Source organism: Sylvia atricapilla, chromosome 1 (genome assembly GCF_009819655.1).
Source record: "Sylvia atricapilla isolate bSylAtr1 chromosome 1, bSylAtr1.pri, whole genome shotgun sequence".
Taxonomy (NCBI): domain Eukaryota; kingdom Metazoa; phylum Chordata; class Aves; order Passeriformes; family Sylviidae; genus Sylvia; species Sylvia atricapilla.
In genome coordinates this window covers 47,922,285-47,994,373 of record NC_089140.1, presented here as the reverse complement: position 1 = coordinate 47,994,373, position 72,089 = coordinate 47,922,285, and the positions used below count along the sequence as shown (strand labels likewise).

At 41.1% G+C, this 72,089-nt stretch overlaps 2 protein-coding genes across 2 annotated transcripts; one reads left to right on the top strand and one right to left on the bottom strand.

Annotated features, from left to right (window-relative positions):
• Window positions 1-27,587: 27,587 nt before the first annotated feature.
• Window positions 27,588-56,717, bottom strand: EPDR1 (ependymin related 1). Its single transcript, XM_066322004.1, has 3 exons — window positions 56,414-56,717; window positions 30,363-30,571; window positions 27,588-28,327 (listed from the first exon to the last, which is right to left on the bottom strand). The coding sequence occupies exons 1-3, from the start codon at window positions 56,680-56,682 to the stop codon at window positions 28,137-28,139; spliced, it is 669 nt and encodes a 222-aa protein (XP_066178101.1). The 5' UTR covers window positions 56,683-56,717; the 3' UTR covers window positions 27,588-28,136.
• Window positions 56,718-58,406: 1,689 nt separating this feature from the next.
• Window positions 58,407-68,387, top strand: SFRP4 (secreted frizzled related protein 4). Its single transcript, XM_066327974.1, has 6 exons — window positions 58,407-58,848; window positions 59,003-59,083; window positions 59,174-59,239; window positions 61,760-61,958; window positions 64,668-64,731; window positions 67,208-68,387. Exons 1-6 carry the CDS (start codon window positions 58,407-58,409, stop codon window positions 67,394-67,396), a joined length of 1,041 nt encoding a protein of 346 aa, XP_066184071.1. The 3' UTR covers window positions 67,397-68,387.
• The last annotated feature ends 3,702 nt before the right edge of the window (window positions 68,388-72,089 follow it).

Genomic DNA, 72,089 nt, shown 5'->3' with positions numbered 1-72,089 from the left:
TTCTGAGCTCAAAAGGAATTCAGCTGCGTAAATATTTTTTCTTAATTTTGTTGGTAAAATCTCCAGACTTTTAAAAAATCATGTTCTAGATAATAGAAGAACTACAAACCCATCTTTTTATATTAGCACATAAAACCATCTGCAGATAGCATGCTAGTAATTATTTGAATAGTGGTAACACTATCAGACAATAAATCCTTTGTCGCAATTTCAGTTAAAATAATCCCCTTCTCCTAACCAATGCAAATGGAATTTAAAAAAAGAAATAAATGGACCTCTGAGGGAGAGTTTTAATGTCTTGCTTGGATATGCTACATTTCTCAATAGGAATCCGAAGGTGAAGCCCTTTCCTGTAATGGATGGAAACAAATAAAGAGGCAACGAACAGAACGATAGAATGAGACAAGCTTCTCTAAGTAACAGGGAAGAAAAGGGTGCAGGGGGGAAATATTTTGTTGTCCTAAAGTTGGTTTGAAGTAGCTTTTGAAAATATTTTATGCTTTAATAATATGGCTGGGGGACTGGGAAGTTTTGCCTAGAATAAAACTGGAAGAATGATTCACCACATGTCTGCAACTGTTCTATGATCCCAGTTAAGTTTGACACCACTAACACCTATGAGTCAGCGGAGGCTCTCTGGGATGTGTTTTGCCTGCCCTGTTTTGAGACTGTTGCAGTAGGATCTTTACCCAAGGCTGGAAACTGGCTCCCAACATTGCCTGTGTCAGTTTTTCCTACCCACTATCAAATACCACCAGCCTCCACCAAAAGAAGGGATCTATTACTACATCCCATGATCTCTGCACAACAGCTGTACCAGTCCATGCTTTTACAGTCTATGTCCAGGACCTCAGTACTGTTTATCATCTCTCTGTAGTGAAGATAACAGATGTTCCCATAGGGACTTTGGGGCATAATGTTGAAGATGAACATCTGGAGTGGCCAACATAGCCTAAAAAAGGACAGCTGTCATAACCAGCAGTCATGCCATGAGAAGGTTTTGTGTGTCATGCTTGGAGGCTCCATTATTCTCCTTGAATATTCCTGTGCTCTGTGCTTAAGTTTTAAAACCAATTCTGCTTCTAAAATGATATGATGTAATTTGGTGATTTGACAAAGTAGAAGATAAGGGATGTATGAGGCCATGTTACAGTCACATACATCTCTGCCTTGTTTGGTTCCAAGACTGCTCAATCTCTCAGCTTTCTATCTGGACTTGGCCTACAACTCCTTAGACAACTGTTACCACATTTATATTTTTGGCTAATGGACAGACATCTATCTTCTGGAGCCATTTTCCAAAAAATTCCATGATCAAATGGTAATGGGAATACTTGAAAGCACATTTGATTGCTACATTTATGCAGAATTAGAATATTTTACAGTAGTTCTCATTAATTCTTTCAGTTGTATACTTAAACCTAGTTGCTTGTTGATTTTGGGGTTTTTGGGGGTGAGACAGAGCTGTTAAGGAACCTCCTACTAAACAGTCTCTTATCTATACTGCAAAGAATGTACTGCTGGCTGCTCTGCAAAACAAAATAAAGTAATTTCTGAGAGCCATTTTTCTCCAGATTTAAGTAGCAGCCAACACCTACAATCAAAAATATTTTTTATATATGGCTCATGGTCTTCCTCTTGCAAGACAGATGTTAGAGAATAATATTGCTAAATAATTCAGTATACGTAGAAGCAAGATTTACCAATAGGCACAGCAAGTCAGCAAGAGGTCTGAAACAGAGACATGGTTTTTATGCAAAAGCAAGTAAGGATTCATCTTCCAGACTTCATTTCGAAGCACTCATTTTGATATGAACTGAGGGACGATGTTAATGCATAGTCCAGATAGGAAAGTTTTCAAATAAACCCTCATCTCTGTAACACTTGCTCTGTAGGTATTGATTGTAGGAAGTTGACAGTTAAAGTACAACCAGCTTTGGGAATACAGAGTAAGGCATTTAGGAGACGCATTTGGCAGATGCTTAAAAAACTTAGCAAAGCTCTTCAGAGGAAAGATTATCTGCTAAAGTTTTCATTTTGCAAAATCTTGTGAGTAGTTTTCTATGCCAGTCAGTCTGAGCAAGCAATATCTGGGAGTGAAATCACCTGGAAAAGCAATGATTTGGGGGTTAGTTAACACCCATGTCAATCACATAAAACCATTGCTCTTGGTGATCACAGGTTTCTAGTGCAGTAAATGGTTTTTTTTCTTAGTTTGTTTACTTTGGACTGATTTACTGTGATGCACTTCATCTACACTTGTGTCTTTTCCTGAAGTGGAACACAGCACAGGATTCAGGTCACAGCTTGCTATGGCAGGCAACATCTTTCCATGGTACATCACGTCCATCTGCTGGGAACCAAAACACTCACTGCTGAAAGGTCTGTAGAGTTTTGTCATAGTGGGCTTTGTTTGTAAAGCCTGTAACAGGGTTGTAATTATTTATCTTGATCTCTGGCTCTTCCTGCGGCATTCATTTTACAGTCATGGTCAGAACTGCGTTCCTGTTCACTGATAAAGGATGGAGTTTTCTTGTGGAAATGGAAAAAAATCCACTGGCATTTGGCTTCCTGGCTTTCTTGAAGGTACAGAGTAACTGTTGCATCTGACTTCAGGCTATACAAAAATGCTTTAGCCGCTGTTCCTTTGATTTATTATTGACTGAACAAAAACAGTGTCTTTAGAACAGATTATTTATTTTTTAAAAAGCAACACAAATCCTCCATGTTTTTGAAATGCTTATGTAAAAGATATTTGTTTTTCTTTTTTAATTGACTTCAAAATTTACAATCTCAAAGGCTGATATTGAGCACATCCTGCCGTGCTTGAGTTTACATTGCCCTTGAACTTCCATTATGTCTCAAAAAATGAGGGAGAAATACATCAGTTCCTACAGTCATGCTCTCTTTCATCCAACAACTCAAACAAAAATTTTCTAACAATGACAAATTCATTGTTATTTAAAAAATAGATATAAAAACGAATTCCATTTTGCCTGCTCACCACTTGCAGATTTAACACTCTTAATGTAAATTCTCTTTGCAGTCTCCCAGAATTCTAACTGTAAAAGGTTAAATCTTTACCAAAGCATGGTCTTACAAGATAAACTGAGGTCAAATTAAAAAAAAAAAAAAAAAATTGCTCCTGTACTGCAGTCTGGGATTCTTGTACTTCTTCATGCCCAGCCTCCTATCTCTCTATTCTTCTTGAGCTTTGAGAGAAAAAGACTGGAGCACACCAAGTAGTACTTTGGGAAAACCTTTAAGGTAACTTTGCAAATGTTGTAATTGCTGTTCTCTGAAGCTGTACTATGTGATAATTAATTTACAGGAAGTTTTGGATGTCTCAGTGCTAAAATATTGGTTTTGTTAATGCAGAAGACCTCATAGGATTGCTAAATTTGCAGAACAAAAAGATTCAAGAAACTGGTTTGTTTTCAAAGAGTATGTAAAAATAAAATTTAAATATTATCAAAATGTCATTTGAGAGGAATTCAAAAATACTCCTGCCAAAAAAAATACATTTAGAAGCTGATGGCAAGGTCAATATTTAAAGTTCTTATTCTTTCACTTTCTTAGCAGAGTCTTTTCAGTACAAACAAAGATACCCTATAATTAGCTATCCCCTCCGACTGTCCTGTTGTATTTTCTCTCTCATAATTCTGAAGAATGATCATAAGTCTTCATGAAGGAAGGCAATATTTTAACATGCCAAAAATTATATGAGAGTGATGGAGGGATGATGGAGGTGAAACACTTATTCCATTAGAGGGTCCTATATTCTGAAGAATAAATGGCTTTTTAAATGATGCACAAGAATTTCCTTTCAGACTGGTCTTGTGGAATGCTTTGTCTCTGTTGTGGTTTGGGTTGGAGGCCTTTTGGTAAATAATAAGTTTTTTTAGTTCTTGTCCAATTATTCCTTCAGATGCAGTCTAATCTAGGGTTCCTTCTGGGGCAACAAAAATACTGCAGTAAGTGCCCTGTCTTCAATGCAGAAGGAAATGGATTTTAGGAAAAGACATTCAGCTACACCTAACCTTTGCTGTCACTCACCTGCAACTATTTTCCATCCAAGTGGGCCATTAAAAGGACTTCTAATTCAGTATTTTATTAGTGCATAAATCTTTAAATCCTGTTGACAGGTGCAGTCCTTGAAGGCATCCCCAGCAGCCTGGGGATATTCATGTCATTTCCAGCCCTTTGTGGCCAGGTTACAGAGGAGAGAAAAAAGCAACCCTTCACAGGCTCATTAGAAAGTGCACATTTTCAGGGATGCTCAGCACTTCCCTTTTATTTTAAAAAGGTGTATTAGTGGTAGTGCTGACACTGGAGACACTTGCTGCAAGGACTTGTATCGTTCTTCCCATCTGGTACAGGCTTTCTGAATCTGGGATGATAAATACCCAAAGGCTTCATTGCAATCCTTTTATTGCTATCTGCAACCACAGCACAAAGCTGCACAAATATTGTTGCTTCAGTTTGTTGTTACTGAAGGGTTTAAAAAGAAAATACTAGAAATGTGCATTAGAAAATGTGTCTGTTTTGTACACAGAGACAAAAATTCACAAGCATGAGACTAAAGGTGCTCTTGGTTTCTTGCCTGACTTGGTTTCTTGATGACTGATCTAACCTGGCTGGAAAAGTTAGGGCTAGATTTTATTACCTTGTATTATAGAGTATGGCAACATGCACATGGAAACTTCTTAGGTAATTGGAGGAAGTGAAAATGAAGTTTGAAGAGAATTCTTGGTTTCCCTAATTATACAACCAGGTGCTTTACTTAGTTCACAGGTAGAGGAATGCTTTACTTCAGCTTGAGCAAAACAAGTTCATCTTAAATTATTTGTTATAAATTCAGAATGTGAATTTACATCAGCCACTGAGATGATGTTTGGGGAAGCTGTTTAGGTTTAAAACTAAAATTCACCTGATTTTCCAAGTCTCTGTTTTCTGTACTCCCAGGATTTATACCAGTTTTTGTGGTTCTTTTCTTTTTAAGTTATCCATCAATTTTGAATATTTTAATAAAAAAAACTAACTGCAGCTTTTACAGCTTTGATTTAGCCAATGCTCTCGGGTGATTGAGGAAAATCTGTAGAGACAATGAGAAGTGGAGCAGTTCATGCCTGCATATCAACCTTGGTGTTATGTTTCTGTGTCTCTCACTATAGTAGTAAAAGGCTTTCCCCAGTCTAAACTATAAACTTTTCTGCCTCACTGCATCCAAAACTGGAGTATTTGCTGCAGAAAGTTTAAATTTCAGTTCTAGAGGATGTTACCAGTCCAAATGACAGTGAAAACAAGTCAAGTAAATTGAAATGATTTTCCTCTGTCTTCTAAAGGTGATCAACTCTGATGACCACATTTTTGTTTTGTGATATTTTGAAAATGTTATTTGAATTTAGAAGACCTGACTTTTTACCAATGTTTCTAAAAATATAGCTGGTGCTGTTTAAGTTGTTTCCAGGATGGAATTATTCATAAAGACCCTCCAATAAGAGACCATAAATTACTCCTCATTTTACAAAGTCTGTCTACTGGTTTACCACACTATGTCTGGAGACTTCATCTATTGCAGATGCCTCTTCATTCTTTTATGTGACAAAATAAGCTTCCCTTCTGTAATAGATCAACACTTCATACCCAAATTCCCTTTAAAATTTGGCAGCCTTCTTTCAAAGTGAAAATGGCAATTATTTTAAAATACTATTGAAAATACAAAAAAGTCTTCAAACCTTCAGGCTTTTTGGTAATTAATTTGCCATATTCTCCATTCTTTCTACTACCTCTTTAAACACACTTGAGGGACACTTAGAAGGGGACTAAGGTGTAGGAGTCAATAGCCCATACTTTGCAAACATCTGTAGGTGAGACAGCAAGGGTGACAGAGACCAACATTTCGACATCCAAATACCCTTGGAGACAGGAAAAAGAAGGTGCCTCTCAGGATTTTGAGCCCTAGAAGCTTTTGGTGCATACAAGAACCAGCAGTTTCCTTGAGTGTCTGAGGTAGAGAGCTACCTGTGTTGGCATCACTGACCACAGAGGTGAGATCCTGTCTGAGCTGGTACAGACAGCAGGCAAAGAAGAATGGCCACTGTCCTTCACTCCCTGAAGTCTGGTTATAGACCAGATTCAGCCAGGATCTCCGAGGTGCTCAGGGAAAGGTCAGAAAGCAACAGCTGAGATTTGCAGCAAGGCAGATGCTAGCTGGACATAAGAGGGGAAAAAAACCCACTGGGTGAGTGGTGCAGCCCTGAGAGAGGGAAAGCTTCATCCGTGGAGATGAATTCTTCAGAGAAGCCCAAGACACAGCTGGACATGGCCCTGAGTGACCTAAATTCCTTTTGGAATTAGCCCTGAACTGAGAAAAGCTTGACTTGGGGGCCACCAGCAGTCACTTCCAGCCTCAGCTATCTCATGGAAAATGACTTTCATGTAAGACACCCAGGTAGGGTCGATGTGCGAAGACTGAAAAAAACATTTTCACACCCTTCAGAAAGACAAGGTGAAAGAAGAGAAATGGCTTCACTAGAAAGGTTTAGAATAAAAGTCTTGTTCAGATATTCCACTTATAGAAAATAGTCTGTAAAGTTCTCTCAAGGATGTACTTTTTGCAACATACAATGAGAAATCAGTTGTCTTCTGAAAGGATTAATTTCAAATAGTTAAGTAAGTAGCAAGCTGACAATAGTTAGTACTGAGCCGCTGAAAACTGTTGGATATTCTGGAAGGTAATCCTCTCCCAGTTTATTATGATATTGTGGGTTTCATTTTTATTTAAGAGAAAGTTCTTGTTAGAAAACATTCACTGTGTCTGTAACAATGATACTTTAATAACTTTAAATGAGTGCAATTTTTTAAAATCCCAAAAAATGTACTACCTTTTTTTCTCTGAAAAAATTTTCCAAACGTAGCTTTGTCTTTACTTTTACTTTGCATGTTGTCTCACAGAGAAAAAAAAAAAGTCATTGTAGTGGAAGACATAAATAGGAAGACAAAAATTTATTTTTAAGTCCAGTGATGAACAGTTTAAGACTGAAAATTTTGAAAAGATAGGCAATTCTCTCCCAAACTATACCATAAATAAAGCTGCCACAGTCTTCAAATCTAATGTAAAGCCAGACTTTTTGAACATCAGTGGAGGCTTTCTAGTCCTCTACTAGATAGGGAAACATAAATTATCAGTTTTCTGAATTTAAAGTCCTACCTAGACAGGAAGACTATGCCTGGTAAAAGCATTACTTAAATGCAAATTAAAAACTTTATTCAGTGGAAGAGTCCATGAGTAACGATTTTTTATACTGCTTAGGTTTAAAATTCCTCAGAAACAGTAATTTAAATATTTTAAGTGCTAAATTGCAAGTTAGCTTTCCAAATTAAATCAACTGGAGGTACAGGAGATTGCAAATCAAAGTTTGCATCTTTTCCTTGAGGCACTGGTCCAAAGCCTGTTGAAGTTAACTGGAATCTTTCAAGTGAATTCACTTTGGGCCTTGGAAGACAAACATTATGTAACTCCTGCCTTTATAATCACCTTCTACGCCCATGCAGGATTTGCAAACAAAGGGAAAACTAAGAATTGGAAAAAAGCTTCTGAGTGTTGTGTCTGAGAGGCAGTCGTGACATGACCTAAATATCCCATTTCACGGCTCTGGCAAACAAAGGTTCACAAAATCTGCAGACAAGCATGGACAACCACCTCTGCTGCTGCATGCATGGTCCACCCTTTCAGGCTCTGGATTTTACAGGGGCATTGGGTCATCCTTTGCAGGGGTAAGGTTCTTTCTTGGGTCTGCCCCAAGCCCCCTGCAGCCCCCTCACTCCCACAATGAACATATCTGTAGGACAAAATTGTGGTGTGCCCAGGGTTAACTTTCTCTTACTCGTACCTCTAGATATCTGTGTGCTGAGTTTCACCTTTTTGCTCGTCTTATTTACACTGTTAATCCCAAACCAAATATTTCCAAGTCTTTAAAGTCAAGTCCTACATCTTACCATAGAGCATAACATTCTTAGCTCCATTCAGTCACCTGCAATGTGCTTTGAAGTCAAAAGGCTACCTGAAATGAAGATATTTTTGGTGCTCACCTGTCTTGCAGGTACTGGTATCATATGACAATCAGCCAGATTTCCAATTCTTTTCTTTTTGCATCAACACAGATCAATTTTACACAGGAAAAATCCCAAAGCATAAAGGGAAGCAGGACAGAAGCTCTGGAGAAGGCGGATGCTGCTGCTGGAAGCAAGGAAGACAAGTAGCAGTGGGGTTTATTGCTTTTGAGAGATGTCCTCCCCATCCACAGCCCAGGCATTGCAACCCTCACCTCTTGATCAGCACTTTGTATTTACACAGCATTTTACCTCAGTGTGGAGCAGGGTTGAGTGTGCTTTGGGTGGCAGGGTCAGAACTTGGTGAAGAATTTGCATCAACTCCTGCCAAAACTTCTGCATTTGGTAATCACTAAAACCTCATAGGGTTGAAAAGTGCATTAAACTGCTAAATATTTTTGCAGGACTGGAGGCTACCATATCCCATGCTGGGTGTCTGAATCCTTTGATGGCAAAATTGCAAGTTTAAGACTGTGCTCCTGTCTGCTCCTGTAACAATGAAATAGTTTCTCAATAGATTTCTGGGGATTTAGATTAAATTCAGTGGCAGTCTTGGTAATAGATGCTCTAGTGTAGTTCAATAATTTTTGAAAACCTCTGCTGTGAAATGACTAGCTAAGGCACTGGAACACACTCCTGATCCTGCTTCTTTCGTAACAAACACTTGTGCAGCAAAGGCTGAGCCCTCACTGCCACTTGCTGCTGAGGAGGCTGCTACTTGGCCCCTGAGAAAAACTTCCCCTCTCTTTCTTAATACAAAATTCCTGGTTTGGCTCCTTTTGCCCACTTTGTTCTGAAGTTTAAACCAAGCATTGGGGTGCAATGGCACAAGGGTCCCTCAGAGCAAAATTTTGGTATGGTACCATTTGAATGTTATGCATGATCTCTAAATATTAAATACAACTCTTAGCTCAATCTAAGGTTTATTGTTTTGTTATCATAGTTAACATTATACTGTAGTAAAACTGAGCTTGGTATCTTAGCTGCAATGAAAGGATGTTTATGGTAAACTTCCCTTCCTCAATTTCCTAGTTACCCAATCCTAAAAAGCCCAGATCTTTATAGACTAATGCTTTTGTGCAGACCTGGACAAAAACTGTCAGTGTAAAGCAACCTATACAATGAAAAATATGTAATTTACAGCCTGAAACTAAATTTATGTTGCTTAAAGCAACTATTTTCTAGCTTAGCTGTTGGAGAGGCAGAGGTGCTAAAACTACCTAGAGCCTATTTTTGCCTAATGTAAGAGGTTAAGGCATGAGACAGGCACAAGACTAATGTGGAAAAGGGGCTGTAACTTCACTGGAGCTAGAAAGCTGGCTGGAGTCAAGATGCTAATACCTCTGATGAGTTTCCTGTCCTTGGATACAGCACCAAATCTAGATTAAAAGCTCCTCCTTGCTTCAGGAACACAGCCAGAGAGAACAGACTAGGTGTCAGGACCTACTCCCAGAGGATCATGCTGAGGGAGCCACAAATGCTCTTCTGCTGCAGGGCAAGATCCTGACCTCTCTGGGTAGAGATCTATCCTTGGCAGTGAATCTTGCCTTAAATATTAGCTTCAATATCAGCTACCTGCCAGTCATGTTCTTTGGAGCTGGCTTTTCAGGAAGATAAAAGCACCCAACACACCAAAGAAAAATCTACACTTGTTGACACTGGGCACATGGCCAGATGAATGCTGTCTGGGCAAAATACAAAAGGCAGCAATAAAACATCCTGCTGCTGTGAAACTTTCCCATCCAGCCTCGTGGAAACCAGCCTAAAGCCAGAGAACCCTGTCTGTGAAGGAGGTGGAAAATTTCATAAAGTGAGAAAAACTTGAACCTTTGAGAAGAATCTGGGCTCACCCTCCCAAGTGCTGCAATAGGTGATAGCCCTGCACATGGTATGGGACCTCCTCTCGTCCATGGTGTGGACCATGGGGTGTCTTGCAGCATCTTCACCACCCCACTTCCCTAGGCAAGCCTAAGGAAAAGAAAATCTCTTTGGGAAATTTTTGCCCTTTGGCAGGCAGGAGTGTCTGACCATGAGTTGGCAAAGAAACAATTGCACATCCACTGACAATCTACCACACTCTAACTTTAGGGACTTTCATCCTATTATATTTGGGAGCATTTTTCTTGACATTTGGATGTTTGGGGTTGGTGAAACAGCCTCAGTGGATGATATTTGATTCCTGGATTTTCCATGCAAGGTAAGCCAACAAGCCTGAAGCAGATGGGGCTGGCCAAGTCCTCTTCCCTGTTGTGCAGACTCGTGATGTGCCAAGGAAGCTCCACAAGTGGAGGCTCAAAGTGAGAAGGCAGAGGGGGAAGATGAAACTTTGGCTGCCCATTTCACATCACTTCAAATGACTTTTACTATGCAGAAGGAGAAAATACAATGAAAATCTCTCCCTGCATGTACAGGATGGTAAAGACTAGACCTTCTTACTAAAGCCACAACATGTGATGGTCTGTAATTTGGATGCAACTTTGCTTCCACTCCCTCACCACTGGTGCTGAATACTCCCCAGTTTGTCCCAGAAGGATTGTACCTGGCCATGTGGAAAAGGTCAACTGTCTGCTGTGGAAAGAGCAGCAGATTTGGTTGTGGTTACTGATAGAGAAGCCTGTATCCAGCCTTTAAAGATGTTCCTGCCTTCCAGAGGTGGTTGGGAGAAGTTGCTGATGTCTTTGGCTGCCCTGAGTGTCCCTTATTCAAGGTCCTGCATGGAATTCCTTCCTCTGCCAAGTGGTAAAAAAAAAAAAAAAAAAAAAAAAAAAAAAAAAAAAAAAAAAAAAAAAGAAGAAGAAGAAAAATTAGACTTACACTTAAAAAAACAGTTTGGAAAATATGTTGCTTAAAATCAACTCCCATTTAAAAAAATTAGTTCAAGATGTTGTCACTTCCCGAGCCAGGAGACATTGGGAGCACAATGCAGGAAGCCTGTCCAGCCCCTGCACTGCCGTCGGACAGGGACAAGTTATTATAGTGTGGGTGAGATTAAAAAGGGTTCTGAGCACCCAGACAAAATTTTCCTTTGTCTCTGTGCAGCGTGCATGTAACCCTGTCTGTGACCTGCACTGACCAGGGGATGGAAAAGAGGTTCAAGAGTTTACCTCTATGAAGTCATTTGTTTCAGACAAATTGCAAACAGCAACACAGATCCATCTGTGGTAAAGACTATTTCTGCCATGTTGTAAGTGGTATGTTGCTAAACAGGGCTGCCATAGACTTTCTGCACCCCACAGGCCATCCTCAGCTTTTCAAACTGTCAGGGAGAGATGCAGTAGGATGCCAATGCCAAGCAATCACAGAATCATAGAATGGCTTTAGGTTGGAGGGGACATTAAAGATCATCTCATCCCAAGCCCCCTACCTTAAGCAGGAACACCTTCCATTAGACCAGGTTGCTGAAAGTCCCATCCTACCTGGCCCTGAACACTTCCAGTGATGGGGTGCCCAAGGTTCTCTGGCACAGTTTCCAGTGTCCCACCACCCTCACAGTAAAGAATTCTCTCCCGACATCTGATCTAAATCTACCCTTACCCTAATGCAGGAGGACCATGAGTCAGCTATGAGAGACACAGGAAAAATTAAATCATTTAAGTGAGCAAGAACTGTGCTCTGTGTGTCTGTGTTTGTGTTTGTTAGGGTACGATGCACACACCAAAAGCACTGAGGCATAAAGATGCCTGTTATTTGTTATTCTGTTACCACAATATCTGTGTTCCAGCATGACCATGCAATCACATTCAGAATTTATTTTAGTATTGGGAAAGGAGAGAAGGAATAGCTTTTTTTTTCTCTTTAGCACTTCAAGACCAGATCCAAATATCTTTAAAATCAATGGGTAGCTTTCCAGTGCTTTCATTAGGTTTCAACACATAGCCTAGCTGCAGTAGAACAAATGGGGATCATTATTTAGGCAGATAAACCCTCCATAACCTTTAACTAGCAATAACTTTCAGTGTGACAGTGACAGAACTCATATTTGGGAGTCAATACATTGCTTGCTAACTCTCTAATGACATTGGGAGATAGGTTTTTTTGGAATTGAACATTTCAAGGAGATACAAACTGGAATCTGCAGTGCATAGGCTGTTGCTTCCAGGAGCGCTTATGTTTTCTCCTCTTTCTTTCTTTGTTCCTCATTTCCTTAGCTTCAGCTTCTCCTTTCTTTGCTTTATCCTATGGTCTTCACTGCAGTGAGTCAATGCTCAGTGTAAAGAACACAAAATCCAGTTGAGTTTCTTAGTTTTAAGGCAACTCTAATTTGACTTTTCTCCATTTTTTTAGCTTTTCAGCATCTTGTAAGTTAAAATATATGGTATATTGTAGTGTGAAATAAAGGTTTATAAAATGCAAGAAAAAATTGAAAATTTTATTTTCAACGTATATTATGGTAGACAGAACCACTGACAATGGTATGCTATGGCTGGATGCAATAATCTGAAAAGTTTTTTTCCAGGCTAAACAACTCTCTGAGTCTATGAGAAAGTTTAGTAAGTGTATAATTTAAAATGATTTTGTAATTGTTTTTATCAGCAATTAGAACTTACAGATTTTTTTCTCAGTATTATCTGTACACATTTCTGAATAATAAAAATAAATAATAAAAATGAAGTTTAAACACTCTAAAATATACTCTAAAGTACCTTCACAGATAGAATATTATAGCATTGAGGCTGGATCTCTGCAGATTGTCTGTAGAAAGCACTTTATTTCCCTTGATTAATGTTATCAAAGTCTTGATTCTAATTTTTGAAAGTGAATGTCAGAAATTATGTTTCAAGAGAATTTACTAGCAATTGAGATATTATTTTTGGGGTTTTTTTTCAGGGATGGAACATTTAATAAACCAGTCTTTGATAATATCTTTCAAGTGCTTAAATGGGAATTTAAGAAATGAATTGTGAAAGATAAGTTGGTTTCATTTAACAAATTTTTAAAAAGATTGTTTCCTGTAAATTAAGATCCATACCTGTACACTGACAAGGTTTAATTTCATAAAGTGGTTTGAACAAACAGAAATATTTTTCCCCTCTCACTTTAAGACAATACACTGCAGAGATTAGCAAATACATGTTATTTGCTTCCTCAGATTTTGGTAGAAGAGAAAACATTTGTTTTCTCATCAAAGTATTAGAAGTCTCATTTTATCATCAGCTGTAGGAGTATTTGATCCATATTTAATAAAAGAAAAGCATAGCTACAGACTTATAGGTCTGAATTTCAGATCAGTTGATAGCAGTAATAATACCACAAGAAATCAGTTATGTGATGAAGGAGGATAAAAAAAGTCTAGGAAATTAATCACTTCATGATATTTCTATCTAAAGGAAAATTCATGGCAACTTTTGTTAAAATTTGCAGTATAAGGCAATAATATTTGCAACAACAACCACCAAATTTTAGAAACCTGAATCTATGGCTTTGGGATTTTTATTTTTTTTTTTTTTACAGACACTGAGCTTAAAAATTCCTGATAAACTGAAATATTTTGTTTATTTTCATTAGAGAGATATGAAATGAGTCACTAAGTCTTTGACCTAAATGTCTGTTTGCTTGCATATGTTATCCCCAAAAGACAGAAAAAAGTGTTATTGGGCTACAGATTATTTTTCAGCGTGTGATTTACTTTCAAAATTAAATAAAAAAAACATTTCTACTTGGTTATATATGTTCAATACCTAGTGCCACTTTGCCCTCTTTTATATGTTCATTTCTTACATCAAAATAAGATTCACTTCTAACCAAAGTTTCTTCCTAAATTCAAAATGTAAGAAATGAAGGCCAGAAAAGAAGAGGTTAACCATAACTTCTAACACTATAAATCAATTCAAGCCATAAATAGCAAGGTGATTTGGTTTCTTAATGTTTACTGTGACTTTAAAATGAGTACTAAGGAATCTCCAGTCCTGGAAAATTGATTATTAAGGGTAATGAATATCAACCAGAACTTAGATGTTAGAAATTGGGGCATAAAGCAGGCCAAAGCTATGCTGGCTCCAAAGAAAAAAGGGTTAGGAGCAAGACTCACTGAATTTATGCCAGAGAAATTCTCATTTGAACAAAACATTCCACAAAATCCACTGTACCTTGTCTGCGTTCCAGCAGCTTTCATAAAGGCAAGCTATCACAGTGGGACATTTTCCTGCTCACTCCATGCAGTCTGGTGCTGAGAATTTCAGACCTCCAGTTCAGACTGGATGTTGTATGTTGGATGTTCGGGGCCACAGTGGCAAAATTGGACAGTCGTTGCCTGGGAAGATAAAGCTTGATAAGGAGTTACCTTGATGCCCTTGGGTTAAACTTTGGAAATACCTTGGAAAAGCAGATTTACAGTCCTCCACTGAGGGTCTGGGTCTTGTTTTGAGTTCATTTACCTTGAATAGGTGAGGAACTTGGTGTCATAATGTCCTGGAGTTAGCACAGTATTACACTCTGGATTTTTGAGTATATTATCTCAGTTTTGCCCAGTTGTGTTCACATCTCCTCTTGGAATCCTTGCAAAACTCCTTGTGGCCTAAATTTGAGTCCTCCCAAGGAATTTCATCCAACTGGAACTGGCTATCCAGATCATTAGCAGAGGATGCCACAATCTACACTGTATGGAAGCCTCAAGCAACAGGGACATCTTGGAGTTGCACACATGCCTGCACGTGCATTACAGCTTGGGAGGCCCAACCTTTTCTGTTCATCATGTCAGGACGATCTTTTGTGGTGCCCCAGGTGCACTGAGGTTTGACCCATGGGCTCTGTGCACCAAACAGGACCCCCAGGCAACATCACAGAGCCCGTGAGCGATGCTGACAAGCATTGAGCTGAGTAAAGAAAATCCCGTTTGTGCTGAGCACCAACACTGAGCCTTGGCCTTATGAAATGAACTCACTGGCAAAAGGCTGCTTCCGGTTTCTTTTTCACTGGAGCCAAGTCTTTAATCTCAGCAAGTGCCACCCCTGAGCAGTCTGGCATGTGCTCCTTGGGGGCTGCTGAGATCCCGGCGGCCTCCTGCCAGGACTTCATTAATTACAAGAACAGGAGCACTGCCTGTGTGCTGTGCCAACGTGTGGGTTCCAGGTCTTTGACGGTGTGTGTTTATGCAACAGCAGACACTGCTGGCGTCTGCTGCGCCTGGCAGGGCGACCAGGAAATGACAGTAAACTCAAGGGCGTGCTCGTTAGTTGCTTACGTGAAAATATCCTGCCTTCATCATGCCAGAGAGGAGCCAATGTCAGCACTCAGAACTGTGAGATCACTTCCCCCACCCCATATCATGTCACATGTCTCCTGGGGGTACTTGCATGGACAGACCGGCAAAGTTGATGGGATTCACATTTTGTTTCAGAGGCAGTTCACCATCACGCCGCTGATAGGGTCAATGGAAATGGAGACAAGACTGAGCCAGGCTGAGACATGGAGCTCTCTGGTACAGCCCTTAGAGCTGCCCAGCTCCAGAAGGGTTGCTTTCCTGGATTTCATAGCAGAAAGTAGCATGCAAGAGTCAGCACTTTACTCAGTGCCTGGCAGAGTAGCTCCACTGGATGCTGTGGACTGACCCTGTTCTGCACCGCACAAATACCTGGCACAAGGTCTCTTTTGCATCTCCTGATTGCTATGAGTCATCCAGACTCCAACTGAAATGTAAATCCATTTTAAGACAGCAGAAAAATGTAACATCAGTGCTTAGTTTCTTGACTGCTAGCATCAAATCTGGCCAAGGCAGCTATCTGCAATTTTAGAATATATCAAGAAGATTTATAGATCTCATGAAAAACTCTTTTCCATCTTCCTGGAGACTTAGCCTTCTACTTGCTTTATAACTTCAGTCCATCTTTAAATCCTGTGGAAACAACACTAAAGCTGAATGCAGAACAAAAATGAACTCACACCATCTGGAAAAATGTCTTTCTTGGAGAGGCCATGTTTAACTTAGGAAGACTCCTACTAGGGTAGTAGGAGTTCAAACAAAAAACTTTCTGTAATAAATGTGTTTTAAGGGTTTGTACAGCGGTACAGAGCATTACACTCTCTGATAACCTTGTCAGGATTTGCCACAAAGGAACATCAAAATAGAAGTCGTTTAATGAGCAGACATCAATCCTTTTTAATGTTAAGACTTAAACAAAGGGTTTGAGGTATAGGAACAGGAGAAGATTAATAAGACTGAAAAAGCTTAATATAATGATTATAGAAGGGACGGAAACTTCTAAATGTTGTTATAACCACTGCATGTAAAATTAATTGTAAATAACCACAGCAATAGTAACCAGCATATTTATGACGTGGTAATCATATATGTTATCCTTCTATTGTGCATACAAGCATGACATTCACCTAAATATAATATGCCATTAAGAGTGAGGGGTGAGGTGTTCTCATTGCCATCTGAAAAGGGATGAAGCATTGTAGTACCAAAGAGGAAATATTTATAATATGAGTGTGAGATCAAAAAATTGAGGCAGCAGGATGGAGTAACTGGAAAAACAAAGTGGTATGAGAGAGCTTGGGGCAGAGGCCAGCCATAGGGCAGACAGAGGAGGAAAGACTTCTGACAGAAAAGTATAAGTTTAAACTTCAATGAGTGGCAGCTGAGCCTTGCAGCTACTGCAGGTAACTTGAAATAAAATACTAGGAGCAATAGAGTGAACTGGCCTGTCCTCTTCCAAGAACTGCATAAATTACAGACACTAACTTTCCTTCTTAGAGTTTTCCAGTCCTTCATTAAGAAATTTCACAGGAAGTGTTAAAAAATGCAATGACCAATAAACAAATAAGGAGCCTAGATCACTGTCATACTGGACCTGGAACCCAAGATATTTTATAGACTCTGTCATGATGCCCCTTCTCACCTGGCTGCAGATTACAGAGACATTGATGCCCTTGCTACTGAGCACTGGAATATCAATCTTTGTTTATTGGAATATCTGCTTTCCTGTCATACTTGCCCGAAAAGTGTGGCTGAAAGTCTTATCTGAAGCAGAATGCTTTATTTCTGTTATCTGATGCTGTGCAAAGGGTGAGACTAATCTCTAACTGTCTGTCAGCAAAATAAAAAAATGGACTCTCTGAGTATATCTCCCACTGTCCTTGACTCCATACTTGCATAAACTCACAGAAAGTTTAGGCTTTCAGCTTTTTAAAAGAGTAAATGATGCAGCAGTCAAGATGTTTTTCACAGAAGGCTGTATTACAAGTATTTTGCTATTACAACCAACGAACAAGAACTCATAGGCATTCTCTGGCATCCTTTTTGTAGTGCAGGCGACCAATCGTGCTACTTCAGCAAGTATGTTGATGGAATCAGGTGGTTTTACTCAGCAGAGGTTCCTGCTAACTGGAAGGAAAACAGTGTTGTTCCAGTTTACAAGGGCATGATGGAGACCTTAGGAAACTACAGATCTGTTAGCCCAGTCTCAGTGCCCGGGAAAATTACAGAGAACTTCATACTGGGTGCTACTGACAGGCCTTTAGAGGACAAGGTAAACATCATGCACAGATAACATGGATTCACAAAGGGAAGCCCTGTATAATTTATTTAATATTCTTCCAGCATAAAGTCGCTCACCTTTTGGATGAGGAGAAGGCAGTGGACAATGTTTTTCTGGATTTCAGTTTATTAAGGATTTTGATTCACAAGATTCTTCTAGACAAGCTGTCCAGCTGTGAAGTGAGCAGGTACATGGTTTAGTGGGTGAAGAATTGAGTGAAGAGCAGGGCTCAAAAGGTTGTAGGGAATCTGGCTGCAGGCCAGTCACCAGCACTGTTCCCCAGCGCTCACCTCTAGGGACAGTTCTGTTCAATTTATTTATCAATGATCTGGAGATAGGAGTTGGAAGTTTGCTGATGATGCTAAACTGGAATGTGCTGTTGGCTCTTTTAAGGGACAAGAGGCCTTGCAGAGGCATCTGGACAGATCAGAGCACTGAGCAATTATCAGTGGCATGAAACTGAACAAGAACAAATGCTGGGATGGAGAAATACTTTCCTCAAGTATGAACTGGGAGTCGAATGGCTGGAGAGCAGCCCCACAGGAAGGGGTCTGGGAATGCAGGCTGTCAGCAGGCTCAGTACAAGTCAGCAATGGCAAACCTGTCTCAGGATGCAACAAATACACCACAAGCAGCTGGTCAAAAGGGGTGGTTGTCCTGCTGTATTTAGCACTGGTGCAGGGTCATCTTGACCCTTGTGTGTTTCAGAATTTAAAAAGGATGTGAAGGTCTTTGAATGAGTCCAGACGGGGGCAACAAAATGGTGAAAGAGCTGGAAGCCATGTCCTCTGAAAAGCAGCTGAGGACAGGGACTTAATCTAGTTTGGAGAGAAGGAGGCTGAGGCAACCTCAGTGCTCTCCGCAGCTTCATGAGAAGGGGAAGGGCAGAGGGTACCCAGTGCCAGCATGTGTGGGAATGCCTAAAACGCTGCTTCCACAGAAAGGGTATAACTGGAAACAACATTTTAATTTACGTTTCTGAGTCTCTTTCAGGGCAGATGTTCACAAGCATTATCACAATGTGCAGGTGCAGCCAGGAGAAAGCATGTTAATGCAATTCTCAGTTTAGCTTGAAAAGCAATCACTTGAAGTCTGGCAAAGTTGCAGCCAGAACATTGCAAATCCCTACATCTTGTGGAGAGTCATTTGCTGGTGGGACTGTGTGGGGAGAACAGATTTCTATCTCACTCACGTGTCTCTTGGAGTTAATGGCACAGTTTGTATCCAACACAGTTGTTATGAACTCCACCTCTCCAGGGAGGTTTGCCCGTATAGTTTCTTGGAATATTCTGAATTATGGGCTGTTTATCTTCCTGATGAGCGTCCTTCACCCAGGCTCTCACTCTGGAGAGAGTGAACATGATGGTCTGTAAACACCATTCCTTCATAGGGTGTATTTCTTTTGACCACACATCCTTCCTGGAGCCTGCCATATAGAATAACCCAAACAATGGGACTGTCTGGAGCCAAAAGAAGTGGTGCCAGGTGAACCCAGTATCCTTCAAATCAGAGGCAGACACTGGGTCAACCCACAGATAATACAACAGTCTTGAAAATATGTAACTGATACTGAAAAGAACTCTGAAAATTATCTATAAAGTATTAACCTTTACCAGAAAAAGGAAAGCAGATAAATGATTGATGCAGAAAGAAGGCTCTTTCTTGGAAAAAAACCCTCAAAACATTTTAGAATGTGATTTTCTCTGTTTGGTAATGCATTTTTCTTATGTATTAATTTGTATTTTGGCATTCAAAAAATCCAGCCCCCAAACATTCCTATTTTTTTTCTCTGTTTTTAAATTATTTTGATTTTTAGCCTTTGAGGAGAAAGGACAATAACCAAAGTAATGTCTTTCTTTGGATGTAAAAGTTGAAACAATTTCAGTTTATGAACAGAAGTCCAGCAGTCCCTGTTTACTGAAAAGTGAGAATAAGGATTGGTTACACTCGCAAAAAGAAGGAGTAATGTTTGATATTTTCCAAATTATGACACATCTTGATAACACACTTATGAACCACACTTTTTTGCTTTCCAAAACTTTTTCTGCTGTGGTTTTTGAGTAGCAATGCATGAAAAGCATCCCTGCGCTTTTAGCAAGCCTGGTGTTTGTACTGCTGACCTGGAGTGTTGGAAAGTGGCTGCTCCTCATGGGGCTGCAAGCCTGGAGCCTTTCCAAGCACAGGCTGTTTCGCACAGGCAAGAACCCCTGGAGAAATGGAGCCAAGGGGAGAATGGAGCTCACTCCCATTCTAGGTTTGCAATGGGCCAGAGAAAGCCAGGGCACGTGTGGTACCTTGGAAGCAGAAGTGCAGCAGGCAGGAATAGAATTAGAAAGGGCCTGAGAAGCCCCAGCAAGGGGCTTTGTTCAATGATACACATGACAAGAAGCAACCCCTGGGGCCCACCCCTGTAGCCGAGAAAGTTGCCTTTCCCCAGATGTGGGGCATAAGGGTCACCTTCATGGGGCATGAGCAGTAGGCAGCAACCTGGTCAAAAGTGACCCCAGAAGCCCTGACCAGTGGTCATGCTTGATGCTGCAAAGGCCAAAAAGCCATGAAAAACTGCCAACCTGTCCCACAAAATAATTCCTTCCTGATCTCAGCACCAATACTGGCTATTCTCTAGGCATGTGTCTAAGACGGGTTTTGTTGTCTCGCAGTTTGGTCAACACTTCCCAGAAGATGTCTAAAATCTATTATCCCTCAGCCTGGAGCTGTCTCAGGGCCTAATGAAAGAGGCCACACTCAAAATGCATGCTGAACTAGCACATCCTGAACCAATTAGCTCTGGCTGTACTATTTGCATTCCTATACTGTGCTGTATTTAGCAATAATCCAGACTGGAAGTAACAACTTCCTATATAATTGGCACTGAGTGCCATATCAAAATAAAATAAAAAAAATAGTCATATCTTTTCACCACTGTAAGGTGGAATTCTTTTTGGAAGTGAGACTTCACTGTTTTCTTTTACTTTAGTTTTTAACTATGGCCACTGATGGCCTGATCTGAGGTTTGCATCTCATCCCAAACCAGGTTTTCCTATGGGCACAGCAGGGCACTTCAGTGTGAGGGTTCTCAGTACAAAGCAAGTGCTGTTTATAGCACTGGAGTGCAGCAATTCTGCTCACACCCTCGGGTTCAGGTGGCCCAAAGTTCACTGTAGTGCTCAAGACACCTGACCAAACACACACCACCTGAGTCTGCCTTCTCTACAGCCCTTTGCCAGCCATTTTTTCAGGCAGCTGCTGTAGAAATAAAGGAGGAAGTTTTAATGATGTGCTTGGCTGCCCTTGCCTGATGCTTTTGGCTGGCAAGGACATGTTTCACCATCGAGGCAATATCCAGCATTTCCTTCTGCTGTTTAAAAAGGTCCTCTGGAAGTAAAGATTTTGTTAGTGAGCAGCCCATCTGACATCATGCTAGAGCTGCTCTAATATAGGCAACATTGAGGCCCAGTCTTTGAAGCACAATAATGCTTTGCTTCCTTTGGCTTAGCTTTTGCAACTGCCCATTTCACGAGTCCAGCTCAGTGATGGGAGAGGCAGCAGGTGTATGGGAACTTGTCCTACCTTGCTTCATCCTGAACTTCCCCCTCTGATTATTACTCCTAAGTTTTCCCATGGGGACCATCAGTCCTCTTCATCAACATCTGTAAGAGTGAGACTTTTGGAACAAATGATCCTAAGGGCAATATCATTTTGGCAGTGTGAGCTAGCACACGGTGGAAATTAAATGGAAGGGAGTTGGGCGCTTTCAATGTCCAAATTCAGCAGCTCTGTTAAGAAAACTTTTCTTGGAATTGAAAGAACAGGGTCATAAGTGCCGACAGTTTATTTCCACCGGCTAGGTATTATTTCACTCTTCATCTATTCACTTCAGTGGGAGGTGCAAGTGTTTGGTACTTCCCTGAATGTGAAAGGCCAAATCCATCCAAGGCCTTCTTCCTTCTGCAGGGCACCCAAAAGCCAAGCACTAGTCCCTGCAGGGCCATCACACACTGAGTGAGCAGTGTCTCTGTGAGCAAACCCCATGAGTGCTCTGTCGGACTGGTCAGGTCTTTCAGGGATTTGTATTGCCCAAAAAGAAATGCCCAAAAAGAAAAGATGTTTAGGAAACTCTGAATTTGAACTTGGGTCCCCATAATAAATGTCCTTTCAATAAATCCATAAAACAGGCTGAGAAGAGGCAGGCAAACATAGTTCTCCATCTTCCTTTCTTCCCCCTCCCACCGCACCTTTTCTTTGGAGTGTGGTTGACTGATTTTTTTTGGCTTTTGTTGGCATATTTTAATTTTGCATTATCTCTTTTCTTTTGTCACCTTGTTCTATTATTGCTGTTTTTCTCTCCTTCTCACCTACAGGAAACATGAACTTTAAAGGTTTCTGAATGAGACTTCCAATCCAGGATGTCCCAGGAGGCTGAAAACAGAAAAACGTCTTCAGTTTGGGTAAGTCTTCTTTCATGGTAAAGGACACTGCCTGTTGCTCATACCCTGCTCTGTGTTCAAGCAAGCACATTTGACAAAACAAAAGATTCAGAACAGATCCTGTGCTGGCATAAAACATCCTACTTCTTTGGAAATCTGCAGAGTACGAGCCAACACACAAGTAAAGAAACCCGACTTCTTTGACAGGACTGGGTCTGCAGGAAGAAGCAATGTCTTTAATTAGCCGAATTGGTATCATTGAAAAAGCAGCCAGCTTTAGGCAAGAGCTCCTCTTCAAGCCTACAACAGAAACAGCTTCTTTCAAAGCTGAATGTCAGTAGAGAGAGATTATTCAGAGTTTAGTCCTTCTGACAAGCTGAGTTATTTATTTACTTGAAAGTAGAAGTTGTAAGGCTGAAAAACTTTATATGAAAGCTACATATTGCTTTATAGATACACTGTTTGTCTCATGAAAAATCTTTGGAGATTTGTACATACTATTTCTTTAGTTCAAAAGTCAACGTTTTTTGAAAATAACTTTTACATCATTTCTGTAGAAGAATGCTGGGAGAAAACATTTTGTTTTCTGTCTCTGTATGAAGCAATTGCTCAAGAATGAATTATGGTCCTGCATACAAGATTTAGTACAGGATCTTATTTAAATAAAGTAAAATCAATGTGGGCTACCCAGCACAATTCCCCATCTCCTTTGGAGATCTGGTGTATTTCCTGGGGTTAAGTGTCCACAGGCTCTGCAGAGCCCAGAGTTTTAACACTTTCATCATAGCTGGTAGTCACCTGGGCACCAGTAATGGTATCTCCACTGTCACTCATCAGTACTTCCAGCACTTCCACCTCCTGTGCTCTTGCCAGTGCAAACTGCTGCCAACATCAAGAATGTCCTTCTTTACACAAGTCACTGATTACGGGGTATTGCAGAAATAAACATGGGTTGCTATGCAGCACCAAGTCTGTGGTAAAAAAACCCCAAACTCAACACCTGTATGAAAAAGTACCCCATCAAATTAACAGGAGCAGCTCTCACACACACAAAAAAAGGAAACAGGTGAAGAAATCACATAAAAAATTGATTTCAAAAGGGAACAGCAATGGAAAGATAGGAAGGGCTTTTCCCACAACTTTAAAAGTCCTAGAGGAAAGCAAAGACCTGCCTGCCTGGTGTGTGGTTACAGCAAGGTCCCTGACAGACCTGAAGAATGAAGATGGGGGACAGTGGGGACAGGCTGAAAGGCACTGTCTGGCCACACAGGGGCTGTCACAGACTGCTGGACTGGGGCAGGAGGCATGAGTACAAACCCTTGCCAGACAGGCTGGGATGGCAGTGGCAGAGGTGATGGGAGCGGGCATGCATTCTCCATGGAAAACAAAACTGAGTCACTGGCCTGGCCCGAAGGATAATTTCGGTGCAGAGCAGGAAACCCAGCCCTCTCCTTCAGCGTGACATGGGCTGTGACGTGGAGCTGGCAACTCAGCTGCTGCTCTTTCAGGAACATCAAAACTGTTTATCAGCCCTGAGCAAGTGTGGGAAAAACCTTGGTGGGGAGCAGGGTGAACCCAGCAGGTTTTCCTTTCATTTCCTCTTCTTCCCTTTTGCTCGCGAGCCCCTTTGCCCGACGTCATGGAAGCCTGAGCTGAGCCAAATTAATGGTGACAGATGGGTGCTTGAGGGCATGAGCAACACCCCAGTGCACAGAGCCAGCATGCAGGGACACACAGGGTAAGCCCAGACGTGTAAAATACACACGTATTCCACGCTAGAAAGCAGGGCTGGGAACCCTTCATGACATTGTCCAAATGCCTCCAGGCTGTGGAGGACCTCACTGATGGAGGCAGTGATGTTGGCACACAGTTATCACAATCAGGAAGGCAAGAGCAGGTGGAAAGAATTAATGCTCCCACCTTACAAGGTGGGAAAGAAAGGAGTCTCAAGTAGATTCCTACGGATGTAGTGGTGAGATGATTAATTCTTCAGTCTCCAAAGGCGACAGGCAGCACTCTTTTAAAGGCACACACATTCCTGCAGATAAACACCCGTGTCATCAGTCACACACTCGCGCCTGCAAAATGTGCAGTGCTGAGCTATTTCTCTTTGTTTGAAACAAAGTCTCATACTGCAGCTACGTTCATCACTTCATTTAGGATGCAATTTCAGGCTCTACGCTGAAATAACCGTGGCAAAACACACAGATCCTTACCCTGGAGCGTGTTGAATCAGTAGGCACTCAGAGTAGTGTTCAGAAATTTTAGCTAATATCTTCAGAGCAGAATCTTGTCTCACATTTCTGACAGTTTTCCAGGACTACTGATTGGATCATAAGTTTTTTCCTCTCCCCTTACAAAGCAGTAAGTGCTCAGGATTGTTTAAAAAGTTTTCCAAGCTTGCTCCATTTGTTCCTATGCCCAAATGCAGATGCAAAGATTAAATCTCTAAGTGTCTGAGTCCATGCCATACATGCAGCCTCCTGGAAAGACTGTGACCCCCAGATCTTTATAGTCAGGGACTTCTATTTGAATGGGTGCCCTTTTGAAATCTTTGCTTCCTTACAGTTAGGGAGTAAGCTACTGATGATCTTGTGATGTGCCTTTCTCATGATGAGCATGGGGGAACATCCTGCAGTTTGCCTCCAGCATCAGTTTGTGGCCAAGAATACAGAAGATGCAGGATGTGATACAACAGACATGCCAAGACCTCTCATCAAATGGTATTTTGGGACAGTAGCAATTGCACATGAGCCAGCTCTGGTCTTTCTGTTGGACATCAACATTCAGCTCAGTGTATGTTGCTCACATATGCCTGGTACTGCCCTTGCCCTTGAGACAGAACTGCTAGCAAAATAAAGAGCTCAAGTCCAGCTCAGATCCATTGGCTACGTAGATGCTCAACTCCTACTGAAATAAATGCAAGTGAGACTTGCAAACACAGTTTGGAAGTGACTTCACTGATGTTAGGAAGTAAAAGGTGGTGGGGAAAGAGATGCAAGTTTGCAAGAAGTAAGTGTAAGCACTAAAATGAACTTCAAGCTGAGAAATACATTGATTTTGTCCATGTCCCAAAAAGAATATAAGAGTATCATACTGTTTAGAGACTTCTTGACTAAAATTGACTTTGATAATGTGTTTCTTCCTATTCCTTCATGAAAGTTGGCATTCCCTGGTAAATGGCAGCACTTCCATGGTGTGCAGCATGCTTGAGGTACCAAAATCTGTCCCTAATAATAGAGTTAAACAAACTGCTAAAATAGGAACTGAACCACATTCCCAGACCTCCTCCCCAAACTCAAATGAAACCTTTCTTTGAGGTTCAGGAATGTTTGGTTAACTTTAAATTAAACAATGTTGTGTTTCTACACATCCTGCTTTCACCGAAAACTCTGAGTAGAAACACAAAAATATGGCAGACACCTCTGTATTTGCACTATTTCTGGCCCAGGTTAAACCAGGAAACACTGGAAATCTCACAAAATCAGCTTTGACTCACAGACTATCCAGCTACCAGGTTCTGTTGCTGTAACCCCACAGAATACAATATAACTCGTGTACATACCGATTTATTATTAATTTTTCACCAAATAACTGTGATAAACAAGTTTCCCAGACTATCTGACATATGAACCCCCCACTTTTATTCAACTGTGGAAGCATACCATATAGCTACCTTGTACTCCTTTTATGCTCCTTCTCATTGAGTCACTGGCGTAGCTGCCTAAAGATAAAATGTCTCTTGTGGTACTCAACAAACCAAAGCACATCATAACAAAGATAACAAACCAGGCATATGCATGTTGTCCTTCATGTTTGGTTTGTGGCTAATTCAAAATACGTAATCCTGAATTTTGCTGCTTGATATCTCTTTGATAACTCTCTGCATTGGATTTGTAGAGCATAGATATGAAGAAACACCATTGTTTTAGAGGAACATACTTAGCCATACAAAATTGCCCTGAAAGTCAGGGCAAAATTTTTAAAGCACTTTTGTGTACCAGACTTTTGCGAAATTGCAAATTCGTATTTAAAGGAACATTTAATGCTATTGCTGGAAACTATATCACTGTCAGCAAAACATAATACAGACACCCTGATTACCCAGCTATCTGCTTGACCGCAACAAAGCCATCCCAAACGATTCAGTACCACAGCTTCATGCTTGCTACCCAAATTTATTATATTTTCCAGATTCTAACAAGACACATATTAAGAAATGCATGTTAATCATCGTCCTAATGAGAACAATATGCAGTTAGCATTTAGAGTGTCACACAAAAAATATAGAAGGCGAGTACAGAATAAATGCACTCTAAATTCAAGGAAACCCAATCCTTCTTTCTACTAGCATGTTTCAGTGAAATGTCCCTCTGCAAGAGAAATTTTTAATGAACTAGCTAAATTTTAACTGGTATGTACATGTGCTTTCATTAGACATGGGGCAAAATAAAATGCCATTCTGACCACAACTGTGAAAGAAAAACAACCACTGCCCCACTCGCTTACGTACAAAAAGCGATGAGTATATAAAGCACTAACAGCCTGCCCAGCATCTCTCCTCTGGAGACACCAAACTTCCCAGTGTTTACATCCGTTTCCAGCCAGATGACTTCTGGAGCAAGCAACTACCCAACATGTGTAAAAGGACAAGAATCTGCCTTTAAATTCATTTGCAAGTACTAAATAAAATGCATAACTTACAGAATAATCTAATCAGTTAATCTAATTTGATAAAAGTGCAAAACCCATCACACTTCTGAGAGCCTCAAAGGTGCATGAATGTTTGGTTTGAATTTTCTAATCCAAAGTATGTGTATTCCCTGTGCGTTTTTGGTTATGTGGAGATAAGATTTGGGGTGCTGATGAAACAGCAAATAAAACAGGCATCAGCAGAGCAGGTGCAAAAGAAGGCAAGATTGTCATATTTGCTTAGGTTGAGTGCCTCTCTGCCACACTACACAGAGGACATCTAAAACCTGTGTATCCCATTCCTCCCTCCCACCTCTCCTCACAGGTAACAGACTGTCTTTCTCTCCATCCCAACCACCAGGCACTCTGTGAATGCTGATTCAGCCTTTACTAACTATGCAAGAAGAACAGCTTTTCTTTTTTCAAACCTCCCTGGAATTATAAAGGTGTTTTCACACCCTGAGCAAAGACTGCTGAAAGTAAATACAAAACATTAAAGCCATTTAGAGTGCCGTACCATTTAATCCCTTCACATAGGTTAAAACTAGTATTGCCTTGAAAAGTGAGTGCTGAATTAAAATGTGACTGAAAATTGTCTCATCACACCTCACAGCAAGCCCTCTCCAAAAGGACGATGCATAAAAACTTCAGCTTACTTATTTTTGAAGGTGTACCTCTCCCTCTTTCCCTTCTTTTCACACCTTTCTCCCAACAAACAGAGAAGTATTTTCTGCATGTCAGCAAGGATTACATGAATAAAACAACACCAGTTTCTTTTCAAATAGAACAAAACTTAGCTCGAAAATTGACTACTAGCTTCCTGTGAAGCAGAAAGAAAAAAAAAAAAAAAAACAAAAAAAACCCCAACAAACCCACAACATAAACAGAACACAAAGCAAAATGAAACCAAATATCAAATTTACACAATTTTGACGCATATAATTTAAATTTACATTTTTCACTTAGGGATGAGATTTTATGCAGGTCATTTTTCCCTTCAAGTCTCCAGAAGTAACAACAATGACAACAAAATTTAGCTTTTTCTTTTATGCAGTACCATTGCTGCTGTCTGCTTATGCTTTGTCTTCTTGAAAAAATAAATAGTGAAATCTTTGCAAAAAGAAAATCAATCTTAAATAAATACTATCTAGAAATACTGTCTTAATGGTAACCATATAATACTGCAAGTGCATCACTGAGCAGATTAATGTAATTGAAAGATACCTTTTGTTTTATGTATTTTACTTAGTTATATGCTTATGTTCTCTCTCAAGTGAAAACTTACAAATTCCAAAAAGAGCAACATTTAGCTTGAAAAATCAGCTTAGATGTCAACACCTGACTAGTAATAACCATCCTCTTGAGTAGCAATAACCATCCTCTTGGCTAATACGTGTTTGCCCAGGGCAGCCAGTGTCCATAATCAGCATTCATCTTTCATCCTCATCAGCTGGGCTGTCTGGCAGGTGCTGGGAGGGGTGAACACGGAGGGGTCTGTGATGCCTGGCTGGATGTCAAAGAAGCGAGTGGAGGTTGTCACACTGTAGTTCTTGGTGTAGGTTTCCTGCACTGGGTAACAGTCTTTGACGGTGTAAACGCCGACCCAGGATTCCACTGCAACCAACCAGAAATGTGACTACTTAGGTGATAAAGACAAGATAATGGGTCATGGTGAAGTCAGTCTCTTTTAACTCATTGCCTCTGTTCAACACTGCTTATTAGATTCTCATTATAATTTTACTCTTTTTTTAAATTCCTATTATTTTCAAACACTTCTAATGGCTCATTATCGCAAGACTACACTCAAAGCTGATCTCCTCCAGGTATGTGATGTAGCGAGTCTGTCTCTTTTTTAGCTTCAGTTTAATTCCACAGTGTGCTAACCTCAGAGGTGGCCCCTCACTCACTTTCCCGCTAGTTCTCTGTCACCACCTCTACCTTCCCCACTATGCTATTTAGGCAGTAGTAGCAGTACCATTGAAGTGGTTTCCTTTGAATACCCTTTGCTTTCAGCTCTCTTTTATTAATCTCACAGACACCTTCTGTGATCATTCTTTGTCCCTTCAATCATACTCCATCCTGTTGTTCTATGCATTTCAGATCTCTTGATAGCAGAAATTCATGATGTTAAAATTACCTACTGTGATCATAATTCAATTCCTCTGAGAAATGCCTGTAACAAGTTTTTCTAGTCCCAAGGACACTTATTTTCTCCCACCCAGCAGCAATCACACACACCTATTTTCAGTACTTTCTGTTTTGTGCCATAGGCTGTACCACAACCACATTACCAGAAATAAATAAATGGTGACATAAAACACACATATACTGTATCCAAAGAAAGGGTGGCAAGCTAAGCAATATTTAAATATACCTCTTTTGTGCATGCTAAAATACCAAAAATATTCTGACCTCAATTAATATGGTTTTGAGTACACAGAAATGGAGGAAACCTTTTACTGAACAAGTCTTCTCTCAGAATTTAGAATAAAAAATTATGCTTAAATATGATGCTACCAAAGTAGCCTGTATCTCCTCTAAAACCTTTATAATTGTAAAAGAAATATAGTTTTTAAAATCCAAACCAGTACTGGATGGAAGGTGTATAGGTAGATAGGTAACTTTCAGACGTTTAAGAATGATCATACAGAAAAACACTGGAGATACAAAATAATGCAGGATTAAAATCACACATCATTAATTGAATGTATCTGGATATAAAGTTCCACAAAAATTCCAGAAATATCAGATCTGAAAAAAAAACAACTTACTGGAGTGATTGATAATTTGCCTTTTGCAGAATACTAGAGGATATACCAACCTCAAAGTTACAGAGGTCTAATGATCTTATCCTTCATTCTCTACTTCATTTGTTCTACTTTTTTCAAGAAAGAAATATTTTCCTCTGGCTAAATGCTCGAGTTCGTAACCAGCCTATATATTAGATGTCCATAACCATAAGTATTGCATTAGCTGAATAGTCCCATAAATTTCATGAGGGTTTTAAAATTATTTTTATAGTTGTCTGGGTCATCAATAAACCATAGATGAAACTGAAGCCAAAATTCTAATAAATTTCTGTGCATTCAAAATCTAAAATACTATACATTGGAAAATTCAGCCTCCTTTCTTTTATGATACAAGTGTTCAGCTGCCAAATGCAGAACTAAACCTTGAGAGCGTTTTTTTTACCAGTAGAGAGGACAACAAAATTTAGGCACATATTAAGGACTTCAGTGGCTGCAGAACCATGTGTAGACGAACACTGACAAGCTGCTTTGTTTCTGTTACACAGACACTAGTTTGAGTGTGCCCCTAATTATAGTACCAATTCTTCTCTAGATAGATTTTGGAAACAGGCAGCCAGATTCAGACGTGAAATGATGCTGTTCCATGCCAAACTCTGTATGATATCAAATACAACACAATCAAGTCCCCTGAACATATTTAATCCTGCTCAGGTATGAGATTTTCCTAAAAAAATGCATTGTTATTAAAATTATATTCTGTGCACAGGGCATTTTCATTACTTCATCCAGAGAACTTTATAGAAATATGGAAAGCTGGAGTAAAACATGAATAATTTTTTTTTTCCCTGCATGGCCGACATATTGATTATTATTAAAATACAACAAAAGTATGCACATACATTTCCTGGCTGGTTTTCTGTCAGACCATTCCTGTACCATAACTTCATCTCCAGGTCCCCCAATGTAGTACTGATCTTCGTAAGTTGAATTGGCAGGAATATCATATGGATCCCATGGCTCTGTCAGAGCAATCTTTGAGCAAAGCTTTGTAACTTGTTCAATCTGAAACATCACCGCATCTTTGTAGAGCAATATATACTCAAAGAACCTGAAACATTAAGAAAAAGCAATTAATATATATAGTCTTTTGCTATCCTAAACAAGGAACATTGCTGATATGTAAGCTTGCCTTTGACTTCTCAGTGTAAGAACATTTCCACTTGCACTAAACTGCCAAACTTTGAGAAACGCTAACCATTTGGGCTGAAATTTCCCATGCTGAAAGCTTCTCTCAGCTGATTCTTTCCAAAATAAATAAATCAGGCTGAACTGGTTCAGCCATTTCTGAGAACAACAGAACAACTTTTCTGAGAACAACTGAGAGAAAAACATGTTATTATTCCTAGTTTTGTTTTGTTTTGTTTTAATAACTACTTCATTAAAAAGCTCCACTGCCTCCACATTTTGGAGAAAGGACTTAAAATTCTGGCAGTGGAGAAGTTTTTATTAAAAGTTGCCCAGATTTGGCTAAGTTGTAAGCCTTTGAAAATAATCTGCTTGCATAGGCTGGACAGATTCACTTCTCCATGAATGTGGTAGAGCCTTCCTCTGTACTGGCTAGATATGGTATCTGCCATCCTCACCAATGTTTCTCCATGGCAACACACACAGCTGAAGCGGGATGTAGTGGTTAAAGGGGGAAGTACATGGCCCCAGTGCAGAACTGTGAGGGCCACTCTCCATAAGGCACAGTTTCCCTCTAGAAGCCACCTGACCCAAGAAGCAGTGAAAAGACAAAGCAGAGGAGCAAAACAGTAAGGCAGAGATAAGGAGAGGTGTGGAGCTCAATGAGCTTGAGAGGCTAGAAGATGAAGTCACCAGCATGGACAGTTAATAAATATTTACAACCAATCTTCTAATGCGTATGAAGTGATCATCTCTCTGAGGAGAAAGGATAAACATTTATATGGAAACTTTCATCTGGTTTCTTTTTACAGTGGTCTGCTCCACCACCAGGACTGTGACATTGCTTCCATACCTTCAAAAAGGATGTGGTATGGTCCCTACCTTTTAACTGGGCATAAATACAGACAGAAACAGAAAATCAAAATTATCAGAACTATCAGCTGATCTTGAATACTCAGTTGCAAATAGAAGAAGCTTAACTTCTCCAGGGTACTTTGCATTACCAATCCGATGAGAAGTTGTGGTGGTGCATTTTGTTTAGGTTCACCTTAATATTCATTTTGTAAAGCTATATGCAATGCTTTGTTCTATGTACTCCCCACCATGTTCTTCCCCTTATGGTTTCCCTCCAGTTACAGCTATCTGTGAGTCATTTGTTATATAAGCCCCTGTCCTGTGTGGTGTCAGAGCTGACCAGACTCAGCAATATAGGCACCGCCACAAGAAGTTGTTCAAAGCACATCTCAAATCATCGTCATGAGTGCTCTGCATCTTTTGCAAAGGACTTACAGGGGTCACTTTCTAAACCCTCCAAAATTCTGCATTCTTTATTAGAAGCTTCCTTTAAATATCTCAGCTCAAATACTTGGCTACAGGCTACTGTATGCAGTGACTCTAGGGAAAAGGAAGGGAACAGCTTCATTTTTCCATCTATAATTCTTACTTCATTCATAATGCTGCTTCCATTTCCTGCAAAGAAAAAAGGCTTGGGTGTCTTAGGACACAGACAGGTTCTACTTCACAAACCTGATGCTAACATTATTCATCCTGTGCTATCAGAAAGATGGGAAGCTAGTAGAAAACACTGCATAATTCATGTAATTGAAGAGATGATGCACAAAAGCAAGAGCAGACCCTTCTCTATTTTCCAACTCCTGCACGTTTCTCTTTGAAGTCTTCACAGTCTTTTGGGGAGGATGCAAAGTTTACATAAAATAAAGAGTTGAAACCAAAACAATTTACAGCTTTAATTTTTGCACAACACAACTGCACCAGACAGCAATAACTTCACCCACCACTGACACTGTGGCATTTAAAGATTGCATAATAAAAAGTATCTCAGCATGGTTAAAAGCATCTGAGCAACATTCCCATCACTTCTTGAGAGCATACTTTATCCTGCATTCAAGTATGGTCAGGTTAAATGCCCTTAGCCAAACTGAACAGCGATGGAGAATATAAAATGGGAAAACTAAGGTGACATGATGTAAACTGGGGCCCATCTTTCACTCACAATCTTGCAAAACACAGGAGGTAGCTTGTCCTGCTTTTCAAGATGGGGGAAACTTGAAACTGGGAATTTCCCCCACACTGACAAGATTAATACAAAGAGGCTGACAAACTGCAAGGCTACCTACAACCTTCCCCATGGTAAAACATTCTCCTGCCCCTATCTTAAAATATTCCTGCTTCTGCCATGATTTTCACCAAACTAAACTTGCCTGCTGTTTTCTTAGTCAAAGGCAAGGTTTCCACAGTCATGATGTGCTACTGAAGAATTTAGTATCTTTTTTAACTCTTTTCTTACATAAAGCCCACCTGAGAACACATATGGACATGCATAACTTTTATATCACATTCAGTCCAGAGAACATACAAGAACACTAAAATACACTTATTTATATATTTTCAATGAGAGTCTAATGACCCAACTACTCTTCAGCTGGCTGCTCAGCAGCTCCCATAAATGGGAGATGGGAAATGCCTTACAGAGAGAATCTATCACCATGCTTGAGACACCTGACTGATAATACAGTGCTTTTGTGAAAGAACACAAACCCACAATGTATTAGAAAAGCATTACAAACTACTAGGAATAAAAATTAAACTGTCACACTTCTTTTTTATTTTAAATCTTCACTAAAACTTAGTTCACACAGAAATTTTACTTGCATTTTTAACAATCCTGCCAACAGCACAATGGGTACTATGAAACATCAAAGTAAATAAAAATGAGGAAAATCCATACAAATCAAATCTCAGCAACAATCATCTCTCTGGCAGCCATTCTGCAGAGTAAGAGGCTCCACCACAGACATTTTTGGTTCTGGGAGAGGAGGACTGAACATATGTGTAAGAGACACCAGTCCTACACCTTGATGTGCTGCTGGGATGAACTCTGCCCCTGTGGTGGCAGGCACATGAGAGGCGATCTTCAGAAAATGTTGTTCTGCTCACAGTGCATGACAGCCCTGGGTAAGCATAAGCAAGATTTATACTGTCCTGCTTCAACCCAGATGTGCCTCACATCCAAGTTTTATAGAGAATTGCTCTGTGTCCTGCAAATAGCCAGCACAGAAGCCTAAGATTACACAGGATCTGAGTTTACCAGCATATGAAAGGTGATTGGTTAAGTTGTTTTACAAAGAGAAGTATTTACCAACCAAAATAGCAAAATGTGCATGAATATAAAATTGATAATTTAAAAAAACTATTTTAAAATAAGAAATATTTTCCTCTTTTTGTTTTTAACCAGCCACGTCCTGAGTATACTATCTCTGTTTTAGGTGCCTGAGATTTCAGTGGCTTCTTGAGGGGAAGGACAGAGTCCTGAAAACAGGTCTTGGCAAAGAAACAAGAGAGGGAATTATTTTTAATTAGTTTGGGGTTTTTTTCAGAAAAATGTAACATATTTACAGCCTGCACCTACCTCTAATATTATTTTTACAATAATTTGATTATTTAGCTGTAACTTCTAGAGAGCCCCAACCTAAAACCAAGTGCCCCAACGAGGTGTCAATTAGGCACCTTGAAAGAGATTTGAAGAAGTTACCTGGACAACTATCCTATTTGCCTGACTGAGATTATTTCCTTTCCTATCCTATTCCATCCTACCCTGTCCTACTCCTCACCCCCTTGGACAGTATGGGACTCTCTCATGATCCTTAATATTCCCTTTGTCTGTGACTGAAAATGGATCAATTCCAGCATATAAAGACACATGTTTTTGCTCCCATGCTTTAAAAAATTTCTTAACTCTGGACCATATCCTGCACAAATAATTCCACTGATTTTGCTGGAAGCAATCATAGTCAGATAGGTGGGATACAGGCTGGGTTCAGTACTTTCTTCTCCCAAGCTCAGGAAAGTATTTTTCTGAATAAGAGACAAGAGAGTTAAATACAAAGCCAGAACACCATGAGCACACAATCACAATGTGAAGCACTTATGTTATGGACATACTGCAAGGGGTGGGTGTGCATCCAAATACTGTCCTACCTCTGAAATTCCTCATGAAATCTGGGGAGATAGCTAGAGGACCCTCTCAGGACATAGCCCAGATAACATAAAGACACACTCCTCGACCCTCACAAAGGCCTGAACTAATTAATAAATTTGTCTTCTGAATGGGTGATTTTTTTGCATGTTAATAACGCAACTCGTAACAGTGAATTATTTTTCAACATTTGTCAGGAAAAAAACCCATTAATGTTAAGATCATGCTACCAGCTCCTTTTCAGGTACTCAATCTGCATCCTATGCTAGGTCCTTCCAAGTCCTGAAGGACTTGGACTAGCCTGCCCATCACCCATCACCCAGCACATCTGCCTGAATCCCAGGATTTGCTTCTGCACTTCCAAGGGCTTCCTTAGGAGAGCCAAACTGAGAACAAAGGAGCTGCTTGCTGTCCAACTGTCTTTGTAGTGACTCAAAGGAGCAGAGGTGCTGTTAGTGGCCTGGCAAGATCCACGTGATGTGTTTAATAATATCAGACATAGTCATTTGCTAGAGAGAAGCAAAATAATAGTTTGAGATTGAGACTGGGTAATAGCAACTTTCTGTGCTAAATCTGGCTCTGCTGCATTTTGCTCTGTGGCTTTGCACAATCGACTTAAAATGCTGTTTATTATTTTCCTTTGATTGCTGTAGCACTGGAGAGACACAAATTTGTGATCATAAACCAGTTGAGCGAGGTATTGTATTAACGAAGAACAAAACCACAAATCCTGCCCCAAAAAACCACTGAAACAATGGTAAAACAGACTTTCCTTTACTGCAAAGGTGTACTGAGGTTTCATGAACCTAGGGTTTAACCTGTTGATTCAGATTTCCCAGCTGTAGCTATTTAACATTAAAACTCTCACTCATGTTAGCCAGGACTTATATTAACTAGTAGTATAAAGCTAGTGAAAAAAGGAAGCAAAATTATATGTATTATTTGTATCTGACATACTGTATTACTCAGCAGGAAACAGTATTTTCTATTTAATATCTCAAGCTCAGGTCACTGCAATTACTTCCAAGCTAACTTTACTCTCTCTTTTGTGATTAAATGAACGCTTGAAGCATCTGTCTGCCTCGGTGGTACTACTTAACTCTTCGCCAGTTCTCCCTGTAAAAAGATATTTTTAAACGTTTTGGAAGAAGCTAACCCCACATCAACCAGAGGAAATTTCACTACAAACATCCCAAACAAATTCTCTGTTCTAGTTTGCATGGATAGGTATGTCCATATATTTAATTCTTGAGGTATCTTGTATCCCCCTGATAAAACACCCCACAATGATACCACTCTTTTTTACACATCTTTTACTGAAGATGGACTGGGAGAATGGGAACCTTTATTAGAAGTGTGACTACATAACCCCATCTTCTCAGGTCCTCAGATCAAGAATAGTTCAAGGGAGCAAAGCTGCCAAGCAGACATGCAGACAGTTGATAAACACTCATCAGGTCAAGAACATTCATCTGCTTTTGGAAGGATCTGGCAAGCTCATTTCAAAAGGGAGAAGCATTCGGTTTTTAGTGCATTTCTGGGAACTCCTTTCCTCTTTCCCTGAAGTTTTCGGTAATTTCAGACTTGTGTTTTTCTTCTGGTATATCAGACCTCAACAACAACAGTAATTTACCATATTTGATCTCACATGTTTGGCAGCGGTGCAGAACTATGGTATATTGTACAAATACAGGACTGTTCAAATACATGTGACAGTAAATGTAATGTGATATTGTGTAAAAGCAATATTTTTTACTCTGACTTAAATCACTCACAGATTGTAAAGGCTTTCTTTTTTTTTAATTTTCAAGGAGATCAGGCCTCCTGTATCAGGTATCTAATTAACAAGGTATATGAGGAACTTTGACCACACTACCAGTTTCTGAAGCAGAGATAATTAGCTAATTTAAGTCCTGTTAATTATGTAGATTGTGTAGAAAGAAAACCTTAAATACAGGAATCAAAAGGTGGAAAGTAAAAGCTACACCAGCTAAAGGATGACATACTTTGGTGACTTTAATTATGCAACTCAATAAAAACGATGCAATTTCTTATTATTTTAATTGTTTTACTGTAAATCAGATTAGTTATTTTGGTAAACACTCAGGGAAAATCAGCTCTTCAGCAAGCAGCCTGTTTCCCTTGCTGTCCCTTTCTGGCTATTTGACACTTCTTAATAATCCACCAAGTCACACTCCTGAGAACAATGCAACTGAAGTTGAAATTCAAAAAACAATAAAGCATTTTGTTTAAGGGAGTTTTGCAAGAAGCGAAAAGATGCACTGCCCTTAATAGAGAGCATCTGTGTGTTTCCGTAAGTAACAGTATATTCGTAACTGGAGCCCTCAGTAGACAACAACGCAGCTCAAAAGGAAAGGAATGGATGATGTGGCCAGCATACCATAATGCTTTCCAATGAATCAATGGAATCACCTCCTAGGGAATATGGTATATACTAGCAGAACCACATGATATCAAAATATACTTGAGGTCAGAGATTATTTTCCTGTTATGGGTTTGTAGAAAAGTCTAGTACAATGATGTTTCCATGAGTAAGTAATAACAAAGGTTACTGGAAAATCACAGCAGGGCTTTGAAGAGACCAAAAAGAGTGAGAAAGGCCAGGACTCACCTCTCAGTATATACAAAAGACCTTAGGAAAGATGAAATAATAGAGGGAAATGAGAGAGGTGCATTATAATTTATTTATTATATTTCTCACCCTCTTTGTTCTTTATGCAAAAGGGCAGTTAACAACTCAGTTGGAAGAGGCAATGCTCAAAACTGAGACATGGAAATGCTCTTTTGAGAATGCAATTCTTTTAAGGCACTCTGTGAGATTGCAAAGACGTAAGAAATAGGAAACAGAAATTTAACATGTAGAGGGAGCCAGAAAAAATATGATTACAATGACTGATGACTGAGAGCATATCAAAAAGGGAAAAAAAAATCCATACCCAAACACAGAAGATATACCTGCCTTCCTGTTTTTAATTTTACCTCTAGAGAACAGCCAGGAGCATGGAGCTCATGCCACAAAGGCTGGCAGGACCTGGGTAGGGCCAGGAGCAGTGGTGCTCAAGCTCCCCTTGCACGTATAAATGGAGCCCACAGGGAGCAGTAGAGGCCAGGGCAGGCCAGCAGCGTGTGGGGCAGCACTTGCCCTGCAAGAGTGTTCAGCAATGGTGCTGAACCTCTGCCAGCTTGACCAGGGGGCAACAGGACCCACCCAGCAGAAAGGCACGGGTTCCCTAAGCTCTGCAGCTGCTGCAACTGATGCAACTGCCCAGGCAGAGCTCTAGTGGACCCGGGTATCACCTGCAGGGTGTGCCCTGCTTGGATGGTGGCAGTGAGCATCCCTGTGCGAGCTGAGGCCAGGTACAGCAACACCTCTGCTTAGTGACAGAGCTGCAGGAGCAGGCAACTAGGCTGAGGAGGATCAGGGACTGCAAAGACCTTTAAACTAGATTTTAACTGGGAAAGAGATAAAACCAGAGATAGAGATAAGCTTGGGGGTTGCACACCAATGTTTGAGGGATGGTGTGCTATCAAGGTCCTCCGGTCTGCCCTCTCAGTGGAGGAAGGGTACGGAGATCTACACAAAAGCAAAGACATGAGGGTTACTGATGCATTAAAAACCAAAGAAGTGCTTGAGAAGAGTCACACAAGTCTTCCTCTCTTCACAGAATGGGTGGCAGGAAGTGCATCTACACTGATGCACCCAGCAGAGGCAGCTGGAACAGGAGGAGTTGGAAGCCACTCTGCAGCAGGAAAAGCAGGATATAGTTTGAAAGATGGCAGGATGACTTGCACAGCTGAAGTGATGTAAAGGATAGCTGTAAAAGCCTCAGAAGAGATAGGAAAGTGAGGAGAGGTGGTGGAGTAGCCCTGTGTTTTAGGGAGTGTTTCATTTGTCTGGAGTGTAGTGATGGCAACAACAGGGTTGAGTGTTCATGGGTAAGAACTGGGGGAAGACCAGCAAGGCAAATGGCATGTTACAGACCACTCAACCAGGATGAAGAAGCAGACGAAATATTCTACAAGTGATGTGAGAAGACTCACAATCACTTGCTCTTGTTCTCACGGGGGACTTCAACTAACCAGATGTCTGCTGGAAATATAACACAGCAGAGAGGAAACAATCTAGCAGGTGACTGGAGTGTGTGGAAGGTAACTTCCTGGCACAGCTGAGGAGGGAGCCAGCTAGAGAAGGTATCCCTCTGGACAGACATGTTATTCTTGAGCAGTAACAAGCTCTTTTTTGATGTGATAGTTGGAGGCACAGTGATTACAAAATGAGAATTTTAAATTACCAGAGAAGTAAGCAGAGGGACGTCAGCAGAACATCTTTGACTTCTGGGGGGCAGACTTTGGCCTATTCAGGATGAGGAACATGCCAAAGTACTTAATGCCTTCTTTGCTTCAGTCTTTAATGGTAAGACCAGTTGTTCTCTGGGTACCCAACACCTTGAGCTGGAAGACAAAGACAGGATGTGGAACGAAGTCCCCATAATCCAAGGGGAAATTGTTAGTGACTCGCTACACCACTTGTCATTTCTCTGTGTGACACAAAGAATTCCATGGGGCTGGATGGGATCCACACAAAAGTACTGAGAGAGTGCACAGAACTGCTCACTGAGACACTTTCCATCATTTCCCAGCATCCTGGCTCACTCAGGAGGTCACAGCTGACTGGAAGTTAGCAAATATGGTGTTCATCTGCAAGAAGGGCAAGGAGGAGGATACAGGGAACTACAGGCCTGTCAGCCTGATGTCAGTAAGCGGAAGGTCACAGAGCAGATCACCCTGAGTGGCATTATGCAGTATGTGCAGAATTGGGCCCAGCCCACAGGGGTTTACAAAAGGCAGACCTTGCTTGGCCAACCAAATCTCCTCACCTGATGAGGTGACACACTTAGTGGACGAGGGAAAGGATGTTGATGCATTCCTGGGTTTTAGTAAAGTCTTTGACACTATATCCACAGCATTAACCTGAAGAAACTTGCTGCCCATGGTTTGTATGGGTGCACTGTTCACTGGGTTAAACACCGTCTGAAAAGTTGGGACCAAAGAATGGTGGTGAATGCAGTTAAATCCAGCTGGTGGCCAGCCATGAGTGGTGTTCCCAAAGGCTCAGTACTGGGGCTAGTCCTCTTTAGTATCTTTATCCATGAACTGGATGAAGGGATTGAGTGCATTCTCAATAAATCTCAATAAATAATGTAATTACACCAAGATGGGCAGGTGTGTTGTTGTTCTGCTGGAGGGTACAATCTCCCTAGAGAGGCATCTGACAAGCTGAATCAACAGGCTGAGGCTAATGATATGAAGTCAACAAAGGCAAGAGCTGGGTCCTGAACTTGGGTCACAACAACCATAGGGAGCACTTCAGGCTGGGGGAAGAATGGCTGGAGAGCTGCCCAGTGGAAAAGGACCAGGGGTTGCTGGTGGTCAGCTAAACATGAGCCAGAAATGTGCCCAAATGTCCAAGGCCAATGTCATTCTATCTTGTATCAGCAAGTGTGACCAGGGCAGTGATTGCCCCCTTTGAACCCAGCCCTGGTGAGGCTGCACTTAATACAGTGTTTAGTTCTGGGTCCCTCATTACAAGAAGGACATTGAGGTTCTGAAGCATTTTCAAAGAAGGACAATGGAGCTAGTGAAGGGTCGGAAGGACAAGTCTGATGAGGGGTGGCTGAGGGAGCTGGGTGTGTTTAGCCTGGAGGAATGGAGGCTCAGGGGAGACCTTACTGCTCTCTACAACTTCCTGAAATGAGGTTGTAGCCAGGTGGGTGCCAGTCTCTTCTCTCACGGAACAAATGATAAGAAAAGAAAATGGCCAGGGGAGTTTTGCCAGGGGAGTTTTGCCAGGGGAGGTTTAGATTTAAATATCTGGAAAAATTTCTTCAAACATTGTAGCAGGCTCAGCAGGGTGGCTGAGTCATACCAGGAGGTATTTAAAAGACCTGAAGATGTGGTGCTAAGGGACATGGTTTACTGGTGGCCTTTGTTGTTGTTTATTTAACACTTGGAATCAGTGATCCTAAAAATCATTTGCAACATAAATAATTTAAAGATTCTAACTGTCAGATTTATGTGGATTTTTTACACCTCTTAACCAGGGTCTGAGACAGGTTACTAAACTGGATGTTAGCTCTGCTCTCTATGAAAGTAATTATTTTACACATCAGAAGGGCACAGTAGAATGAGGTTCCTTAATTACAAATAACTAAATTAAAATACTCTCCCTAAACATGTATTTTAGAATAAAACAATAATAAAATATAAACCCCCACTTTTTTCAACTAGAACTAAGTACTGCAGCTTCTTACACACCTTAACTTCTCCTTTTAAACAGAGAGGGATTTTCATATACCATGAACAGCGATTATATGCATTTCAAGAGCCCCATAATGATCTTCATCAAGACTGTAAATCCCATCATGCATATACTTGGCTACTTAGTCATCTTTCAGCATGCGTTCTTGCAGAAAAAGTAATCATGAAGCAGTCTGAGGAACAGATTGCCCTTTGGAACAGAAGGGGAGGAGGGTCCCTATTCCGACAGAGCAAACTTTTCTTCCATGATGGAATATTCTCTGGAAAAATTTGTGAGGATATGCACTTGTACCAGATTGCTGTCCCAAGATGTAATGTTTTCCACCTCCCCTCTTCAATGATTTGCTTAAGAGGGATGATTCAGGTCTTTCTGATATCTATCCAATATAAAAAATAAAAAGACTGTGTCTGTTTTCAAGGGAGTTTGGAAGTCAGGCCAGATAATAAGATGCAACAGTTTGAAAGCTAAGTACTCTTCAACTTTCCAACCTCCATCCAAAGATTTGAGTATAGCTTATTGTTAAATAAACTTTGTGAAAGACAGAGATTCACTTCACTAGAAATATATGCAACCTGAAATCATGGCACTGAACTTCATCCTTCCTCCCCACCTCCAATGTAAAAATAACTTCATTTCAACCAGAAGTCTTTGGGCAGGTCTTTTTCTTCTTCCTTCAGCAGCTATCAATCAAAAGTAATATTGTTAGGTGAGTGCATAAATTAATGACTGGATTCAAATACAGTGTGTCAGTGTGTTAGAATTCCAGTGGAACTCAATGAAAGCATACAAAACAGAAGAATTATGGAAAAGAAGGGAATGTCTGTGTGAATGAAAACATGTAATTAGGGAAGATGTTAATTGCTACATGGTTGTAAAGGAAATGGCATTTTGTTCACATATCCACTGAGAAGTAGTGCAGTGCACAGCAATGATTTAGAAAAGGAAGTTTACAGTTTTAGGTCCATAACGGAGGTCATTTATTCTGCTCTGCTTAGTCCTGATGAGACCAGAATGCTGATGTTGCTCCTGGTTTTGGATGCTTCACCTAAGGGAACAGATAAACAAATAGGATACAGTCCAGAGAACACCAAGAGCAGTGGGATGTTTAAGAAACAGGATCTATAAAGAAACGGAGCATGTTTAGTCTACAACAGCAAGACACAGGTATGATGATAAGATGGTTAGTACATCAAAACCTAAAAATGAATACCAACTTTTCTCCATGTTAACTGAAGCAAGGAGGTCTTACATAGGAGATACTCTGAAAATGTCTGCATCTTCTTACAGTTCAGGTTTTACAAGAACTGGTAAGAAAACCAGGAATCAGGGACAAATCACGTAAAGCTTTTCTTCTCCAGGATGGAAGAACAGGTTATAGGGCAACTTGGAGACCTTCCTGGCCTTACATGTAAGTGATTGGAGAATACTGATGGCTGCTAGTCTTTTTTTTTGTAACAGACTAACTCAAACAATAAGTCCTGATACTATAAGACCTGGATTCCTGACACTGCTACCTTTCTAAAGACACTGAACCTTTGGGGATGATTTCCTGAGATCTCCGAAATGCAACAGTGGCACTCTCTGAGGAGTCTCAGTAGAGGGCTCCATCTTATTTCACATGGGAATTTGAGAGACGGTGCTATCTCCTGCACACCGATGACCTTCAGCTCTGTTTACCTGCACAATTAACTCTAATGACCATCTCACTGTTTTCAGTGTCTAAATGAATTAAAGAAAAATACTGTCTAAAATCAGGACTGGTGAGATAGGAGTCAAATGAAACATGTTCAGCATTCACTGGGAATAATTAAAAGGTTGAACTATCTGTTAAACTTGCTCTTCACAGAACTGTTTTTCTTTGGTCCTCTACTGAGTTATTGTGCTTTTTGTTATAACCACAACTTTTCCACCTCCGGGGGGTGGGGAACGGCTTTCAGCAGTCATCACATGCCTACTGCTTGTAGGAATCCTCTGTAAGCAATAACCATGACACAGCACAAGAAACTGGCATCTCCTTAAAAATCAGCTGGGCTGAAAATACATAAATAGTACAGGAAAATTCATTTCAAAACCTTTGTCTTCAAGTTATTGGACACACATCAGTGTGTTTGATACAGAACTTTTTCACTCTTTCCAGTTATCTGTTAGTCCATCACAGAAACAACAGTTGCTGAAGACACTGCAATCAGCTAAAGGAAGCACAGTTAAGCATGTTTTTCTATTTTTAAGAATGTTTATAGCTATTTCAATTGTATTAAACCCTTGACACGTTTATTTTTCATTCAAGGACAATTCTAAGAAGCAGTAGCAAAGAGGGCAAGACCTGTAAATAATATTGGTATAAATATACTACATTGGCACAGCTGAAGGTTTTCCATTACTCAGGAAAAGGTCACTAGACCTATTGAACATGTTTAGACTACCCATGCTGCTTAGAACACGACAAAAATAGCTTTACCATTTAGCATCTGACACAAATACAATCTAAAGTCTTTAGCAAACTGGTATGCTTACCTAAATTTTGGGTGCCTTCCTGACATGGAGCCCAGTGTCCTATATACACTCGCAGGGAGCCATAGTTTTGTTTGAGCTTTGCCTGATCATATGAATTTACAACTTTTGTGCATGCCAAAAGTGTTTTCCTTCACCGTTTCTATAATTGTAACAAAAATGAACGTAACTCATTTTAAAAAGAGAAAATGACTATATAATTATTTCAAAATTACACAGTCTCATACTTGCGTATTACAGGTTTTTTTCTGTTCTAATTGCCTTATTTTATATATTTAATGTGCAAAAGTCTCAAAACTAACAAGTGATTTTTAACAGCTTCCTATTTTGGGTGTTCAACACGAAGGTACTTTAAGAAGGGCAAAATTTCAGAGGGACAGCATTCAGTATTTTCTAAAATTCAGTGTGCCAGAGTATTCATTGCAAAACTGAGGTACTCAATCTTACCAGAAACTTTTGGTTTTTGCATTCAAAGACTGCATAAGAAATTCCTAAATTCTCTCCCCAGAGAAGTATATCAGCAGAAGTCACTCTCTGCCCATCAGATTTTCTCTCTCATCTCTCAGGTTTGCAATTGTGAAAAGACAACTGTTTCCACATCTCAAGAGCAGATCCTCATGCAACTGCTGCTGTTAATAATTTCCCTTCACCAGCTATGTAATTAGAGAAAAATATGGCTCTATAACCCCTTTTCCAAAATTATACATTAACCTGACCCAAAGACTTGTGAAATCAGCCAGAAAGTTTCACTGATTTTTATGCATGCCACATCAGGTGTTCCACTTAGCAGAAAAAAAAATAAGCTGAAAAAAGTTTAAAGCCTAACATTGCTATCAACTACCTCAAATGGGCAACATAAGGAGTTGCTGAAAGGCAAACATTCCATTTTATGGAATCTCAACTATTTCCACAAATTTTAGCCAGCTTTTGCATATTCTACGCTTTGTGATATTTCTTTTTCTTCTCCTTTATAGTGTTCTGAGCCTTGTTTTTAGGCAAAGTAATTAACATCTTTATACACTTAACTGCAAACACCTTAATTATACTAAACATATTTTTGTCATAAAAACTCTCCTTTGGGAAGATTTTTTAATGTAGTCTCTTGCTACAGCTAACTGGACAAAAATCCTACAACTCTGAGAGTATGGAAACTCAGAAAAATTAATGTGCTTATGAGAAATCTTTGGAGCATTTTCATTTATCCATTTGTTTTCTGGTCTGCTGAATTGCTTGGGGTACTTGATCTCCACATTCTCTGCATTGCATTAACCATGCAGCTGAACCCATCCAGGGAATAGGAAAGTGGTTTCTGAGGCAGGGAGGTGCTACTGAGGCAATCATGGGTAGAGAGGATGGAAAAAAACCTTCCTCACCAACCAAGTCTCACGTTGTTACTGCCTGCCCTAGTGATCTGCACTGCAGATGTATCTCAAGGGCATTGTACCTGGAGGCTGCTATGACCAGGTCTCACAAAACCTAATTTCTACACGTGCTACTTCAGTCCAAACATTTTAGGCTAATGATTTGAGCTTACTGTAATCCTTACATTTGATGCTTGTTCATACACTGTACTAAGATCCTGGTAAACATCATACAAGTATTGTAATCGTGAGATGTTCTTTTATTTTTAATATTTTAATATTTTAAAGGACAATAAAAACACAGAACAATCATCTACAAAAACAATCTATGGAGTTTTACAGCCAGAAACTGCATTCACATATTTGGGGGCATGAACTAGGGTTGTAAGCCTGATTTTTCCCATTCTTTCAAGAAGAAGGAAATCCAAAGAACCAAACTGTGTTTCAGACACATGTTAAACTTCCAAAACACAAGACAGGAGGTCCCACTTCACCCACCATAGATCCCTCTACCAGGCTCCAGCTAAGTAGTTGAGGTACCTATACTTTTGAGGCAGTGCCTCGAGTGTCATCTGGCTGTAAACCACTTTGACTTGGCTTGATTTTGCTAGCACAACTGATGGCTGGGAACTCTGGACATCTCTAGTGAGCAACTGTTTTCTTCTTCAGAGGACTAGATTATTTACTTAAGGAATTTAGGAACTTACAATAACCTGGCTATGAGGTACACATCTTGTGAAGTCATCTACTCTTACATTCAGTGAAACTAACAAAAAATATATGTAAGTACGTCAATAAACAAAGAATACACATAAATGTATTGAGAATCAGTATCTTCATGCTTACATTTGGTTTAGAGATAGGCAGAGCGAAAGTTAAAAAGAATAGCAATCTTTTATCTTCTGCTGTGTTGAAGCAATTATGTGGTCTCATACATTTTCCCTCTTCCATAGCAAGGGGATGAACTTAATGCAATAGGGTGTCTTTACTCTCATACACTTATCTCCTTTTACTCTATTTCTTTTTTTTCTTTTTTTTTTTTTTTTTTCATCTATAAAAAAAGTACAGGAAATACCTCACCTTCACACTTCATCAAGCACGTTATCTGAATTTGTGTCTTTCTCTGTTTTCTGGAAGAGACAGGGTAAGAAACCAGTCTGGCTTTGCAAATCCTGTGTGGTTTTGGGCACAGGTACTTAAAATAATACAAGGAAGTGTCCAAATAATCACAGAATCACAGAAAGCTCTGGGTTGAAGGACACCTTAAAGATCATCTAATTTCAGCCCCCTGCCATGGGCAAGGATATCTTCCACTAGACTGCTCAAAGTGCCCAGGTACTCTCACAGGTAAGAAAAAGAAATTAATTCCTTGTACAGAAGATGAAAGTTAACAAATCTGGATCTAATTAAATAGTGGTACATTAATTTGGAAACTAATTCCAGTAAGAATTCCCCAATCTTTACAGGATTCTGCTCTACAAATAAGTATCCTCTGAGAATTACCATAACTGCACAGCATGAGTAAACTTTCCAGTGCTGGCTGCCTAAAAGTATGGCAGAATCATAAGTTTCCTGGCAAGAAAAGTATCTGAATATGATAAAACCACAGTTGCAAATAGCATTAGGAGATACTGAAAGAATGAAAAATGGAATCTTTCTTCATTGTGTTCACTGGGTGGACTTTGGGCTCCATATAAGTGTTTAAAAATCTTTAGCACTGCCATGAACAAAACTGCCCTTGGAAAACTCAGGGGGAAATCTGGCCATTCCCACTCAGAAACATTAATTTCTGAAATGACAGGTATCCATACAAACAGCAGGTTTCCATGCAGACAGCCTACTTAAGGAGAAATTTCCAGCTGTTAGCAGCTATACAGGTCTCACATCAGTTTTCCTGTGTAGGGTTTCACCAAAATAAATGGTAAAGCATGAAACATTTTTGGAAGCCCTCTTATCTACTGAGCCATCTGATTTTCAGATAAAGTAGACATCATGAATCCCCACAAAGAACTGACAGAAGGACATCAAATTAAGGCTTGCTAAGTGTGAAAGTACCAGAATTCACAAAGACCAAAACCTCAGCAGAAAGTCTTATTAGTGGTTTATCTTCCTTGCAATCTTATACCACTTTTTTTTTTTTTTTTTCTTACACTGCAGTTGGTCCCAAGCTCTGAATAAGAACAGAATAGAATGAAGACAGAGGTTTTTTGTCCTTTATCTTGCTGCTAAGAAGGATTACATTATGTGGAGGTGTTTTGGGGGCCTTATTGTCTTACTCCATTAAAGCCTTAAGAAAATGTACATTAGAAAATGGATTGTTCCAAACAGCCAACCAGAAAAATTAGTTACAGACATCACAAAACATTTCCTGCTAAAGCAGTTGACCGTGGGTTTTGAACATAGACTCTAAAGTATGAAATAATATTTGGCAACAGCTATAAAGGAACAGATTCTGAAGAGCACATTACTGCACTAGAAGTCAAATCATTAAGGGTCAGTGAAGCTGTTTTTGGAATGATTTACTTGTGAACTATTCAACTGACTAGAAGGTAAATATGCAGGGTATTATTACAATGTTGTTTTTTAAACTAAGTAAAGAAGTAAGTAACCTTAATAAGAGATGTTGCAAGACATGTGGTAATATTGGTCTTCTGCACTGTTTGCTATCTATCACATTATCACATTCCACTACGAACTGCCCTCAGGAAAAATAATACATATAGAAAATAAGACAACTAGTAAGTATGCAGCATCACTTTCCATTTGAGAAGGGCAAATGAGTTTAATGAACTTAGGGATAAGCTGCTCCTTAGGTGCTTCATATTAAAAAATAATTTGAACTGCAATGAAGAGATTGTGCTTTTGCTTATAATTTAGGGAGAAGCCAGAGCAAAGAAAGTTAAGCTAGAGCAAAGAAAGTTTCAGTCTTCTAATATTCAAAAGAAGGCAGCAATTGAGATTTTTACTACTCTTCTAGAACTCCATAAATCTTATATATTCTTATACCTGTAGCTATTAGATCACTCTTTGGGGACAGTTGGGTTGAATCAGACAGTTATGCAGTCCTCCATGTAGTTCTATTAAGCTTTGAACCATGTTATTTTTTTTAATTACCAAAAGAAGAAAAAAGAAAAGAGAAAGAAAGAAAGAAAGGAAAAAAAAAAAAAAAAAGCTCCAGAATCTACATAATTTGGTATCTCTCAATGATACCTGATAATCTAAATCTTCTTCACTGCTGGAATCTTACAGGCAGGTTATTTTTATCAGACAAGAAATGAACAATGTCCCGAGACTCACTTTCATATACAAAAGAAACAGATCATACACATTCAGTGTGGCATCAGCACACATATCACCATGGATTTTCAATCACCCCTTCAAGGGCACTACTACTACTATGGCAGTGTATACCACTGACCCTGAGGCACAGGGTTGGTTGACTGAGGTAATTTCCAACCTATGCATCCAGTCTCTTCTGTTCCTCCCACACGGACAGAACGGCAGCAACACAGAGGGATCCAAATTTCAGACAATCATTAAACCAACAAGGAGCTATTCAGTGGGGAAAGGCAGAAGGCTGGATGGAAGTTCCCTCTGGGCTGGATTTAGCCCACAAAACATAGTCTGAATGATGCCAGAATGGAAGGGTAAGTTTCATAAGGAATGAAAGGGATAAAATAAGCTTTCATGGAATGAATAGCTAAGTAGCTCCCCAGACATTTGAACTCTTAGTAGCCAAAGACTGAAAAATTGTAGTAACTACAGTGTGAGCACTGTACAAGAAGAAAATGACTGCCAAATTCATGTTCTGATGCCAGAAATTTTTAAAATCATGAAAACACATAAACAAAACTCTGCAAAAAGCATAAATATGGTCATTGCTAAGTTATGGGGACAACCATATTGACTGTAGGAATGTTGCTAATAAAATTCTCCCAGCAAAAACAAGAATTGCATAAGTTACCTTACCTTTTGGACTTTTTGTGATACACAGGAAGCATCTTTTAATAATCAAGTGGGATACAAAGCCAAATGTTTGCATATAACCCTCAAAACAATGATTCTCAAATAAATGTTAGTCAGAGATCTTTATTAATGAAAGATGATAAAAACCCCATGAGTTCACATGAAAACAAATTGTTCCTTCTTTCTTGCTACCACCTGTTATAAATTAGGTTTTGGACAAGGACATTTAGGCTGCTGTTGGAAACCCCCAATTTACTCCTGGGTATGAAAGCAGAAGAGGTACCAGCTTCAGAAATCAATACACTACTTAAAACGAAGACTCTCTCACATGTTGAACTGTCTGTGCTTTCACAAATGGGAACACATTCTTGGCAGAAAATCCTGTCCATGACTCTCAGGTATGGCAGAGCAACCATGATACAAGCAAAGACGCATCCTCCGGAGCCTTGGGACAACACAACATTTCCCTGTAGAATCTAAGATCTCTAGTCAACATACATATATCCCCCCTGGGGCCATGAAAGTGAGGCAGTAAACAAAAACAACTGAAAGAAACAGGGCTTCTTGGCAGAGGTGAGAAGTTTAATTTGCCACCTTCACGTTATGCAATGCCACGCTGGGCATAATGCTCCTTATTCTAGAAGAGCCAAAATATTGCACAAAGTGGCCCTGTTTTACCCAGACATCATCTCCCCTCCAGCACATCAGACACTATACTGTGCCTTGAAAACATTCTGGAGGGGAAAATAATTTCCCCTTTGAGTAAAGAAGAGCAACAGGTAAAAAATACTTCATGATAGATAACTCACCAAGTTGCTGAGCATAGGATTCCTTGCAAATCTACAGGTAATGCCAAATGCAAGTCATCTGAAGACAGGAATGAAGCTGATCAAGATGAGGTTCAGGAGCTGGATTGTTGCTGCTGCAGCTACACAGATACACAGCTGGATGGCCTCAAGTCTGAATAGCTCAGTATTACTCAAATCTGAATAGCTCAGTATTATTTATTATGCCATGTCAAAGTTAGCCACCAGTTAGTTTATAGCAAAATGGAGAAGACAGAAGGATGCTTGAACCATACCTTTTAATTTTGAATCAACTAATGACTTAGCATACCAAAAAAGGCATAGTAAGGTACCATTTCACTGACTTCACTTGTCTGGGAAAATGTCATCCAGTTGAAAACCTGTCCTGTGCAGCTAATAAAGGGATAAGCCTGTTAATAGGCAATACAAATCAGGTCTCTCTCTGGAAAAGAAAACATTTTTTTTTTACTTCACAGAAGCCCTATATTAGGAAATTCTGGTTTAACCTTCAGAGGAGATACTTTTTCAGATGAATGGCCTTTGGTCCTGTGAGAATAGGTGTGATGTTGTCAGTTGTGACATCCAAATTGCATCAGGCCTCAAGCTGAATGAAGCCCAAATTAAGATCATGAATATAAAGATGTCTTTCATTGTGTTTGTTTAGCTGTGCAGTCACATCACCATCAGCTGTCTGTGACCATAGAACACTGAATCTCTTTCTCTTCATGTCCACTTTAAATCTCTACCAAAAAAACCCGACCAAACCCAAAGAAGAAAAAAACATGAATAAAATTTATAGTGATTTATCTTTTGAAAACATTGGTCCAAGTTATAGAGATACAGACATATTTTCAGTGCAGTCCTGGGTTTGCCTTAAGTTTCTGCCATAATGTCCAGTACAAAAAGAGCCATAAGTTTCAATGCAAAAACACATAACTTCAAAAAGTTCAAACAGACAAGCAAGATATAATAAAAAGGGAAGAAAGAAGAAATTCCCTAACTTTAAAGGGTTCAAATGGATAAAAGGCTTAAGCCAATATCCACCATGTATCAAGCACAACACGGTGTTAGTGACCACCATTTAACGTCTTTTAGAAAAACAAAACTTCTTAATGAGAATCTCTGTTTTTTAGCAACATCCAGTAAACAGTATCTATAACTCATGCGGTAGTAATGACCCCAGTGAGAGTCTGACAGTGGTTTTTAAGTACACCAACCAGAGCTCAATTTGGGGTCACTGGACACTTCATCTACATTTTTTTTCTCTAGCTTTAAAGGGTTTTGTGGATCCCGCTATTTTGAACTTAATAGCCAGTTTATTTTGATCAGTTTGGATGTGTGCTGTGTTTTGGTACTGTATAAAATGGCTCCAGAGCACTTAGGATGAACAATGGTTTCAAGAACATTACATTAAACAGAACAGCATCTCAGAGCAATGGATTTGCTTTATTCAGGTGCTTTTTTCTGGTTTTTGGGGTTTTTTTTTACAACTAACAAAGATGCTGCTGTTCAAGGAAGCATAGCACACAAGACAGAAGAAGCTTTGCTAAGCTAACAGCTCCCAACTTCCTCTAACAGAGTCCACTTGTTTGTTACTGCTGAAGTTCGATGGCTGAAGAATTTCAACTGCCTCCTCTGAGCAGTGTTTTAATCTCTTCCCACCCAGCCCACCTGTAACAACAAAAGCAATTGACTCCAGTGCCTTCCTGAACTGTATAGCCTGGCTGACTTCCAACAAGATCAAGAACTTGGAAAAAGGGAATGATTGCTGCTGCCTGTGGGCAGAAACAGATTGAACAGCTGGAGTGAGACAAGATGCTCCTCCGTGCAGCCATCACGGACCACAGCTCCCTGCTTGGACACTTGCTCCCTCCCACAGCTCTTCTCCAAGGAACTCCTTGGCAGGGAGCATCACTGAGGGACTCAGTAAACTGACTTGTAAATGGGCTTATGATGGAAATGCAGGAGATGAGCCTTGTACAGCCAACACTCCACACCCTATCACACAACTCTCACTAGAACAACTGAGGCTTGCTTCAGGCTATTGCCTGGCATCTGACTGTCAGTGTGCATCCAGCACAGCAGCTTTCCAAAGCCACCTTTCCAAACTCACAGTCATTAGCAGCAGCAGACACTTGAAAGAACTTGACACCCATAGGAGGAAAATAAATGCAGGATGTTGAAGTACCTTCCCTCAGTTCTTGTTCTCAGAAGTGAGTTATATACACAGAAGCTTATGAACAGTTTTAGGTCCCAAGAACTCAGGTTACATTTAAAGAAACTGCTGAAAATTCATTTCTGTTTCACTGCAAATTAAGGGTCTCATAAGTCTGCACATTCTACATAATCTTAAAGAGTGGAACTTGGGTTCCTGGGCAACTTGGCCAATTCTGAAAATTTTACCCATGATAGTCTTTCATTCCCCAAAACATTAAACTGCAGAAACCACTCCCAAAACCAAGTCTGGGAAACAAATTTGCAGTCGCTCAGGGTAGCTCAATACTTAGCCTATTGAGTCACCACAATGACCACAGAACGGATGGATTATATGATTTTAATAAGTCAGACACCGCTGTTTTTCCTTTACAATCACACATCCTAAACCAACTAAAAAGTAGTTGAGATAAGTCAGACACGTGTGCCCACACTCTGTTTATTTTGAAAAGTCATCACCTCTTCTCCAGATGAATGTTGTTATATTTGCACCTGACCTTATACTGCCTCTCCTCAGTCAAGGACGGAGATTGACATATACAGGCAAAGAGCCTGCCAGGATAAGAGACCTATTTCTCTAAACATAGCTTTGTCACTCCTCTACTAGCAGTTTGTGTTGCCAGGTGAGGAGTGATCCTCCCCTTAACTAGCCTATCTCTTGCAAATATGAGTGAACTAAAGGAATTTAACAACATGCAGTTCTGTTTTTAAATTAACATTGATAAGGTACGTTGTGATTGTTTTTCTGCTGTGCAACAACAGTTTTTAAGACACTAACCCTAAGTTTCAAATACACAGGTGTCTCAATGTGCTGAGTACTGTACAACAGGCCAAGGAGGTTACTGTTAAAACACACGCATAGAATGGGAAAAAAAAAAAAAAAGGCATTTTCTTCCTCCAACTGACTTTCTTGACCACATGGAAATTTTTTTCCTTCTCATCATCACATTTCTCATGGGATAACCTGTTATTGGGCCTCCCCAAGAATCATTCTGTGGAAAATAGTATGGAAGATAAGCGTGAAAACTGTGAATACAGCATGTGGCAAGCAATTCTGCAGCTCTCAAACACCACCTGTAGCATTTCTGCTCTGCTCCCGACTTCATGCTTTCCTTTCTTCATAACTGAGCACCAACACCTGTTAAGTGGCTTCAGCAGTGCCAAAGAGCACACCCCTTGCTCTGTTTCTCCAAGAAAATGAAAGGTGATGGATGACATGAAGTTCTGGCACACAACGCAGTCACTAGGATTTTCTGTTTGGACTTTTTTGTGCCAGGATTTCTCACCAATTTGCAGAGGTGCCATACTCAAATCTACACTATTTAAAGTTACCTTAAAAAGAAACTCTTGCCCCAACTGCAAACCATGCTAGTGACTGCTACCTATTTTGTGAAGTGTCCTGAGACAGAGGCCAGCAGAGGACTAGAACAAGAGTGAGGAAGGTTTAACATCCAGAGAGCACAAAAAAAAGACACTTCATACAAGAGGCAACAAAGGATTAAAAAACATGTTCTGTGTTTAACAGCATGAACACAGTTTTGCCTCGAGAGCTCTAGTTCTGTTTCAAGTGCTCCCCTTTCACACTATATCTGGAATGACCTAGTCCAAATGGGAAACAGCACAATATACTCAATGTTTGTTTTCTTTTCTCTTTTTCTTTAAAACTTTAAAATTGTCCCTGCCCACCTTGTCTATCCCCAAGAATTTGATCCTGAAGGGAAAGAAGCAGCAGGGCAAGGCATGCTGGAGAAAACAAAAGAAACTGAGTGTAGCTAAGGCTAGGTCTGTAAAAGAAGTGAAAAAGAAAGCCCAGAAATTAATCCAACTGGAATAGGTTTTCCTCTAAAATCTCAGCCTAGTATCACTGTTGATAGTCTTTACAGTCTGAGCCAGAGTACAGGAGCCAACTGTACGATCCAGAGAAACACCCACCCAACAAGCTGGTTGAAACCACAGCTATGACTTCTCCAATGAACTGCCTCTGTGGGCTGTCTGGCAAGCGAGGTGCGTGCCCAGGTGGCAGGTGACACAGTGCAGCCGGACCATGGGGACTGGGCAGCCTTTACCATTGTGGTCACTGCATCTCAGGCCATCTCAAAACAACTGATGGGCAAAGAAGTGATGTTAACGAGGCAGAAACTGGGTGTTTATCTTATAGCTACTTCTTTGGAGTTGAGGTAGGGATGTTTTACTGGGCTGATGTAGGTATGAAAATTCCAAATAGTAAATTACACGAAGTTGAAACAGATATCCACAATAAACCCTGAAAGTTTCATGTTTTCTTGCGGTTATGAGCCTGCAAGCCATTCCACACAGGCAAATCTTTGTGTCCTCAATTAACCTCAGCCAATAACTTGAACAGGGCTGTGTCTGATTAAGCACATTAGCAAGCTTCAGAAAATGCTTTGTAGAAAAATGTGTTTGTTGGCCAACCCTCATTGCTGCACAAAAGTTACATCTGATAGGAGCAAAATGTGAAAATTTAGATGAAATTTCCTTAGAGACCAGGGCAGTACTATTTTTCTTGTTGATTTTATACTCACTGCCTCAGCATAATTTACCCCTTTCTTGTCAACGTCAGAACAGGGTGGAGGAGAGGTTATTTTTCAAAAGACAGGATAAATCCTTTTGCCTCTAACTTCTGGAGGCTTCAGTTTACGACTCACTGTGTCCACAGTGAAATGAAGTTGTGATCACAATTATAGACCTGAATTTCAGTATGAAAGTAATTCAGAACCTCAGTTTCATCACATACTGAAACCAATGGGAGACTTTCTTTTTTTTACTAAAACAGAAGCTGGGTCATGCCCTGAGCAGACACTACTGCACAGATAACAAAACCCCTGTCCAATTTTGGATGGCAGAAAACATGGACCTGGAAACATTTTAAAGACCCCTGAGGTGAGAAATTGTCTAGAACAAAAATCTAATACAGGAAAAGCCAACAAGCGCATCTGTCTGCACTCTGCCTCTTTCTAGCTCTATTAACCCAGAATAAAACCGCATCCAGAGCAGGTATTTATCAAAAATGTAAAAAGACAAGATCTTGGCAAAAGATAAAATCTGGCCCAGAGTCTAAAATGTAGAATAATTATTCAATCTTGAAATAAAGTTTTCAAACAAAACAAACATAAGCCTGGAGAAACGAGTGTAGTACAACTTAGAAGCTAGAAATGCTACAGGCTTTGTAGCACAGTTTTATGCTTATCAAACATGAAAGTCAACCTAGGAACTGCAGACAGGAAGCACGAGCATCCCATGGCCAGTGTCAGACTCCATGCCCTATGTCAGCAGACCACCAGCAAAAAGTTGTACGTTGTATGCTGTTTTTAGCATCCTTCATATGGCTCCTATGCAAAAAAGTAATATAAAAAGCTTACAATGAGGGAAAGCCAAGCTATAAATGAAACACACAAAACAGTTCTAAGAGCGCCAGGGAATATGGAGAAAAAAGATCACAGAAGAGCATATGCTTTGGAAAGATTAAAACAATTACTATGTGTTGTTGGTATGAAATTGACTGTCAGGAAAAAAAGCGGCAAAAAGGAATATTGATCTTTTAATAGGAGAAACCATTAGTTTGGATGATACAGCATTTGTAGGCTGGTCTTTACCTTGTCTCACACATCCCCAGGATGGAAGCACAATGATTTGAAAAATTTGTAGGTGGGAGAGACAGAGGTATGGGCAGACATGCTACCCTCACACTGGCAGGTATGTTTTCACATAATGTCTGAAAGTGATTGACACTCAGTAGCCAGAAATGTCTCACTCAGGAAGGCCTCTCTAGGCCAATCAGTTCTTCCACCCAACCTGAGCTTGGCAGGCTGAGGAAGAAAAAAGAGGCTTTTCTTTAGTCAGCTCTTTTCTATATTTGTTTTTCAGCAAATCAAGAAAGAGACAATGACACAGGGATTTTGATACAGATACATCCTGTATAAACGAAGAACAGGAAGGTCCTGCAGGGCCGTGCAATGGGAATGAACACAGTGTACAACAGGTAATGGATGATGCATCCTGATAGCTTGCTTATGACTTAGCACCAAGCAGTGACGAGGACTAAGAAGGCCTACAGAACTTTTAACTCAAATTTGTTAGCAAATTACTGAGCTACAACCTCCTCCCTTACTCCGTAATGTTATTCACGTTTGAGTAGAACCTCTCCATTATACCTCATGATATCCATTATACTTCACATTTTTGTATTAACTTCCAATTGCATTTAAAAAGCAAAGCGGGGGTAATATCTCTGAACGTAAAAAGCTGACACTGTTGATCATAAATCACTCGAGATATATACACACACACGGACACGGAGGACGGGTCCAAGCTGTGTTGGGGGCAGGTTTCCTAGCGCCAGCTGCTACTCGAACGGCGGTGCCTCCCCTCCACCGCCCCCGCTCTCCCCACACTCTCGCAGGGAGGTGCCGCCGCCAACGCGGCCCCGAGGGAGACCCCCCCCTTCCCGGCTTCGCATCACCCCACACCCCCCGGAGGCGCCTCCGGGCTCCGTGCCGACCCTCACCGCCCCGCCCGGCCCGGCCCTGCCGCAGGTCCCGCCGCCACCTACTTCTTGCAGGGGATGAGCGCCTTCCTCTCCTCCAGGATGCGGAGGCGCTGGTTGGGGCCGTCGTAGGTGACAGCGGCCCGCGTGTTGCGGCCCGAGCCGTGCTCGTAGAACACGATGCGCCCTTCCCACTGCCGCGGCGCCTGGCACGGCTGGGCCGCCGCCGCCTCCGCCGCTCCACCGCGCAGCAGGAGGACGCCCAGCAGCAGGAGCAGCCGCAGCGGCGGCCCCGGCCCGGGGCGCAGTCGTCCCCCGGCCGCCGGCCGCGCCATGCTCCGCTCCGCGCCGCGCTCCCTCGGCGCACGGCCGGCCCGCACGGCGCGCAGGCGGGCGGCAGGCTGTGCCGGGGGCGGGAGCGGCCCGCCTCCAAACCCGCATCACCCCGACCGCGAGAGGCGGCTGCCGCCACAGCGCCCGGACGCCGGCGGGGCATGAGGGAGGCGGCGCGGCGACAGGCACAGCGACCGGGACCCTCGTCCTCCCACGCCTCCCTCGCCGCAGTCGGGAGGGTCTGAGCACCCTGGCCGTGCCCACTGCTCCGCCAGGGCTGCCCAGGGTGGCAGCTGCGGGCTCCAAGCCCTGTCCACTCTGCGTGAGCCTGGGGAGGGGATAGGCGAACAGGACAAGTTGTTTTAATGTTGCCCTCGAGGGGGGCATTTCAGGGCCTCCCCACGGACAGCAAGTGTCACCAAGCATTCCCACATGCATTCCTTCATCTCCCACTGCCCTCGTAGGTGTATCAGCTGTTGCGTGCCCTGCATGTGCTTTCCTCACCCAGTACGGGAAGGGGAGGCCAGTGCCCCACAGATGCCCTGTCTCTGCAGCTCTGCTGCATCTGCAGGGGGCAACACCGGGGCCACCACGGTACCTGGCGGGGGCAAGCACCTCTGAGCCACGCTGGGGCTTTCTCAGGTCACTGGGATAACCTGTGTTATTGAGTTAATCTCAACTCAGCGCGTCCCTCAAAGGCTGGGGAGCGGCATTTCCCTGAAGAAGAAGGGGCCCTTGCACGGAGGTCTTTCCGTGCAAGGGGGGAACACAGGTGGGCTGTGAAGGAGCCCTTTGCCCCCGCGTGGGCACGCCACTCCGCTGCACCAGGGGCGCGCGGCCACGGAGCACCAAGGAAAGGAAGATAAAAAACAACTTGGGAAAAGTCTGAAACACCTTCTTCCACTCGTGTGCAGATGCGATTGGTGGGGGGCAGAGGCGGGGGCAGCGGGGCGGCGGGCTGAGTGCCCGCACAGCAGCCCCACACCGGCCCCGCGCTGCCCCGGCCCGCCGCCCGCTCCCGGCTCGGCTCGGCCGCCGCCGCTTCCCCGGTCCCGAACAAACCGGGCCACCACACCGACTGTCCGCCCGTCCGCTTCACGCCTTTCCTCGTCTTAGAGTTCATGAAGGGAATTCTGCGACCCCCTGGAGGCGTCGGGAACAGCCGCCGGAGCTCCCTCAAGCCCGCAAAAAGTTTCTTCTCCCCTGCGAAAAGGCAGCGTATAAAGTTCAGCCCCACGGGAAGAAGCCGCGGTTCCTACCGTCGCCTTCCCTCTCTCCGCGCCGGAGCGTAGAGCCCCGCGGCAGAACCGTGTGGTTTGAGCTTCCTTCCTCCCCCTCGCCCCCCTTCCACCTGAAGGAATTTATGACACAGATGAAAACTGAAACGGAGCTGGAGCGGCGGCCGAGAGACGCAGTGATGTCGCCGAGGGATTAAACGGGGTGAGGTGATGTCACCGTGCCTGCACAGCAAAACGCACACATACACGCACACCTCCCACCCCCCCGGAGCAGCGGGGCTGCCAAGGGAGCGCGATCGGCCGCACGTCACTCGTGCCACTAGTATAAATGCGGTCCCGCGATGTCCATGGCTGTCGGTGCGGCGGCTCCCGCGACTTGACTGCAGCAGGGCTCCGGGAGGCAGCGCCGCTCCGCGCCCTTCGGCCGCCGGGACCCGCGGGGCGGCGGCGGGCGGAGGCGGAGAAGCAGGAGAAACAGGAGGAAGAGGATGCTGCGCGCCTTAGTGGCGGTGTCCCTGTGGCTGCGGGTGAGCCCGCGGGCGCAGGGCGCGCCGTGCGAGGCGGTGCGCATCCCCATGTGCCGCTCCATGCCCTGGAATATCACCCGCATGCCCAACCACCTCCACCACAGCACCCAGGAAAACGCCGTCCTCGCTATAGAACAGTACGAGGAGCTGGTGGCCACCGGCTGCAGCCCGGTCCTGCCCTTCTTCCTCTGCGCCATGTACGCCCCCATCTGCACCCTGGAGTTCCTCTACGACCCCATCAAGCCGTGCCGCTCCGTGTGCCAGCGCGCCCGCGACGGCTGCGAGCCCATCATGCGCCGCTACAACCACAGCTGGCCCGAGAGCCTGGCTTGCGACGACCTCCCCGTCTACGACCGCGGCGTCTGCATCTCCCCAGAGGCCATCGTCACCGACGTCCCGGAGGGTGAGAACCCTGGGGGCAGCGAGAGGTGGGAGGGACGGCGCCCTCCAGCCCGCGGGACGCCCCAGGGTGGGACGGGGGGGCTGCGGGAGCCCCGCGCTCCAGCTCTGGAGCCGCTGCCGGCGGTTTTCACTCCCTGACGCACCTCTGTTTGCAGATGTGAAGTGGACGGACTTCACACAGGGCTTTATGGTCCCGGACAGATCCCCGGAGCCTGACTGCAGGAGCCGCGACCAGGGTGAGCCTAGGACACCCCCGCACCTCCACCTTCCCGGAGACAGGGTCGCTCTGACACCCCTCAACCTTTTTCTTTTCTCTTCCTTTGAAGAGCGGTGCAGGTGCAAAAAGACAAAGCCTACGCTGTCAACCTACTTGGCCAAGAACTACAGCTACAGTAAGTGAATGGGGGAAATGCTTCACTTTGCCCATCCAACACCCTCCTTGTGTCCCGGCAAGTTAGGCAGCTCTCTGTGGGTGCTGAACCCTCACTAGGCCCCATTCAACCAGTCTGGCGTGAGAATACTGCTCCAACACAGCCTTTCCGGGTGAGTGTTTGCCTGGGGATACCTAGCTGTCCTCTTCCAAAATCCAGCTGTACCACACAACATGTGCAGGCAGTAGTAGTAATAGCACAGATGATGGTGTGTTTCTGACAAAAACAGTAAAATGTCAGAAACGTGCACCCTTCTGCTCTGCAGAAAAGGTGGTTGCTGCTGCTAAGGTCACTCTAGTAAAGGCAATTACATCTGATGTGAGCGTGATGACTTGGCCAGCTCCTGTTTTCATCCAGCAGGTAGAATAAACAGGGGTTTGCTACTCAAATAAAACTTGCAGATGTGAACCAGCTGCAGCAAAGTAAAAAGTTTTTAGAAATTTATATATGCTTTTACTTACTAGCCAGCGTTCTGTCTGGTGCAGGATTGTCAGAGATTAACTGAATTCAGTGACAATTTGCACCATCCAGCCAAGGAGATGGACAATAGTTTTATTTTATGTTGTGTGACACTGGCAATAAAAATAAGTATTCACCCCTCTTCTCCCTTGGCTTCCTCCTGCCTCAGTTTTCTGATGGTGTGAGTCAGGAAGAACTCTAATTAAGATAAACACCAGATTAAACCTAGTATCAATGCAAAGCCCCTATTAACTATGAATTTAATATGCAGTATTGCTTCATTTTGCACTTTGTGGACATTTTCTCAGATGGCAGGTTTTTTTCCAGTCATTTATCCAGTTCTTCTGCAGTAGGGTTATATTATAATTCAGTTTCTATGTGTTTGATATCAAATGAAAGAAAGTTTGTAGCTATTTGCTTTTTTGTTAGCATGTTTGGTGGGAATAATCAAGCTGAACCTCTAGCTTAGGAATTGTACAATTTTTTGTTCTATATAGCATTTTGGTGCATTTAGATGGCGTATTCTTTTTATATAATTCCTTGGTTGGCATCAGTACAACACAGAGATATGTTTTGGTGGAACAATGAGCTGTACTTGCCTGAAACATGTGAAAAAGTAGTGATATCAAATGACTGTTTAAAAATGAAAGTCAGGTGTTAGCTGTGTAAATTCTGATTCCAGTGATTTCAGTGGGAGTGTTCCTTGGGTAAAACCTGTATATTGGGGTCCAAGATTTAATTCCATTGAATTTGTGAAATCAAGATTTTGTTTTTGAGATGCAAATTTTTATTCAGCACCCTCTGAGATAAATAGACCTATTTATATGGAAAATGAATTGAGGGACGAGATTTAGTGAGTTGAAAATCAATCCTTTTTTTTCTGCAAACCTTTAAAATAAGACATACAGCCAAATTGTACTTTTATCTATGAGAACCAATCAGTCTTGAAAATGGATTCTGAGTCTCCCAAACTGAAATTCCTCACATGTTTTGTATCTGTTACGCATGTCCTGATAAAGGCAGCACATAAACTCCAGACTTCGCGCTTTTTCTATGTGCGAAGTTTATTGCAAATGTTATGAGGTTCATGTGAAGACTTTTGACCTGGTGGCTGGCAGGGGAGCCTGATCACCCTCTGGTCTATACACTTCTCATGCTTCTTTCACTGAAGAGTGTTTGAACAGTAGAACCTTTTCTATTTTGACATTTCCTAGAGACAAAATCCTTTATGTAAAAATCATACCTAATTTATTGGATTTGGTATTTGTCACATGAGAGAAGGGATGAAATGCTGGAGTGGTAGGCTTGTAGGTACAAAGTTAGCCAGGGATCATTTCAGAGCAATCTACAGCATTTCATCTTCTTGCATCTGTGCAGACATGCAGTTTTCCGCAATGAAAGGTAAAAATACAAATGATTCTATATTCAGAGTCAGAAGAACCCGTTTCAGTGTTTCATTTATATATTAATCTCCCTATTGGTAGAGGATCCAAAGGCACAAGATGAAAAAAAGTATAGCTCAAGTAAATCATAGCAATCCTAGCCTAAACTGTTTCTAGCCTTCCCTTGTTTCTTATATTTAAGAAGAGACCATATTTCCTGGTTACAGTCTAGAAGAAGTGATTTTATTATTGAAAAAACTGGATACACGACAACTGACTGTGAGGTAAATTATTCATTGCTTAATTGGAAATAGCCAGATGTGGCTGGAGAATGGGCTAGATTTATGCAGTGGGTTGTTCAAGTCTGAGCCTGTGATTCCAGGCAAGACTGGTTGGCCTGATCTGGCAAAAATTTAAGCACATGTTTAATTTCACAGTTGTCAACAGTCCTACTGAAAACCAAATCGAGATCAGACCTCTCTTACTCTAAGCTACCGTTTATGCCCACACAGGCAGAAGTAGTTCTAGTTTCACAATCAAAACAACAGCTTCAAATTCAATATATTTTATTTAATTTTGAGATGTGTTTAAGTTTCTAAGACTGTTTATTGTTCTCACTCCTCTATTTTTCTGATTGCAGTCATTCACGCTAAAGTAAAAAGCGTAGAAAGAGGGAACTGCAATGAGATAACGACTGTGGTTGAAGTCAGAGACATACTGAAGTCTTCAACACCAATTCCTCTGTCCCAAGTGCCTCTTCTTACAAATTCCTCCTGCCAGTGCCCGCCTCTTCAACCAAAGCAGGATGTTCTCATCATGTGCTATGAGTGGCGCTCAAGGTGAGTCGTGACAACGTGGTGCAGAAAAGTGTTAGAGCTGGCTGTGATAGATAGGAAGGAGGACTCTCTTCCTCATCATAGGCTTGTTTTGCTGATAGTTTTTCTTAGGATAACTCATACATGCACCTACCTGTTTCCATTACCTTCACAGCTAACTTTGTCCACTTATCAGCCTCAGCTCTGTGCCATGATGTGGTGTTTACAAAATTTGGCTCACGCGAAGAGCAGAAAATCTGGTGGCATTAGGTGCTGACAGTATATTGATAAGGCATCATGCAGCAGTTCAGTCACCTCCAGCTTGGGAGTGTTTTTCCAGGATCACTTTCCATAGGGATGAGCTGCTTTGTGTGCAACAAGCCCAACCGTGGCTGTAGATGATGGTCTGTGTTGGCAGGACCACGTGGAAGGCATCGTTCTGTCTCACCAAGGGAGTGGACAGGAGATGATACACATCTTCTGTCAGCAGAGCTGCTGGAGTCAGAAACAGGCCTTCTTCACTGGCCTGTCCGTACTTTGGACTAGGGCCATCAACAAGATGTTCCTGATCCCACAGCCGTACTGAGACCAGCCAAAGCTGCAGCCATTGGAGCTCCAGCTCCCAGATGGCAGATGAAAAGTAAATACTCTTAGAGCAGTTTGCCAGTCCTGCTGTATGATTAAAAGGAAAAAAAACAAAACAAAACTAACTTTACCAGACCTTTCATCTGGCAGTCAGCCTAGCCCCAGGCATGGAAGGAAATACAGCCTGCTGGTCTGGAGGGGAAGGAGTAATGAATGCCTGGTTCCTTGAGGCAGAAGGGGACATCGCATCCACATTAGCACCCCAAGTGTACCGGTAGATGCCAGCAGAGCAGGTTGTGGTGTTCTAGGTATTGTGTAGGCCTGTGTGTTGTGGTTTGGAGGCAAGGCTGTCTGTAAAATGTGCAGGCTGGTTTTGCATACTGTGGTGTTGCTGTTAATTGGTCACGCACACTTGTTAGGACCACAGAATATCCACATGTGGGACGTGGTGGGGCATGTCCATATTTTTAGTGAGTTTTATGTTGATATTTTGGAAGCATTTTATAGGTGTTTCTAAAATTTGCCATCTGATATCTTATTTCTTTAACTTGTTTTTTGGTGAGCTGGCAAACACAGTATTTTAATACTACCCAGCTCTTTGTCCCTTCAGGTCTGGAAGTATTTCACAAATATCAATGTAGATCCCTCTATTTCTGTTAGTAATTTTAGAGATAAGAGGTCTGACTGATGTGGAAAGACTATGACCAGAGCAGTGATGGAGGAGCTCTGGCTTGCAGAGGATCCTCTGGAGGCTGTTAGGAAAGGGAGATTTCATAAGTCAAAGATCACAATCGGCATCTCCATTATTATGGAAAAACACATGATTCACTAAATATCTTGTGATGATTTCTAAAGGTCATTGAAGTTTTTAATTTCATATAGTGTACTGAAATGGATTTGAAAAAGAAACATAAACTATTATATGTACTTCCTGTTGAACTCAGTGGCAGGCAAACAGAAGGTTTTAAGTTACAGCAGTTTTTTAAAATGACAGAGGCAGAATGGGTGGAAGCTGTACCTCCTCTGCAGTCAATGGCAAAATACCTATTGCCTGCTGTTAGGGTTAGAGCCTCACTGGATAATTTGACATGGACCAAAGCTGTACCAGATGTACCCCATGTTGTGGTTTCATTCATGGCAGTGTGGCCTTGCCGTCAATCCTGTACATTAGTTCTCTAACTTCTCTTCGGAAAGAAAAGGAAATGTACAACATATTGGTCCTGATTCTGCAGGGCTTGTACTCACGTTAGGCCTTTTATGTTTGGTCAAACTGAATGCACAGTGACTAATGACTACGAGAGGCAGCATTTAGTAAGTACTGTGTTTGAGCTGTTAAGAGCAGCAGCGCTATTCATGGAAACTGAAGGTCAGGCTCTGCTACACTGTTTAACCTTCACCAGCCGGAACAGTGCTGTGTGATGTGTGCATTAATGACAATGTCTTGATGTTTCCAGCCAACACTGGTGTCTAAGTAAAAACCCCCAGAATTGTAGTGAAATTTATATTAGGGCACATTAAGGCCTGGTATCTCAAAAAAACAAACGAAAAAACCCCAAAAAGTTGTCTCTAGGTTGGGACATGGAAGGTGTGACCTCAGACTGCTTTAAAATAAGCTGCTTTAGGAGCTGTTTAAGGCATATATATATATATGTATGTATATATAATAGTCAAATTTTTGTTTTGTTCATTTCATAACACCTAGATTCAATGTTTTCATGCAGGAGCTAGCCAGATTTCACTGGTAAAGTATGGCAAGTATGGCAAGTGTCACTAACCATACATCTTCCAAATTCACCTTAAAGCACTTATATAAGCTGTTAGATGAAGGAAACACATACTGCCATCCTCATGTATTTATATGTAGAAATGGATACAATTGTAAGTGATCATATTACTATTTTTCAGCTAAATTGTATTACCTGGTGCTTGTGAAACAGCTTGTTTTTCAAAGTCAAAGGTAAAATGCATAAATTTAATCTGCTCTTCACACAGAGAAATGTGGTATCCCATCATCCCACACATAAAACCTGCCAGTACCAGCACCTATGAGTACATTTCAACCCCAATCTGTGTTAAATCATCTAGAAAAGCATCTCAGGAATTAAAATCAGAAATATCTATAACTTGTGTGTGTTTCTTAATTCTCAGGTTGATGCTTCTTGATGGATGTCTAGTTGAAAAATGGAAGGACCAACTAAACAGAAGATTTAAGGTAAATGCAACCAAAGAAAAGAATGCTGATGTTCTTGATAAAAAGTTAAAACACCTTGGTTTTACTTCACTATTGATTAACTTTGATGACTTTCAGATATCTGTGACTCCTCTGGGTATCCTTATTTTCACTTGAACATTTTCAGCCCTCATAGTTACCCAAGTATAAAGGAAAATTTGAATATTTTTATCTTGTGTTTTAGGGTATCTAAAATTTTATTTTTATTCAATTTTACCGTGTGGGATGATCTTCATGTGAGCTCTGGTTTCTTACAATAGTGTCTCTATGAATTCTTTCATATCCCTGCTACTGCAAGAAGCGATGATATGAAAGTGAAGTGATGTGCAGATGAGTACGTAGCCCACATTAAATAAGAAAGGAAGTTTTAATCCTCAGCACTGGATCTATGCTTTTTGCTGCATTAAAGATTGTAGGCTGGAGACACACGCTTCTCAGCCGGTCCTCCCTACTAAGACTCACCCAAAGGATTGGGCATTGTCTCTCTGGGTTCGGGAAACACTGGAAGGAAAAGTCTCTAGTATAGAGACATCAATGGCAGGCACAGCAGATGCCCCTGCTTTTTGGGGCTTCAGGATAGTACTTGATATCGCTCTACTTGTAAACTCCTCTTTTTCATGGAGAAAAAGGATGGATTGAGAGTAGATCTGATTCTACCTCACACTTTTAGAGATAGAAGAAAATTATTTTTGGAATTCAGAAAGGTTTTCAGAGCATTAAGGACACATGTATGTTTAAGGACATACGTGCAAGTTTGTTTTAATTATGAGTTGATTGGCAATTGATAGAGAGGAAGAGAAGAGAGAGACATAGGAGTCCACAAGCAGAAGCTTTTAGATTACAGACCAAATTCTTGCAGGAAATTGCATTCAATGCTTCTCTCATACTGTCTTCACTTACTCATGTGAAACTTATGTGTGGAAAAGAAAACATGCTTTAAATCTTTTAAAAATAAATATATGGGAATTGCAGAGGTTGCCATGTGGGATTTAGAAGAATATTGACATATGACTTGGATTCCTGAAATCTTTCAGCTGTCAACTTAATGGCCTGTTACTGGCGCACAGTGTGTTTTAGTCACCTCCTCACACTGTTTTGTCATTTCTAATTGTGTCTTGAATCATGTTTGGGCATCAGTTTTCAGGTCGTCAAATAGATGCATGACCGCCAAACAAAATACCCTTCAAAGCACATGTCATTTCCTCTCATATTAATAGTTTCAGAAGCTAAATCTTCATTTAAGCGTGTTTAAGTGGGACACAACTAAATGTCTGCTGATAGTTTTCGTTTTATAAAGATGCATAAAATGACTTTGACCACACAAAGCCAGTATGGAGCTAGGTATCACAGTGGATTTATTTTAATGCCCATCATCCATCTCTGAAGACTTGCATCCAAATTTTGTCTTGAGTTACCACTTAAAATGGATGTTTTGAGCTGTCTTTCAACCACAGAAGACAGTTGTTAACATAACCGCAACATGACTGGTCTTTTCTCTAGCCAGAACAATAGTCTGAGCTGGAACATAGTCAGTGCAGAGATACTGATTAGTGAAGCTAGAGAGCACTTCTCTTGCTCTGATCGCTGAGTAAATCCACTGCCTTTAGGAGTTTCAGAAGGGAAAGATAACAGAGGGGAGAGGTGAGACCCTTTCCGGGTTTTACTGCCTTGTTTCCCTTAAAGTAGGTATTTCTGCTCCTAGAGATGAAAGTCTGCAGTCTCTGTTGCTGTTTTGGAGAGCTGACCAGTTAAACTTACTGTAAAAGCCTATTTTTTAACTACTGCACTGCTGGGTTTGAAAATCAGACAGCTGTTATCTTTGGTAGGCTTGTTGCTTTTCAAAATTTCTTGGGGATGCTGCTGAATAAAGCTGCAGGTGCATTATTCAAATGTGCCATTGCATCTCTCAACACTGCGATTTCACTGAGATCATCACTATTGTCTGTCCATAACATAAGCTGGTTCATGCCCAGTCCTCTCCACCCCAGGGAAAAGCAGAAGCAGAAATACCAGCTCCTCTTGTAGCTGTGTGCTTAAATATATATTGTGGAAGCATAGTTTGATTCCTGTAGACTTTTCTGAGGAAAAGTCAAGTAGCACATTCAGCAAGACAGCAAAGAAGGGCCTTGCAAAGGAGTTCCAGTGTGCTGGTCCTGACTTTTTGATGGCATGCTGCCAGCTGCCCTCTCTTTCTGAAAAGGCACTTACATGAAGCATGCACACGAGATGGGCAATTGTCATTTCCATCCACTGGTGTTGTGGAAATTCCCTCTAATCTAGAACATGTGGAAGGTTCTCCCTGCAAATAGCCATAACATGCTGACATTAATGGCCTTGCAATATAGAGCATGAAACTATTAAAGGCAACACTAGCATCAGTGGTTTAGGGTAGCTTTGATTAAGATTTATGATTATGTCCTTCCCTAACACATCCTCTTTGTCTTCTGCATTTCTGCAGAGGTGGGAACAGAGACTGCAAGAACAAAAGCGGCGAACTGCGCGCAGTAAGAACCAGAATTCAGGACGCAGTGGTCAGAGTGGAGCCCTGAAACCACAAACCAAGAACACCAACCCACTGATCAGTGGCTCCAAAAAGGCCATTAAAATAAGAAATGGCCAGAAAGAAATTAACCCCAAAAAAGTATGAGTGTGAAATTCCCAAAAGGAAGGACTTTCCCTGCACGACAAGGGTCACAATCTGGCTTGGTCAGGATGTTTTATTAAGCTGGAACTCATCAACTTAAAAAATCATGTCAGTTTCTACATAGACCTTTTTGCTGCACTTTACTGTTACAAGGTTTGCTTATCCTTTAAGTCACTGCAAGCCATAGAGCATAGGTTTGCACTAATATGAGATAGGCATATTCCAGCTGACTGAGCTTTATCTTTGGGCTCTGATTTCCCATCTAGATAGAACTAGCCTTGGCTGCCAGAGGTTTTGACTCCTTCTACCAGTTGGCTGGTCAGCTTCCCTGCCAGATGTTGGAGAGCTGCATGGAGTGTCTCTCTCTCCTCAGCTGTTGTAGTATTAGTCTGTGAGTTAAGTCTGTGAATTCGTTGAGAGCTCACTAGACTCGGCAGCTGAGGAGCAGCAGAAGGATGGTAACCTCTGGCAGGTATCTCAGGCAGCAATGACTGAAGCTGCCGGAGCTGGACCTGTCTGCTGTTTGGAATCACAGCTCTTGTTCAGACTGTTCAAAAGCATAGTTTACCATTAAGCATCTGGGTATGCATTATGTGATTATTTTTATGTGTGTGCCGAAAATATGCTTACAGTGATAGTATTTGATCTTGTGGGTTTGTGTAGTAAAAGTGCATTTAAAGCAGACATTTAATTTTTTTTATTGTACTTCAGGCTGGCTTCTGTTGTTCTAATTACAAAAATATTTAAACATCTAATTAGAAATCCTTTTTTTTTTTTTTTTTGAAAGGACAGATTAAAGAGAACAGATCTGTAGAATTCTTAGAAGTAACACATTTGCTGTAATATAGCTTTGCTGTGAAAACTGGAATAGAAGCTTTATTCTAAAGATAACTGACAGCTACTGTACAGTATTAAGGAGAAGATAGGGCTTCAACTGGCTCAGTAATAATTTGGATAACTTTTTATCATTTGATACCATATTTCTAACCTTTCTTTGAGATCAAATAAACAAACAAACAAATAAATCAGCCTTGTTCCTATTAATGAGCTTCTCAAAGCAACAGGCTATCTGCAGTTTTTCTTATCAGAAAGTAACATTTACTATGAAAAGTGTGACACGAAAGCAGATGCTTTTATTTATGCAGTAAGTTTACTGACTTAACATTTTCTGTGTGAGATATTAAAACAGCAAAGGTGATACAAATCTGATCAACATGACACCTAGATGGCATTCATGCTGTTCCTTCCAAGGTGTACTTGGATGAGGCACCATAGGTAACACTTTCTGATTTCAATTTAATGTTACACACAAGAAGATCACCAACATTAAGATCAGAAGAGCTCACAATAGATGCCTGAAAGACCTTCAAGATTTTCTGCAGGAGGACTAAGGACTCGACTGGTCAATTCTGGTAAAATGAGGATTTTTATAAAAGAGAAGTTCTACATCAGAAAAAAAGGAGTTCTGTGTAGATTATCATAAGGAGTAACAATTAATCATGTCAGTGTGTTGACCTTTGCTATGACAAGAATTACAATGAAATTTGCATGTGTGAAATTCACAACAGATTATGCTGAAGTGATTCTGGTAGCAGCAGTTAAATACTTGGTAATTTGCTCAAGCAAATTTGAGACATAGATGCAAAGTTACAATGTTTAAAACAAACAGACAGATGTGTTCCAAGAAAATGGGCTAATAGCATGTAGAATAGTTCACACGGGAAAAAAACAACCTAAATTGTCATTGTTGAACTTTAAGCAATTGGTTGAAACATACAAAGGTCATCAGTTGAGTGTAGCCCACTGGTCATTCTGGGCAGGTACTGTATTTTGTTAGCATGGAACACCTGCAGAATTAGATCTAAAATTCATTCCAGGTGCCAGGAATACTGAGCATATATAGCATCCATTGACTTTAGTAGGAATGATGTGTGTTTGACATGTCTAAACAGACTGCAAACTTACGTGCTTAAATACAGCCTATAGGTGGAACCTTAATCAGGTTTGGTGAAATGAAGAAACTGAAATGGAAATCAAAGGAGACAGAATTTCACTTGCAGGTGACTAATTTAGGTGAGTTTGAAAATGCTGACTTAAATAAGCATGATCTAAAAGATCAGTATGATTGGAAAACTTGTAAAATAGTTTTGTTTTAGAAATAAACTAGAATAAACTAGTTAGAAATAACTCCTCTGTAGCAGGAGTTCTTAAGCTTTGATTACCTATTGATCCCAATTTAAAGTAGCCCAATAAATGAATATGTAGTTAGCCATTAAAGAATGAGTGACAGTCATCTCAATGTGATGTTGAAATAGCAAATACTGAAGTCATGATATATCACTTAAGGAAATTTTATTGTGAACATAGTCAAATGCGGTGTTTTTTAAGTGAAACTTTTGGAACAGCTACGTAGACTCCACTGTAACATCACATACTATTTCACAACTGTTAAAATCAAACTTTTTTTTTTGTTTTGTTTTGCCAGGGGAAAAAAACATACAAATTATTTTTTCCAGAGAACTATCACCATTCCTTCTCCAAGCTGCTGTCATTAGATTCACCATTCCAGTATGCTGGAAAAGACATGGATGCACCAAGCCAGGTGTTTCCAAACTCCTTAACATTTTTATGTATACTCCATGCTGATTAACTATCAATCTGATATGGTAAAAATACGGAAGAAGGAAAGACGATACAACAAAAAGCAGGGAAAATCATAATACAAAGAACAGACATTCAAGGGATAAATTGATAAGGTAGTGTGTTTTTCCAAACCCATTTTTTTCTATATTTTAAGACGGATCAACCCAATTCAGCACTAATGCAAGTCATTCAATTTTGAAAATCCCCTACAATTATTATCTCCCTGTGGCCTCAACTGCCGGCTGAATCCATCCAGAACATCCGCATCTTCCAGCTTCCCTTCTCTTTGTTTGGCATGAAATAGGTGTTGAAGCAGTTGAGGGCTGTTTGAACAGGCAAATTCTTCCCCAGAGGGTCCAGTCCCCACCTCTGCTCCCTGGCTTGTGGCAAAAGGTCAGACCCACCTCTTGTACACATCCATGGCCAGGTGTAGCCACTGCTGTGCTAGTGCTCTCCAGCACTGGAGTCATGTAACCTCAATTCAGCAAAGTAGGGCATGAATCCACCATTGCTGGTGGATGAATGTAATTACTGTAGCTACTTAAAGATGAAAAATTAACAGGCCAAATTCTTGAAGTGTTAAGTGGGTTTTTTTCTGTGTTGCAGCTGCCTTCTTACTGAGAGGCTTGGCATTTTTTTAATATAAAATAAAAATTGCCTGGAACACCAAACATATGCTTCTAGTGAGTTTCTTGCTACCTCCCACACACATGTGCCCAGTTAAGTTAGAAGTGCCATTCAGTATTTTCACTGAATGTTCTAACCTCAGTTCCAAAAGAATGAAACCTGAAAAAATATTTACTCTAATTTTGAATGATTGGCAGCATTTTAGAAGCTCACTGTAAACACAAATCAGAACTCTTTTATGAAACACATTTTTAAAAAGCCATAAACCCCCCTCCAACAAGACCTGAATGACCCGGTCACTTCAATTCAGTGTTGCATCTTTGTCCAGTCACTGCATATGACTGAGAAATACTTCCTAAGCAAATAAAAAGATTTTCCTGTCCAAAATACTCAAACAGCTCCTAAATTCTTTCATCCAGAATTGTAACCTAGATTCCAAATGAACGAAACCTGAAAAAATATTTACTCCAGTTACCCACAACCGACACTTGCCTTTTGGTTGTGCTTAGCAGTTGAATGTAAATGCACATCTGAAAACCTTTCCTCAACCAGATTTTTCTGGTAAAATACATCAGCTACAGCTAATTTTGTAAATAAATACAATCCATCAATATGGGTCAACATTCAAAATTATGTTTCTGTTTATAAATACCCCCACCCCTCAATAAATTGCAAGTCATTAATTTCTATAGAAGTGCATTTCTACTGATTAGAGCTAGCCAAGGCTTTCTGGAAAAATTGCAGCAAATTTCAACTGCTGACACTATATTTCATGTAACATCTCTGAAATTAAACAACAGCTTTATTGGAATGTAAAACAGCATTTCAAACTCGCTTGTTGGATATGCAGTAAATTTGAGGGCTTCCAGGTAATCTATTAATATTAAACTGATTCCTGCTGCTGCCAAAAGGCTTATGGATAAACTATTGTGGAAACAAGTATAAAGTAAGGGAGGGTAACACTCCTTTTCTCTAGATGGGGATATTAAGATCAAGCCCCAAAAGTCCTTTAAATATCTCAGAGAGTCTACATCCACATAGAAGGTTAATGGTTGTATCAGAGTAACCAAGAGATGCCCCACACAGAACATCCTAAGTATTTTGATTTCTTGTGGTTACAATGTGATGAAAGCTTTATTGTTTGTAGATACTCAGAGAACTTCAGTATGTATTTTCTGAGCAAGGTAACCAGAAAGCTGATCATTTGCTCCCAAAGAATTGTGGATAAACTGAATAGATACCTGCAAGGTCTGACTTGCCAGTGTAGTTCATTCAGAGTAAAGGAAAAACAATGCAGCAGTAAAGAGCCACAAACTGATTGACTCCATCTTCTTGGCAGGAAAAAGTGCTTTTTCTGCACTGGTCTTATTTTTTAATGTAGTAATTTAGTATACAAAAACTCAGTACAATCAGACATTCTTCTAAA

Bases quoted from the DNA above. Each gene is read 5' to 3' on its own strand.
- EPDR1 (XM_066322004.1), bottom strand. From the start codon at position 56,682: ATGGCGCGGCCGGCGGCCGGGGGACGACTGCGCCCCGGGCCGGGGCCG. The intron at 30,572-56,413 runs GTAGGTGGCGGC...TTAATGTTTCAG, and splicing joins GCGCTCATCCCCTGCAAGAA to GTTCTTTGAGTATATATTGC. The intron at 28,328-30,362 runs GTATGTGCATAC...GGTTGGTTGCAG, and splicing joins CAGAAAACCAGCCAGGAAAT to TGGAATCCTGGGTCGGCGTT.
- SFRP4 (XM_066327974.1), top strand. From the start codon at position 58,407: ATGCTGCGCGCCTTAGTGGCGGTGTCCCTGTGGCTGCGGGTGAGCCCG. The intron at 59,084-59,173 runs GTGAGCCTAGGA...CTTCCTTTGAAG, and splicing joins CTGCAGGAGCCGCGACCAGG to AGCGGTGCAGGTGCAAAAAG. The intron at 61,959-64,667 runs GTGAGTCGTGAC...CTTAATTCTCAG, and splicing joins TGCTATGAGTGGCGCTCAAG to GTTGATGCTTCTTGATGGAT.